A 72089-nucleotide genomic window follows, 5' to 3' on the forward strand; every position below is an offset into this window, starting at 1 on the left:
TTCGATTTCGAATTCAGTCACATAAAAAAAATAGGGGTTTGATTAAAGTTTCATTGATGAAGGTCAATTTTATTAAAAAAAAAATTGCAAGTTTCTTTGTACAAAATTAAATTACAGTTTCTTCGAAAAAAAAAAGATACAATTTCTTCAAAAGAAAAAGGATATATATCTAGGCGCAGTAGCAACAAAAGGCACCAGCCCAGGCCCGGTTGTCTCTCTCAACCCGACAAGCCATCTCTCCAAAACCAATGAGCCCAGCCTCCAAATCCAAGGAATCCAGGCCCCAGCCACCAAATCCAAATCAGAACCCGAATCAGACCCCGAACTTCGCTGATTTGATTAGTTTTTTTATGACAGTATTATTCATTGAGGGCTGAGAAATTTCGGAATTTCAGATATGGAGATGGAAAATCCAGCGAATTTCAGTTACATGGGGAGGAACTTCAGTGATTTGAGCAACAGCGATAACTCCTCTGCTTTCAGCGAGTGTAATAGTGATAGATCCGAAGAGTTCCTGACGACATCGTCCTAGAGCCGACGGCTTCTGATTGCCTACGCTTCCGACAACTCTGACGATATGATTCAACAACTTGTCGCCGTGCTTGAGGCCGGTTCGACTGAGGTGCGGAAGCAGGCAGCGATGGAAATCAGGCTCCTCGCTAAGAACAATTCCAAAAATTGACTCAAAATTGCCTGAAACGGCGTGATTAAGCCATTGATTTCGCTCCTATTATCGTCTGATCTCCAGTTCCAGGAGTACGGCGTCACCGCGATTCTCAACCTCTCGCTGTTCGACGAGAATAAAAAGCTCATCATTTCGTCGGGAGCAATCAAGCCGCTGGTTCGGTCGATCAAGACGGGGAATGCCACAGCGAAAGAGAACGCCGCCTGAGCTTTGCTTCCGCCCTCTTTTTCTTAGCTCAAAGATTTGCTGGCTTCCCAGCAATTAAAAGCATGTGCAATGGATCAAAGCAGATAAAACCCAAATTCTTCTCCAGCAGCATCACAAATTACAGAAGTAGGATTCTGGCATCGACTCCACAGCGGCGCTACCACAGATGACAATGTAAAATTCACACGGAGACCAACAGCAGCGCAAGCGGACCTTCACCGAGTTCAAGTCACCCAACCTTGTCAGGAACGAGGCTCTTGATTTCATTATCTCTGACCCTGACCACATGGAATACGAAGAGCTCGAGGTTAAGAAGCTCAATGACAAACGTTTGGGACTTCCAGTGGCACTATCCCAGCTTGCTCTCCTCTCTACCTCCGCTGCCAAGTCCATCGCCATCCCTGCCCAACTCCGGAGCCTCTCCGTCTGCCTCCAGACCTCATGTGTACACCATTTACCACCACCCACATTACTTATGGACTCACAGACTCGCAAGCAGCAAGCAAAACAAGGATGAAGGTGATAGAGAAGATCCATGAGTCATTGGTGGATGAGAAGAATGTGGTCTTCTCCTTCGAGTTCTTCCCCCTAAAGACTGAGGATGGCGTCGAGAATCTCTTGGAGAGGATGGACCGGATGGTTACCCACGACCCTGCCTTCTGCGATAGTGGAGGAAAGTGGTGGATCAGCACCACCGAAAGCAAAGAGAAACAAAATGAATGATGGTGCATCTGGCACCATGTGCAAGAAAAGAAAAAAATATATATATATATATATATATATTGAATGAAAAAAAAAGCCGCATTTATTGATTTCTCTAAAAATTTACATAAATGTACATTTTTACATCGGTAAAAAAAAACACACACACACAAAAAAAAAGCAAACAGGAGGGAGCCTTCACGAAGGTTACTCGTGTGAAGCCTCACCACTCGGCAAAGCTCCAAGAAGAAGAGGCGCCGGAGGTTGACTGTTTGAAGCCTCACCACTCGCCGGAACTCCAGGAAGAAGAGGAGCCGGAGGTTGATCATTTGGAGCTTCATTATGCGGTACAGCCCCAGAAGACGAAGGCAACTGTTTTTGGAACAAACCCACAAACCTCTGATGATCAAGTAAAATTTGACCATTAGATTCCTGCATCTGGTCAATCTTCCTCTTCATGTTTGTAGCATAGTTATGTGCGAGCCTGTGCAACTGTTTATTCTCATGCTTGAGCCCTCTAATCTCATATTTGAGACTCATCATTTCAGCCGCCAATGATTCAACTTGACGGGTTCGAGCAAATAGGCGTTGGGCCATATTAGACACAAAACCTGCACACTGAACACTGAGAGCCAGAGAATCCTTAAAAGCCAGCTCATCAGACCGTTTGGAAAGTAATTTGTTATCTTTGGGAGTGACAAGGTTCCAAGCCACCACCGCAGCGGTCATATCATTCTTCATCATCGAATCCCCAACAGTAAGATGACCAGTAAGGGATATGAAGGATGGACGTCATATGTTGTCTGAAGAAGGCGGGACTACCTCTTCACCAAGGTTCAAGTCAAAATGACGGTCGGAGGGGCCAAACATTTTCAAAGGTGTTGAAGAAAGAAGTGGTCGGACAAATCAAGATCTTAGAAGTGCAAGAAGGGAGTTTCTACAGGTAGAAATTCAAGTATGATTTGAAACGTCCTGCGTACCTCTATAAAAATCAGCACTCAACGGGATTTCAAAGATCGAAGAGGCGAACTTAGAAATCGAAGAGGCACTTGCTTTTCCAGACTTGTCCGCACTTATCACATGCAACCTCTGCACTCGACGGAGCTCAGAAATCGAAGAGGCCAATTCAAAAATCGAATAGGCAAGCTTAAAAATTGGAGAGGCATCTTGCTTTTCCAGGCGCGTCAACACCTGTCACACATAAACTCAACTTTGCGGAAATCACGGGCAATTTGTCGAAGCGCCGATCCTAGATATCGAAGAGGCGCCAGTCTTTTTCAGCCTCGTTAACACCTGTCACATGCACACTCAGCTTGGCAAAAATTATGGACAATTTGTTGAAGATTTCTAATGAAGAAGAAAGCACGTGAAGCCATACTAATCAATCACTCAATGGTTGCCGACACGAGTGAAAGAATAGTACCTCTACAGGTATTAAAGAACTTCCTATAATTGTCCACCTTCACCCTCCATCGCAAGGCAGACATACATAACCTTTCTTCATCTCCGAGAATGCCTTCCCAACGAAGCCTCTCGAGTCACTCAGTGTTCCTTATTCCTTGGGGTTCCTCTGTAAACAAATGACTCCAAAGCAAAAGTATCTCATATCACCAGGGTAGAAAGCAAAAGTATCTCATATCATGATTTCTCCCTATCCTTTCCTTTGTCCTTGTTCTTACCTACAAAGACAAGGATAAAGAAAGCAATATGCCGGAACCTCCACTCAAACTCGGGTAAGGAATCGACTACCTGGAACCTTTGCCTGGTTGCTTACCTGGCATTGCTCTCGAGTACTCGTCTTCAGCTGCTGATGTACTTCCAAAGAAGATGCCACATTTGCCTGGAAAACAGATAAGGCAAGTGAAAATAATACCTTGCAGCATATGGAAACAACGTGCAGAAGAAACAAGCAAAGAAGAATGCAGCCTGCACAGTCAACTCAGCAGAAGGAGTCTGAGTTGAAGAACTCAAGAAGCTGCCACATCTGCCTAAAGAACAAATAAGGAAATGCGGCATGCACAATCAACTCAGCAGAAGGAGTCCAAGTTGAAGAATTAGAGAGAAGAATGGGTCTGAGTTGAATCCAAGAGCTCGAGAAGCTTCAACAACATATTGATGGCACCATCGCCGAAGAGCAAAGCCTAGCTGTGCAAAGCTGTCAAATCGCCACCACTTCTTCGAAAGCAAGAGTATTTCATATCATGCTTTCTCCCTATCCTTTTCTTTGTCCTTATTCTTACCTGTGGGACAAGGAGAAAGAAAGCAATCAGCCAACACTTGGTATCAATCTTCTGATCTGGAACCGACTACCTGGAACCCTTCCCTGATTGCTTACCTAGCACTACTATCGAAGTACCCATTATCTCAACATCTTATGCTTTCAGAGAAGATACCACATCTGCCCGAAGAACAAATAAGGCAAGGGAAAATGATATATTGAAGCATGTGGAGACAAGCATAACAAAGCACGTGCCGATTCATCCGCTACTTCTTCAAAATCAAAAGTATCTCATATCATCAAGGTTGCAATCACTCTGGGTGAATGACTCATTTTGACCCTCAAATTCTTGGGTCAACTCGCTAGGCGTTGTGGGCTCCACATGCCGATTCACCACCCTTGAATCAAATCCTTAAAGAACAAGTCACCAACTCGGAAAAGAGCCCATCAATCTTAAAGATCATATCGTTGACCAAACTACTCAGGTGTGAATTAGAAAGATTGAACAAAGCAACAAGTCGTCACCTTCACCTCGTGCCTGCTTGCCATGTGTTCGAGTCAACCTTCAAAAATTAAGCCTTAACGGCCCTTGAAGAAGCTTACAGCCAAATTCAAGATCAAGCCTCGACGGCCCTTGAGGAAATCACAAGTCCGATTCAAGATCAAGCGTCCACCACCCTTGAATCAAATCCAGTTCAAGAATAAGCTGAGGAAAGTCAACAATTGGAGGAATCCAGAAAATCTTCCAACCCAGTTCAAGATCAAAGCTGTGGAAAGTCAACAAAGCGCAAAAAAACAAATACGTGCCAATTCATCCACTACCAAAGCCAAAGATCATCTACCACATGAAGATCCTTGTGGTCCAATTTCAACCTTCAAGATCAAGCCCCAACGGCCCTTGAAGAAACTTTTAGCCCAATTCAAGATCAAGCCTCAACGGCCCTTGAAGAAATCTCCAGCCTAATTCAAGATCAAGCCTCGATAGCCCTTAGATCGACATCTACAATAAGGGACTTCAAAATGCATCTCCTACACGTGACAAGCATATGTATACAACGCGCCTTGAAGTGGGGGCATTTGTAGACATCAAAATTTTGGTAAATAAATGTTGACCGATAAATCAAAATTTCAACGTTCACGTGTCACTTAAATTTTACATGTAGCGTGTGACTCAACGAAAAATCGAAAAGAGTCAGAAAAGTCATCAAATAGGACACGTGTCAACACCTGGCAGAAACAACTTATTTCATCTGGAATATTATATTCAAAATTAGGCCTTGGAAATTTCTATAAATAGAAGGCTAATTCATTCATTTGGGGGGACAAATTCATAACCAATTCACATTACACCAAAACCCTGAAGCTTTGAAACTCTAAAGCTCCCAAGCAAATCCTGAAGGATCAAGAAAGCTCTCTTCGTTCTTCGTCAACTCAACCTTCAAGATCAAGCCCCAACGGCCTTCGAAGGAACTTCCACCAATTCAAGATCAAGCCCCGACAGCCCTTGAAGAAAGTGTTCATCGTTCATCATCCGTTCATCCTCAGATCAAGCCCCAACGGTCCTTTGGATCAACAACTTCAACAAATCCACACATCCAACCGTTCTTCAAGATAAAGCCCAAAAGCCCTTGAAGATCCATTCATTACCGTCATTCATGATCAAGCCCCAAAGGCCCTTGAAGATCCGTTCATCAACAGTTCTTCAAGATCAAGCCCAAAAGCTTTAAAGATCCGTTCATCCAACCGTCCTTCAAGATCAAGCCCAAAAGCCCTTGAAGATCCGTTCATCACTGTTCTTCAAGATCAAGCCCAAAAGCCCTTGAAGATCTGTTCATCACCCTTCAAGATCAAGCCCAAAAGCCCTTGAAGATCCATTCATCACCGTCATTCAAGATCAAGTCTCAACGGCCCTTGAAGAAACTTTCAACCGTTCATCCAAGATCAAGCCTCGACGGCCCTGGATCAATCGCACATCCACAAATACACACCTTACGGAGATCGAATCAGAGGATCAAATTTGAGAGAGATTGTAACCCAAAATCATCACATACAAATATTATTTTGTGCACGTTGTTCTTGTCTCGTTTGTTTCAGAAATTTTTTCGTGTTTACAGATGTATCTGAAACTAAAGAGTATCTCAATTCAAAATTTAAGATGAAGGACTTGAATGAAGTAGACACTATCTTGGAAATTAAAGTAAAGAAATATAGTAGGCGTTACGCTTTGTGTCAATCACATTATATAGAAAAAATTGCTTCTTAAGTTTAAGTATCTACAAATAAAAGAAGCAAATACCCCTTATGACCCTAGTGAAACTTTGCTTAATAATTCTGGTAGGTCTATTGCACAACTTGAGTATGCTAGTATAATCAAAAGTTTAATGTATGCCATACATTGTACCAAGCCAAATATCGCATTTGCAGTAAGCAAACTTTCTAGATACACTAGTCATCCAGGTACTGCTCATTGGAAAGCAATAAATAGAATTTTTGGTTATCTTAAAAGAACTATTAACCTAACTCTGAGTTTCCAACATTACTTGAAGGATATTCATATGCAAGTCGGATAACAAGTGCTAATGATAATAAGTCTACATCAAGGTGGATTTTTACAATTACCGAAGGATCAATTTCTTGGGCTTCGAAGAAGCAAACATGTATAGCACATTCAACTATGGAATCTGAATTTATAGCATTAGCAGCAGTTGGTAAAGAAGCAGAATGGATTAGAAATTTGTTATTGGAAATAAAGTTGTGGCCACAACCAATGCCATCCATTTCTTTATACAGTGATAGTGAGGCTATTTTGTCTAAAGCATACAATAAGGTATACAATGGAAAGTCTAGACATATTAGCTTGAGACACGAATATGTCAAGCAATTAATAACTGATGGAGTTATTAATATTATTTTTGTTAAATCAAGTAATAACTTGGCCGATCCGTTAACGAAAGCACTTTCAAGAGCTTTGGTAGTTAGTACATCTAATGGAATGGGGCTAAAATCCTTTACTGAAAATTAGCCACCAATAATGGTAACCCGACTTTGTCTAGAACATCACTAGTTTAAAAGTTTAATGGGTAATAAAAAGTTATTGATAAGTGGTTGTGAAAGCACTGAAAATTAGTGCAAAACTGCTACGTTTAGGAAGATGAGTTTTATCTCTTAATGAGGTTATTTGTAGTTGTGTCTATAGTAGCAGGGACATATATGGGAAGGAACCTCACCTATATGAACATAAGAAGCGGTGCCGCTTCTACCAAGAGCTGGGTTTTCTCTTGTAAATGTTCATGAAACCAGGATGAAGCATAAAGCCATAATAGTGCTTAATTAGTTCAGAAATTTCTTTAAGGAAATAAGACATAGTCATGTGTGTAGCGATTCCGGTTTTAACATAAGAATAGTTGGTTTAAACTTAGGTCACCATCGCATTTGTTAGAACTTTGAATTACTTACACTAATTAAAGGTTTAGTTCGAAAGACACCTTTATTGTATGCATGATTATATCAGTATGTTTGTGGTTAATTATAAAGAGAGGATTGTTAGTATATTATTTATCAGATTATTGAAATTGGGAAGGATTGTTAGAGATTTCAATAATAAATATATGAATTATTATTATTATTATTATTATTATTATTATTATTGTATGTATGTATGTATGTATGTATGTATGTATGTATGTATGACTTGGTGCTGCAATGTGCAGCACGTGTGTGTATAATAGGTAAAGGATGATGCGGTGGGCAGCAAGCGTACGAGCAGCAAGGTTGGGTTTTATTCAATCTTTGTATATTTTGTTGAATGGTTGCAACTTTTGGTTAAAAGACGTGATGCTTACTCAAATTGTATGAGTAGAATTAAAAGTTGTAATTAGTCAATTTTTTTTTTTTTAATTCTAAATAAAAGACATGTCTTTTGGGTCAACACTACTAAGAATGGTTGTATATCTTCAACTAAAATGAAATGACTATTGTCAACACTACTAACAGGTGCTTTAATGCCTATAAATACCTATTGTGCCATAATGTTTCACAAACAATTTTTAGAAATTTGTTTCTACATTCCTTGCTCTCTTTTCTCTCCATCACATTCATACAATTTCTTTCTAGTTATTTCTAAGAGAATACAATTTGGTTTTGCTAATCGAATATTTCATATTTTGTTGTATCCTGGAAGTGATTTGCCAAAAACCCTTTAGCAAACTCATTCGAGTGGAAGCAAATATCACTTTAAGAAAACGATTCAAACCGTACCTCAAAGTCATCATTCGGATTATTTTCTACAATTCTACATTTACTCTAACATGGCACATTTTGATTCCTATTAAATCATGAAAGCAAATGTGGGCATGGAAAAAGGCACTACACTAAAATTAGTCTTTTATAGCGCAAAGAGCATGTAGTAGTAGCCATTCGCAGCGGGCGTGCCATAAAAATTCATATTGTCAAAGTTTTCTCTTTTATGGCATGCATTTGCACACCAAAAATAATGTACCTTTTCACCACGTCACTAAATAATGCGTTGTAATATGCTTGCTATTTAAGACGTTCAATGCATGCCGTGTTTTTTGTTCCCAAAAAAAAAAATGCACGCGGTGTTTTCTATTTAAATTCTAAAAGTAATATTGATATTTATTTATCGGATTTTTTGTTCAACATGTTTTTCATTCTACATTTTTAAATGAATTGAAAGAGCTGATGCAAATCTTCCTTTCATCACTAATTTCAGTTTGTAAATTTTTCTGTAGCTGTAAGTTAAACAAAAGCTACTATCAGATGGTGATGGTGAGGGTGAGGGTGAGTTTGGAAAGTGAGTCCGGATTAGCCTATTAAGGTTCGGTTCCCTTCAATATAACAAACATGTATGACGGCTTTATGTTAGTCATTCTCTAATTCGGGATACAGGAAAGTGTTTTGGTCCTTTTGGTTCAACGATGAAAGAATTGGAAAATTGATATGAGAAGTCATTCTCATATTTGGTAAAACCAGTAATGAACTATGAAACTTGACACATAACTCATAATTATAAAAATGGGGAAGTTTTTTTTTCGATGATATGAGTCGTCATGCACTCTAAACTTATAAAAATACAAGAAAAAAATTGTATATAAATGAGTGCAAGATAACAATTCTTTGGTGTCAATAATAACACTCTTAATTATGCAATGCAAGGAACACTGAACATATTTTGATTCCAATTGCAGCACCAGCAATGCATAAACCAAAAGCAAATGACAAAAAAAGGGTACTTATTCGTCTATATTCCCGAGCTTTTACAAACACAAACGAGCTTTGTGCACTGTTGCAGTTTTCAGACGCCAGTTGTTTATGCCGTGTTTGGCCAGGTAGTATCACTATCAAGTGTATCAACACGCTTCGGTTTTTTCTTTTCCCTTTCTTTTCTTGTTTTTTTTTTTTAATGCTAATTGGCACTTAGCAGTGGACTCGTGACGGTGGCAAAGTCTAACAAACTCCTCCATTAGCCCTTGTTTCTTTGTATGTGGTAATTCTTTATTATGAGTCATTTAGTATCACGGTTTAAAAGTATTTTTCTTCATTTGTAAGTGAGGAGTCTTAAATTCTATTCTCGTCAAAGTCGAGTTTAAATCACATTATTGATAGTCCATTGTGAAGCTTAGCCACCCCCTCCACCTTAGTGTAATAATACCGTTTGTTCAAAAAAAAATATTAGGAAGGTATTTTCTAATTATATTACTTAATATTAACTGTTACAATCTATAAGTGAGAGGTCTTAAATTTTTTATATTGGGAATGACAAGTTTGCACCAATTTATTCTTCTTCCCCTTAATTTAAATATATCGTTGTATCAAAATATGTATATTCTAATGATCTGTGAGTTTATTCCATCTTCACCAACTCAAAAGGGTTGAACTTCTCCGAGATGGACAAAAAAACCTGTTGTATCCTACTTATATACTCCCTCTTTCTTTTTTGTACTAACCACATAAAAAGATGGCCTCGTTTGTTACATCCAATTGTAATAAATATTTCAATTGGATAGATTAATTTGTGCATTAGATAATACTGATTAAATTGTCAAGTAGTTTAGTTTTGTGTCGGAATAGTATCGAATAGTACTGATTATATTGTCAAGTTTTAATAATTTTGAAAGAATGATTGATGATTAAAAGTGAAAAAAAAAAAAAAAAAAAGCCCTTGTGAAATACAGAGAGAAAAATTTGTGTGGAGCTCAGCTTATCATGAGACATTGTTGTGTGAAACTACAATTTACTCAAAACTTGCCACGTAATAAGTTTAAGATATAATCTTTTACATCCTTCTATATTTAAATGTGTTATAATCATTTTTCTTACTAATTAATATAACCAACTAGATTCATTTAAAGACTCACTTTTTTTCCTCTTTTATCCCTCTCTTTTCTCTTCCCAACCGTTTATGTTTTGCTATGTAAGAGTCTTCACTTTCTTCTCTCCACTTATGTTTCTAGCGTTTCTCCCAAAAAATAAATCACCTACTTTAAAACTTTAAGGTTTAATTGGATAAATAGTTCCAGTGGTGATATAGTATTCGGAATATAACTTCGTGGTAAAAAAAAATAGAAATTAATTTCTTATGATTAAGTCCGTTAGAAATTCAATCTCAAAATTCAATATTCTGTCAACTTTCTTTTAATATGTGAGGTTTAATTGTCATTTTGGTTCATTTAACCCATTCTGGGTTCAGAACAAAATGGAAAAAGAAAGGAAAAATAAAAACCATCTAACGTCAATTGAAATCAGAATATTCAGCTGCAATCTAATTGAGATGTTTAAGTCATTTTGTTCGAAAATAGGTTGTTCGATCCAATAGTTGTGGTCTTGTTCATGAAATTTCTGTTCTGTTTTTCCAGATGGTGTTCTTTGCTCATAGTTCTGCTCTAGCACATCCATGATGGCTTTCCGCATGGAAATCAATTTTACAGAAAGGAAAAAGAAACACTCATCTCTAGGATATATTTAGTTGCGTATCATCAATAAAAAACCAACTAGTCAAATTAACGATGTGGGATTTTTTTGGGTAGTGCTACTCATGCCCATTTTTATTTCTCACACAATCTCTATCAATTTTTAGCCGTCAGATCGAATGAATTGAAGAATATCAATGACAAAAAATTAACAAGAGTGTGTGAGAGGTGAAAATGAGTGTGAATAGCATTATCTTTTTTTCCTATTTAAATAACCTGAGTTTTTTACAACTAGTCAAATTAACTAGTTTAATTTTGACCAAAGTTTAATTTTAAAATCGTAGTATCTTAGCTTTTAATTATATTTGTTAGAGATGTACTTTTTTAAAAACTATAAAGCTACTACGACTTTTTTTTTTTCTTTTATGAAATGGTTTGAATGATGTTACCAGCCATTAAGTTTGAAGATGGATAACCAAGATGTCACGAGAAATATAACAAACTTTTACCGACATGCTGCTATAAATTGAATGACATAGTTGGGAAGAAGATGGCTTTTTTTCTTTCCATATTCTTATCTGCTTGATGTTGATCGATCGGAGAAAAGCGAGATAGGTCGGAGAAAAGCGAGCCTTTTTTTGTTCTGCTGTGTGCCCGACTAATAATACCCAAGGTTTTGGAAGGGAAAAGTTAGCCGGTGTAAAGGGTGTAGTGTGGGATTTAGCTTTCAATTAACATGTGCCTAAACTAAAACAGGAATCCAGAAAAGGTGTAGGATTGGAATAGCTGGGACGCAAGTTAACCCTAAGTACAACTTTCTAGTTTGGTTAGGATTCGGTTTTATTCTAGAATTTGGTTTCCTATATTATATAGGATTTGTGTGAAACCCACGGCATCTACGAGTATAAAGAGTAGTGATATTCGCATACCTCTTTTTACCTCTCAAATACCCTTGTTAATTTTTGTCCATTGATCTTCTTGGATTCAACAGCCGGACATTGAGAGGAGTATGTGAGAGGTAAAAATGGGTTTGAGGATAGCACCACCGTAGAAGGAATATATGGCTTTGGGAGACGTTTTGAGAGAGCTTTTGAGGCATAAAATTGTATACTTGAGAGCACTTTGTGTTTGTGAGTTCTCTTGTATTCGTTGATAATCAATAAAGCTTCCATTGTTACAGTTACTCCTATATTAGATAACTCTAGATTGTGTTGTGTTTTGTTTATTGCATGATTGTTTTGGTTTAGTTTACAACATATAAAATAGGTGGAGTCAGCCTAAACAATTTGGTGCTTACAACAAAACTCACCAAACGCCTTTTTCGTATTCTATAATACTATCCAATCATTTTATACGACGTGTCAAACGAGACCTAAGTCTTCTAAAAAATGAGACCTAAAGTCACGTAATGAGTAAAAAAGATGAAAAATATATCTTCCCCGTGCATGGAAGTTTTCCTCCGGGTCATCCCATAACTAGTGAAGATATGATAAAATAGAAAGAAAAAAACAATATAAAAGGTTTCGTATGGTTGTTGTAATCGTGCCAGCAAATTATTCAGCCAACAAAACCGTACTTATGGATGACACAAGCCACTTTCATAGACATTTTTTTTAACAAACAATATTATTTACACTAAGGGGGTGGGGGAGGAGGCTAAGCCTTACAACGGGTTAGTAATAATGTGGTTCAAATTCATGTTTGGTAAGAATTGAATTTAAGACCTCTTACTTACAAATTAAGATGAATACTACTAGACCGTAATACTAAGTGTTGGAAAATAGTTATTTATTTAGTGTTTAGATTTGGGCTTAGCCCATTAGAATTAGATTTTTGTTTCTTTACTTATTAGGGACTAGGGTTAGTTTATTATAAATAGAGAACTTTGTTATTCAAAGATATTAAGTCAATCACAATATAGTCTCTTAGGGTTTTGTAGCCCTTTCGGCATTCTCGTTTGTTTAATAATATTTCTATTATTTTGTTAGTCTCGTTCGTTGCGCACTCTGATATTCAACTTGGTATCAGAGCATGTTTGATCCTTAGGGATTTAATATGCCCTTGATTCGTATCAGTTTGTTTATCCGTCTTGTTCATTGTTTAGTCCTTGGTTTAGTCTAAATTGCCCAGAGACTCACTGCTACACCAATTTGTCTATCGGGCTACCCTAGAGCAGTTCTGCACCGAATGCATATGCTGCTGAAATCGAAGAATTCACCATTGTTTACTTGGATGTTTGAACATGATCTATTGAACCTGCATCTCTCTCGAATTAAACCTGAACCACCGAACCATGATTCTGCCACACTGCTTGCCTTTGAACCTCTGTGCTCTGTCGAAGTCTGCTTGCTTCGCGCCTGTAATCGTTTCGTCGCCTCACCATCTGCTGCCGTTGAACCCACCTGGAACCATTGCTGCCCGGACTTGTAACCTGTTGTCACCACCACTGCACTGTTGTGTTTGGCTCATACATTTGTGAGTAATTATGAGTCATGTGTTGACAACAATTGAAGACATGGTGACTACCACAAGCAAAGTTATACTTTATAGACTAGGTATAGACTTTGGTGCATGCTAGGTAGGCTAGGTGTTGATTATGTCATGTGAACTTAAGACTTTTTGGTCTTGGTTGTTGGCATAGTTGCTAGTGTATGCCTATAACTAGATGCAATATTTGTGGATTTAGTAATGCTTAGAAAGTGGGAATGTAAGCATCATAGAAGCATCCAAGGGCAGAGCATTCGGCTCTTCCATGGGAAAGGTTGAACATGGGTTGAGAGAAAATCAAGAGAGCTAGAGTGAAAAGTCTCTAGTGAAAGAACTTTTGGGGTAGAGTGAGGCTCTTGGAAAATTCTATGAGTGGGTGTACAAGGGATTTGGGATTGGGTTATGTCGATTTAACTCATGTTTACTTGTACTATTATTCTCATAGTGAAAAACAATATCTCTCCAGGGACGTAGGCAGGATTTTTGCCGAACCTCGTAAATTTCTCGGTGTCTTTATTTCTTGTATTTTATTCTGTTCAACTAAGTGTGATTTGGTGAGGTTGTAATCTGAATCTCGTTTCCGCACTGATAAACGGGCCAAGGCACAACATGCACTGCAATCTGCTTGACAACCACCCCATCTGCACACTACCGCTGCAACCAGAAAACCTAGCACATCTGCCATCCAAGCCCACCTGATCAATTTCGTCCACAACTTGCACTTCCGCATCCTCACCCTTTGATCCGCACTTCACCGTCGTCACTGTTATCCCATCGCGTCAAGAATCCCAGAATTGAGATCCCATACCTACATTCGGATTTGTTTTCTCTGGAGAACACTGCCCAGATAGAAGAAAGGAATAAGGAAAAAAAAAAGAAAAAAAAAAGAAAAAGTTGGCTGTTTGTTTTGGCCCACACGGTTGATGTAAGAATGGTTATTGCTGAGCTTGGAAATCTCCTGGTTGCCTACCACGACGACGATCACTTGGACTGATGATCATTCAAGTGGTGTTGTGTACTTGGTTATTAATTGGATCTTCAACCGGAATCTACTTGCTTGCTTGTTCGCTTGGATTGTTCGTTTGTGTGCTTGATTGCCTGCTTGCATGTTCGCTTAATAGAACTTACCTTGTCGTGTCCATCTAACAAAACTTGTCTTGTCGTGTCTGCCTAACGGAACTTACCTTGTCGTGTCCGCCTAACGGAGCTTGCCTTGTTGTGTCCGCCTAACGGAGCTTGCATCCGCATCTACTTGTTGGCAAACTCATGACGTGTATCGCCATGAGTTTGACAAGGGGTGTTGGAAAATAGTTATTTATTTAGTGTTTAGATTTGGGCTTGGCCCATTAGCTTTAGATTTTAGTTTCTTTGCTTATTAGGGACTAGGGTTAGTTTATTATAAATAGAGAACTTTGTTATTCAGAGATATTAAGTCAGACACAATGTAGTCTCTTAGGGTTTTGTAGCCCTTTCAGCATTCTTGTTTGTTTAATAATATTTCTATTATTTTGTTAGTCTCATTCGTTGCGCACTCTCATATTCAACTCTAAGTGCAAACCACTTTCATATACATTGACTAACTGACATATCTTTAAAAAATAAAATAAAATAAAATGAGAAACTAGTCCTGATTGTATGGAAACATTGTAAGCAAAGTCTTAAATCACTAGCTAGCTGGACTTTTTAATAGTTTTTATGTTTTCAAAATCATTCTTATTGTTAAATAGGTAATGCTAGGGAGACTAAATTTATGGACTACATTTGCAAATTAAATGATGTGTTATTAATAAGAAATAAACAAGTTAATCAACACTTAAGTAATAATTCAATCATCAACTTTCATATCACTTAATTTATAAAATTGAGTCTACCTAACATTAGTCTGATCAAATTAATGAAATTAGTGCACGATTTACTTCCAAAAACTATGAAGCAGCCAAACAATATAGCTAAATGATATAGAATGTCCATCTCAATCTCATGTTATTTCTAAACTTACCTTTTCTTCTAGTTTATTTTCTATAGTTTGTATTTTGATAAAAATTTATCATTTCTTTTGATCGAATTCTAAAGTTAACATAGGACGGATAAAATAGCAACCCTTTTATACATAGCAACTTTCATGAAATAAGGAAATCGTTACCATGACGTTTCATGCTAATAATATAATATTATGTATAAGTTTTTGTTCAAATAATCTTTTATACATTAGCATAAACATCCACAATAACAACTTATCCATGGTATAAAAGTTATTGTATGTACTTAAACAAAACTCAGGGATGAAAAGAGTACCGCGTACAAACACTTTGAGCGCGACCCATCAAATGTTTGCATTAAATGACATGTCGTCCATTGCAACTACATGCAAAGGCTCCACACTGAAAACAGTAGCTTCCTCCTTTTCTATTCTGGTTTTGTTCACAAAGCACCCTCCGTATAAATACCTCCTCCATAGAAGTCAATCTGCATCACTCATAAAAAAATAAACCACTTCAGCTCTACTACTTAACACTATGTCTACCGAGAAGAACATATATAGATCGAAGAAAGCCGAGGATCGAGGTTTGCTGATGCTGAGGCTGGTAATCGGGAAGCTAGTGCACAAGAGTCTCTCGATCTTAGCATCTAGAGGCCCTCTCGATCACCATCGTCGTCACAATGATTTCCATGAAGAATCGGAAGTGACAACGGTGGTGCCAGGAGACATTAAAGAAGGATACTTTGCAGTTTTTGCTGTCAAGGGGAATGAAGCAGAGAGGTTTGTGGTCAAATTGGAGTCGTTGAGTAACCCTGAATTTTTGAGGTTACTGGAAGAGGCCAAGGAAGAGTATGGATTTGATCAGAAGGGTGCTCTTGTAGTTCCTTGCAGGCCTGAGGAATTGCGTAAGATTTTACAAAACTGCAGGAGGAATAAGAGGAGTAGTAGAACATGTATTAATATTAATTTTACAGTTATACAAGGATATTAGGTAGCAACTCAAATGAAACAAATTTTCATGTAATTTTCAAGGTACGTAATTATTCATGCATAATCTTTCTTTTTGTGTTCTTTTGCACGGTGTGTAGAACAAACTACACGGAAATAAGAAAATTCAATCAATCTTATATGATGATTTCTTCTGAGGCTAGTAGGGTGGGTTGACTAGGTTATAGGTAAGGAGTAAGTTTAGTAAAGAGGGTTTTTGTTTTCTTTTTTTTTTGACAAACGATCTTAACTATATTAAGAGAGTGTGGAATGGGCTGAGTCTCACAATGAATAGTTTATATTCGTCTTTTGAGAGAATCGGACCTAAAACCTCTCACTTACAAATGAAGAGGAATATCAATAAATCGTAGTACTAAGTGGCAAGTTAAATCAAGAGTTCTATTCTCTTTCATTGTGACAAAAAAAGGTACTGTCATGTGGTTAGGGTGACTTAGAAAATAAGTCAGGAATTATGGATCTTGTTAATTAAGAGTTTGATACTCCGGTTTTACCTTGTAACAAACCAAACTTGTACTACCAGGTTATTGTTATTAATTCTCCAATGCACAATGCGAGCAAGACAAACGCTCAGAGCGTAGCATTCGGATGGTCACTGGAAGTTCTAACAATGATTCGACAGCACCCGGATTGGAGTATTCTTAATGGTAAATACAAATTTGTACTTAGGAAACGCACTGGACTTATTTATGCCGTGTTTGGCCAGGTATATCAACAAGTTGGGTGCTTTTCTTCTTCCTTTTCGTTTTATATTATTAATTCGGACTCTTCTCCGTAATTATAGGATATATTATACGAATGTAATAACTTCCTATTGTAATTATTGCAGGGATCCTACCTTAACAGATATTGTGTGTATATATATATTGTAATATTTTCCACTTTCAAATAAGGAGTCAAAATTCTATTCAATTGTCTAGGTTTTCTGTCTGGTTATGTTAGGAAAAACATATTTTTAAATCAAATTTCAAACCAAATGATGCGGTTGTAGATTATTGGATTATTAATTAAGTGTCGATTAACGTGTTTGTTTCTTAGTAATGACACATCATTTAGTTTACAAATTTAGTCTAAAAATTTGATCTTCCTAGCATTATCCTTTCTCTATGGATGCTAGGGTTTCTTCACTTTCTTCTCACGTCCACCACAAACCAACAACAAAACTTTGTTTATCAAAAAAAATAAATAAAATACACAACGCTTCCAGCACTTTGTTCTCTTATTTAGGTTTTGGTCCAAGATTATCTCTTAAGTTAATTGCCTCCATCACCAGCTGCCTTTTCCCACTGCACCTCAGCCTTTTACTGTCGCCGGCCCATTTCTGAAGTCTTTTACCCACCAACTTCAGCAGGCCACTTCCGCAACCATTTCTCAGCCCAACTGGTTCTTTCATACCCATGTAAAGATGGGTATATTTTTGTCTTCCACCGCTTCTGCCGTCCCTCAAGTTTAGAATAGTTCCATTGTGTAAAGACTCTCTATGGCAATAGGTAATTGAATATTCTCAAGTGAATAGTAACTATCATTGATGCACAGTAATTGTGTTTTGCATCTTCACCTTTAAATTAAATAGTCATTGCAATAAATAATATAATATTATTATTTTTTATTTTATAAAAAAGAAAATTTATTTTAAATTTTGAATAGAATTTTTAACCGATCTCATCGTACCACGTATCATTATTTGAAAGTACAATTTTTGTACAGCATGTGCTCTTGGAAAGTCCACCCAATTACCTTTTTATTCCAATACTAATATCTTTGGTTCTTCCCATTTTTATGTTATTCATTTTGATGTGTGGATGTCTCCGGTTACTTCTTTCAGTGGTTTTTGTTATTATGTATTTTTTTTTTTTTTGATGATTTTTCTCGTTATGTTGGATTTATTGTATGTAATGAAAATATGAGGTCTTTGATCATTTTAAAATTTTTGTTGCCATGTTCTGTAACTTGTTTCATGCCACTATTATGGTCATTCAAAGTGACAATAGGATTGAATATTAATCAATCCTTTTCTACCTTTTGTCATGAAAATGGCATTGAACAACAATACTCTTGTCCCCACAAAAAAAATGGCCTTGCTAAACGACATCGTCAGATTGCCACTCTTATTCGATCTCTTCTCCACACTGTCGGCTTAACCCACACCTTGTGGGTTGAAGTAGCTCTCACTGCTATTCATCTTATTAATCTCCTTCCCACACCGATTTTAGGTTGGACCACTCCTTATCACATTATGTTTGATCATCCTCCCACTTATTCTCATCTTGTGTCTTTGGTTAACTAGGTTTTCCTCATCTAGAACCGTATGTTGCTCACAAGTTAAAGAGTCGTTCTAAACCTTGTGTCATTATTGGTTATAGTACTTAACATAAAGATTACTGTTATCTTGATCCCTCTACTGGTCATGTCTATGTGTCTCATCATGTTATTTTTAAATAGTCACCTTTTCTTTATAATGATTTGCAAGTCTCATCTTTTACGGAGTACAAGGAACTATCAATTACCAAGGCCACCACACCCAATTGTTGTGCAAGTCCATTCAGTCAACCTCGTCACCTGGCCAAGACATCACCTATTCAACCTCATGCCCCTGAGATTGTCCCTCGCGTGTACGAATCTTCGATGCAGGCCATACCTCTGCACAACCCACACGCTTCAGCTTCCACTGCAAACACCCACGTTGTTCCAAGCCCTATTTCACCCCGTGGCCATCCTATGTCACTACAAGATCATCATAACTCACATGCCACTCACTAGACCCCTCCCAACCTACCCAATATGCCTCTCGACCTGTGCCTCGTCATATCCCACTTACAAGAAAACAAGGGAGTTGTAGCATAAACGACTCAAGTCAGGTTGTTTTCCATTAGGATTATTGAAAATAATTTATGTTAAAACAAAATTTTAGTTAATTATTTAAAACAAAGTTTAGAAAAGATTGGTTTTGGAATTTAAAATAATAAAAATGTTGTGGCCTATTTGATTGACAAGGGAATAGAGGGGTGCATCAAGGAGAGAGAGTGGAGAAAGTGTAGGGATTTCTCTGTGTATATGAGATGTTGTTATTCCACCCGTCCCCCTTTCCCACACAGTGCCTTATTTATAGTAGTAAAGATGAGAGAAATTATTTGTCCTCCAAGTAAATACAATCTTATAGGGAAAGAATAACTAGTACCCAAATCTATATAGGACTTACACAATCACACTTTAATAGTTTAAGGCTATTTAGCCAAAATAGTCCCTGAGATTTGCATAACTCCTCACTTTGGTCCTTGAGATTTGAAATCAATAGAATTGGTCCTTGAGTTTGTCCACAATCAATCGTTTTAGTCCTTGGGTGAAAAATTGTGTTAAATAAGGATTAAAATGATAAAATTAACCTCAATTTAATAAACAATAGGCCAAAATGATTTGACAAAAATTGAGGATATTTTTGTCATTTTACCCCTATTTTATAGAGATTTTTCATGGAATGACCAAAATGATTAATTGTGGACAAATTCAGGGACCAATTCTATTGATTTCAAATCTTAGGGACCAAAGTGAGGAGTTATGCAAACTTAGGAACCATTTTGGCTAAAAAGCCATAGTTTAATATAATATCTATAACACTTCTCCTTGAGTGTGTAAATACTCAACTAGATTCGTCATTAGGTAGAGTTGAGGAAGTCGACTTGTCAGCATTAATCTAGGAACACCTAATCTTAGACAAAGGAACTTGCATATGGGACTAAGTCTCACAAAAACCCAATGGCTATTATAAAACTTGAGACGAGACAAAAACTCATTGTCTAAGGAAAAGTGCGTGAGAAAGTGCAAAGCCAAATTAAATGTTTGTATGATGTAGACAAAGGTTTGACCAGTCCAAGATAGGTGCCTTGTTAAAACCTCGTTAAGTAGCAAAAACCCAATGTGAAAAATGCTCCTAATCGTAGGGAAAAATTGTACATTAGGATCAAGCGAGTATGCTTTGGAATACTCTCCTTGAGTTTGACAGAATTCCAAAGAGAACTAACAATGTTACAACTCAAAAAGTATACACATACCAATTCCTTGAACAAGTTTATGAAATGTCGTCTTTGGTAGAGATTCGGTAAAGAGGTTGGTCAAGTTGTCCTAGGAACGGATTTACTTGACTTCAATCTTCTGATGCTCTTGTTGTTGATGTGAAAAGAACTTCGGCACAATGTGCTTGGTGTTGTCTCCTTTGAAGTACCCTTTCTTGAGTTATTTGATACATGCTACGTTATCTTCAGAGATCGTTGTAGGGATGTCAATGACGGAAGAAAGTTCGCAGGTGTTTCAAATATGTTCCACAACTACTCTCAGCCAAAAGCATTCTCGACTAATAGGTTGGAGAAAAGCGAGATAGGTTGGAGAAAAGCGAGAAAAGCGAGATACGTTGGAGAAAAGCGAGATGGGTCAGAGAAAAGTGAGCCTTTTTTCGTTTGGCTGCTTTATAGTTTTGGAAGTAAATCGTGCACTAATTTCATTAATTTGGCAAGGGTAATGATAGGGAAACTAAATTTGTGGATTAAATTTTGTAAACTAAATGACATGGAAGTTGATAATTGAATTATTACTTAAGTGTAGATTAACATACTTATTTCTTATTAATGATACATAATTTAATTTACAAATTTAGTCTCCTAACATCACCCATTTGAAAATAAGTATGATTTTTCAAAACAAAAACTATTAAAAAGTCCAGCTATTGCTATTGATTTGAGATTTTGCTTACAATGATTACATACAATTAGGACTAGTTTCTCTTCTCTTTTTTCTTTTCTTTTCTGGCACTTGAGTCTGACAGCCCATCTCTAAGAAAGTAGTTGATAATTTAATATTACGGTCTAGTGGTATTTCTCTTCATTTATAAGTGAGAGGTTTGAGATTAAATTCTCACCAAATACAAATTTGAACCACATTACTACTAATCCATTGTGAGGCATAACTCATCCCCCACTCTCTTAGTGTAGATAATATTGTTTGTTAAAAAAATGTCTATGAAAGTGGCTTGTGTCATCCATAAGCATGGTATTGTTGGCTGAATAATTTGCTGGCAATGATTACAGACAACCATTCGAAACCTTTTATATTGTTTTTTTTTTCTTTCTATTTTATCATATCTTCACTAGTTATGGGAGATCCGAATGAAAACTTCCATGCACCGGGAAGATATCTTTTTTATCTTTTTTTACTCAGTACGTGACTTGGATCTCGTTTTTTTTTAGAAGACTTAGGTCTCATTTGACATGCCGTATAAGATCACCAGATAGTATTATAGAATACAGAAATGGTGTTTGGTAAGTTTTGTAATAACCATCGGATTGTTTAATCTAGCTCCACCTATGTTATATGTTGTAAACTAAACCAAAACAATCAAGCAAAAAACAAACCACAACACAATTTAGAGTTCCTCCAATATAGGAGTAACTCTCTAACAATTGAAGTTTCATTGATTACCAATGAATACAAGAGAACTCACAAACACAAAGTTCTCTCAAGTATACAAACTTATGCCTAAAAAAAACTCTCTCAGAACTTCTCCCAAAGCCATTTATTTATTCTACGGGTGCTATCCACAAACTCATTTTTACCTCTCACACACTCCTCTTAATGTCTAGCCTTCAAATCGAATAAATTGAAGAAGATCAATAGACGGAATTTAACAAGGGTGTGCGGGAGGTACAAAGAGGTATGTGAATAGCAATACCCCTTATACTCATAGATGCCGTGGGTGTCACACAAATCCTATAGAATATAGGAAACCAAATTCTAGACTAAAACCAAATCCAAACCAAACTAGAAAGTTGTATTTAGTGTAAACTTGCGTCCAACCTATTCTAATCCAACACCTTTTCTGGATTCTTGTTTTAGTTTAGGCACATGTTGATTTAATGCCGAATCCAACATGATACCCTTCACACCCGCTTACTTATCATTCCAAAACCTTTGGTATTATTAGTCGGATACACGACAAAAAAAAAAGGCTCACTTTATTCTCCGACCTATCTCGCTGTTCTCCAATCGATCAACATCAAGCAAATAAGAATATGGAAAGAAAACGCAGCATGCATCGAAGAGCTTAATTTGTAAATTAAATGATATGTCATTAATAAGAAATAAGCACGTTAATCAATATTTAAGTAATAATTCAATCATCAACTTTCATGTCATTTAGTTTACAAAATTAATCTACAAATTTAATCTCAAATTAATGAAATTAGTGCACGATTTACTTCCAAAACTATAAAGCAGCCAAACAATATAGCTACTACTTGAAATGATAGAATGTCCATCTCAATCTCATTATTTCTGAACTTACCCCTTCTTGTTGTTTATTTTTTATATTTTGTATTTCGATAAAATAGTATCATTGTTTTTTTTGGTCGAATTTCTAAAGTTAACGCAATGTAAATATCTTACCGACAGATAAAATGGCAACTCTTTTATGTAGAACAATTTTCTTGAAATAAGTAAATCGTTACCATGACGTTTCATACTAATAATATAATATTATGCATAAATTTTTGTTCACATAATCTTTTATATATTAGCAAAAAAATCCACAATAACAACTTATCCGTGCTGTAAAAGTCATTTTATGCGTTTCGAAACTCATGGATGAAAAGAGTACCGTCTACCGTGTACAAACACTTTGAGGGCGACCCATCAAATGTTTGCATTAAATGACAAGTCGATCATCGCAACTACATGCAAAGGCTCCACACTGAAAACAGTAGCTTCCACCTTTTCAATTATGGTTTTGTTCACAAAGCACCCCCCCCCCCTTATAAATACCTCCTCCATAGAAGTCAATCCGCATCACTCAATAAAAAATTAAACCACTTCAGCTCTACTACTTACCATTATGCCCTGGTTTGGTATTGAAGTGATTTTATAAAAAATGAATATTAAAAAAAGTTGGAAGAGTTTTTGGTAGTTTGGTATTGAAGTGATTTTATAAAAAAATGAATATCAAAAAAAGTTGAAAGAGTTTTTGGTGTTTGGTAAACACTCCAAATCAACTTTATTTCAAAGTTTTGGATGAAAATAAGCCAAAAATCTGAAGTTGCAAAAAGCAGCTTCAAAAAATCAGCTTAATTGAAAAACACAAGTGAACAGTAATTTCTTTAATGAATTTTTAAATTTGCCAACATTGCCCTCCTTTCTCCTACCTTCCTCATACTTTCAGCACGCCTCTCGCAAAACCCTTGCAGAACCAGAAAACTTCAATCCCTGCTCAAGCCGGAACCTCCTACCACATAAAACTCCTATACCATTCGATTCCAACCCATTTTTAAACCAAGGCTTACCCTCTTGACCCAATCTCCTCCCAATCTCCTCCAAAATCCAATTTGCTACACCATATTTGAAAGAAGACATCCATCCTCCTAGCAATCTCTCTCATTCTCCAAGTCGCGTTCTCAGGCGCCGGTGTTCAGCTGAAAGAAGCCATTAATTGGGGAAAAAAATTAGGGTTTGTGGAGGAAACAAGAAAAATTGAGAGAGAAGTAAGAAAAATTGATTACTTCTCTATTCATTTTTTTTAGAAGGTTTGCTTCTGATTTATCTTAGGGTTTAGGTATATAAGAAAGGATAAAGCTCTGCTCTGCTTTTGATTTGTACGTGTGTAGAGAGAGAGAGAGAAAGAGAGAGAGAGAGAGGTATTACCTATAGACCTGGCATTCATGTCGTGTTTCCCATGTTCGTATCGTTTTCGTGTCATACCTGATATCTTAACGGGTCGTGTCATGTAACACCCATTAAAATAAACGGGTAAAATGACCCAACCCGAAATTGACCCAATAATATTAACAGGTAATATGACCCGACCAGTTACCCGTTAAGGAAAATATATTTTAAACCAATAAATAATAAAATGAAAAACATAATACTAAATAAGTATATACATACCATATTATCACATTTAAAACATAAAAACGCATTTGTCTTTCAAGTATTACATATTTACATACCCAATATAAGAGCATAATAATAAATAAATAAAAACATTAGAACATTACAAAATATCAAATGTTCAAAAGATTTGCAAAATTAAGGGAGTTATGTTTCAAGGTTTGGAACCTTGCACATTTCTTACAATCAAACTCTTCAATTTTCATCAATCACCATGGGAAATGGTATTGAAACTTTGGCTTGATATATTGTCTTCAAAAGTTATATTGATGATATATTAAGTGAGGCCTTCTACATTAGCACTCTCTTCTTATTTATCCTATGGCTATTGTTTAAGTAAAAGTCTTTAATAGTTTTTTAATTAATGTAGAAGTGTGAAAAATATAGGAAAAAAATATATAAACGCTCGTAATGACAAGCTTTTCGTGAAGGGTTTAACTTTGAAATGTGCCACTATAATCATATAAATCATAGATCAAAAGTTAACCGTCGATTGTTGTTTACATTTATGCTTCATTTTTCTCACCAAATTTTGTTTTTTCAGATTTTCTTTTTTGAAAACATGATCTATTAGAGGATACAAGAAGATGAACGGTTCGGATCGTTGATATTATGTTCAAAGTTTTACCATTAGTGAAAATATTGCTTGGTGTTTATAAGTCTCTACAAACTATATAACATCGACTCATATTTCAATTAACCGTATCGGGACGTGATATCAAATATCTAAACCGTTCATCTTCCTACATCCCCCATAAGATCATGTTTTCAAAAAAGAAATTTTTAAAAATGAAATTCAATATAAAGAATAAAGTCTAAATGACAATCGAGAGTTAAATACAAATTTAAGGTTTATGGATTATAGTGTCGGATGTCAAAGTTGACCCCTTCACGAAAGTTGTAAGTTTATCACTACGAGTGATTGTATGTGTGTGTGTGTGTATATATATATATTTTTTTTTTTACATTTCTTACACTTCTACAATAATTATTATTAATTTTATTACTTTTACACTCAAATAAAAAACACTATTCATGACGGTTTGGAGGGTTTTAAAAATCTAAACGATAATGTAAGTGTAATCATTGTCTACTCGTGGAGAAATGATGAATCACGAGTGTTTATATATTCTTTCACATTTTTCATACTTGTAGGAATGTCTTATTGCCTATACTAATACTATACTAGTTGATTTTAAGTAAAACTAAATAAATGAATAAAACTTAATTTTTTTAACTTATATATAATAATAATACAAAAATATATATTTAATATAGAATATACCAATATATACAATATAGCTATTGTATTTTATAATAATTTTTTTAGCAATTAAACTTTAAAATTATAATTTATTTTTATTACGGGTTACCCACGTGTTACTCACGTGTATACCCATTATTAATTTGTTCTTAATTTGTCACTTGATAATGACCCAATTAGTTATCATGTTGACCTGAAATCCGTTATTTTTATGTCTTTTTCATGTCTTGTTACTGTGTCGTATAAAAAACTGCCGGGTCTAATTGCCAACTTCATCAGAGTCCTCAAGTGCTGCACTGCAAATGGTGAAAAAGGAGTGATGGGACGAGAAGATGAGAGAAGCTAGAAAGAGAAAGAAGATGAATATGGGTCTGGTCACGGCTCTGTGCTCTTTTAACGATTTTCTATCTTCTCTTTTGGGTTTGGTGAGTTTTAGTGATGGAAGTGGTATGTCAGAAGAAAAGACTATATATTGATGAAATTAAGATTCCATCATAAAATTAATTGGCAATATAAGGAGTAGTTCAAGATCATATAAGCACATAACAAATCTTGTCCTTCACCAATGTGGGACAACTCTCAACACGCCGCCGCACGTGTGGCGGATTTTCAAGCCTACACATGGACAACAACTGGGTGACGTGGAGTGCGTGTGGCCGTTGGGCTTCACACGTGGAGAACCTTGCTCTGATACCATGATGAAATTGGGGTTCCACCATAAAACCAATTGGCAATATGAGGAGTAGCCCAAGATCATAGAAGCACATAGCAAACCTTGTCCCTCACCAATATGGGACAACTCTCAACGTGTGTGTGTGTATATATATATATATATATATATATATAGAGAGAGAGAGAGAGAGAGAGAGAGAGAGAGAGAGAGAGAGAGAGAGAGAGAGAGAGAGAGAGAGAGAGAGAGAGAGAGAGCATTTTTCAAACCAACAGATGATTGCCATGGCAAGTAATTAGCGGTTTTTGCTTAACCCACGCTCTAGAGAGAGAGAGAGAGAGAGAGAGAGAGATAGAGAGCATTTTCCAAACCAACAGAGGATTTCCATGGCAAGTAATTAGCGGCTTTTTCTTAACCCACGCTCTGTTAATGTTTACAAGGTTACTGCTGGATTATACCCTTTTTGGCTTCACACCTTTATTTGTTAAGAAAATTATATTAATGGTACATCTAGTATTATATCTTTTTTGGTCATTTCACACAATCATAGTTGTTTTACATAAAAAATTTACCAAACACTAACATACTGCTTTTTTTTTTCAAAAGTACTTCAACAAAAAAAATTACTAAACACTTTGCTGCTTTATTTCACAGGTACTTATTCTTACAGTACAGCAAAAGCAGTTTTTATTTTCAAAGTACAGCAATACCAAACCAGCCCTATGTCTACCAAGAAGAACAGATATTCGTCAAAGAAAGCCGAGGATTGAGGCTTGCTGATGCTGAGGCTAGTAATCGGAAAGCTAGTGCACAAGAGTCTCTCGATCTTAGGGGGTGTAGTCAAATTAGGATTTGGTAGGATTTAATACACTTTAAAATCTAAAGGTAGTCAATCATGATTTTATAAGATGATTTTAAGGATTTTGAAATCATAGTGTAGTCAAATGAAGATTTAGGATTTTAAAGAATACAACAAAATCCATGAGTAGTCAAATATGATTTTAAAAAATCAATACAAGTCTAAGGGTAGTCAAAATACTAAAGATTTGTTAGGATTTTAATTGTAGAGGGATTTTGATGGATTTCAAGGTGGATGGTATAAATACCAAATTGCATTAAGAATCTCACTCTACCCCCTATGATTTCTTTTCACATTCATAGATAGAAGAGGAACAGTCTCAAACAGAAAAAAAAAACAGTTTTCAAGATGGCATCAACTGATTTCTTTTCAAATTCATCAGAAATCTGCATCAAGAGTCAGCTATGAATGTGAAAAGAACAGTCTCAAACATAAACAATTTTTGAAGAGTTAGATAGAAGATGGCAGAATCTCACTCTTCCATTTTTTTTTCATTAGAGTAGTCATAGCTGACTCATTCTTTGCTTTAATGGAAGTTGTTTATGTTTCTGGATTTTGTTTCCATTTCCTTCACCATTCTCTCTTTATTTGATTCTTTACCTAAACAAGACAAGACCAAGAATGCATTCCTGCAATGAATACTTTTCTTCCCTGCCATGAGTACTTTTCTTCCTTGTCGCATTCAAACGATTATATTTGAGCTGATGGTTCTTACCAAACTGTAAGCAAAACTTGGGCCATGAATTAGAACAATTTTCACGATAGCCAAACTTGGCCATTTTCTTCTCTACAACAACATTTGGCAGGAGTTTGTATAGGTTAAAATCTTTGAAATCCTAAGAAATCCATAAAAATCCATGGAAATCTATAATACAAATCTATATAAATCTGCCAAAATTCATATAAAATCATTGAATCTATTAAAATCCTTTGAAATCTGTCACTTATAAAAAGTCTTTTAAAATCCTCTGAAATTCAAGTTGACTACACCCCCCTTAGCATCTAGAGGCCCTCACGATCGCCACCATTGTCACAATGATTTTGATGACGAATCGGAAGTGACGACCGTGGTGCCAGAAGACGTTAAAGAAGGATACTCTGTAGTTTTTGCTGTCAAGGGGAATGAAGCAGAGAGGTTTGTGGTTATATCGGAGTGGTTGAGTTACCCTGAATTTTTGAGGTTACTGGAAGAGGCCAAGGAAGAGTATGGATTTGGTTAGAAAGGTTCTCTTGCAGTTCCTTGCAGGCCCGAGGAATTGAGTAAGATTTTACAAATAGAAGAATTCATTTTAATCTTTGGCAAAGAGAACTTTTAGATTAAAATCACGAGTAAGATCAAAATCTAATTTTAGTCCCTTGATACATTAATAACCTCATTTATTAATTATATTTTGATTTTTTAATTATTTCTCTTTTTCTTCCTAATTTTTAATTTATTAATTTTATTTCATTATAACTTTCATTTTCATTTCATTTATCGTAATATATTTTGTTGTAAACATTTAGATAAACTAATTTTTGTTATACAATATATTCTGATCTACAGTCTTCTTCATTTAGGTACATTAAAATCATTATAATATATTTTGGTGCATATATTTAGGTACACACATTTCGATATAAACATTTAGGTACATTAATTCAATATAATACATTTTGGTACTAACATTTCGATGCATATATTTCGGTACACACATTTAGGTACATTAATTTAATATAATATATTTTGGTGCATATATTTTAGTACATACATTTCAATACTAACATTGACACACCCCGATCCTAAAATCAAGGTGTGCTAGCCGTCACGTGGGCATGACGTAACCAAAAGTGCGATGCGAAAGCAAAAGATAAAAGAAATACAAAGGAATAAAAACCAACTACTAGCAATAATATCCAACTAACATGCTAGAGTGAGTTTAAGTGTGAAACACACATATTCAGAGCATAAGTACTAAGTGTAGTCAAGTAGGACCATTACAACACCCGAAGGTGAGTCCTACATTTAAGTAGTCTGTCAGTACGCCGTGGGAATCCTCATGGGCCACCAACACTGCTAACTAGAACCTGGAGGGGCGCAAAACAAGATTGAGTGGGTCAGTACAACAAAGCTTTTCGAAAATATTTCATTTAACAACACTTCTAACCCCTCACTGTAAAACCTGTATACTTTCCCGGAAGCATAGGGAGCAGCATCACCATAACTGCCTGATCCAAAGTTCTGCTGAATCGGCGCTAGAGGTGGCATAGCAGACTACTGAGGCCCCTGCTGAATCTGGGGACACTAAGCAGCTCTATGTCCCATCTGTCCACAAGTGTAGTAACCACCGCCACTTCTCCTACACTCTCCATGATGTCTGAAATTACAACAGTGGCACAACGGAGGATCTGAACCATCAGCACCACCAAAGTCTCTCTGTCTCTGAAACCTGGGTCCACCAGTAAATCTTCCACCTCTTCTCGGGCTTGTGACACTAAATCCTCTGTTGGAAGAACTCGAGCTCGCTCCACTTCTCTTGAAATTTTGTGTCTTACGGGGTCTATGAGTGGAGATACCTTTACCCCTGTCATCTTTCTTCTGATTATCATTCTTATCTTCATCTTCCTCACTATCACTATGAAGATTTTTGGAATCCTCCATCCGAACCAAAATCTCAGAAAACTCATGGTAAGTGGTGCAAGGAATCGCACTAGCGAACGTCCACCATTTCCTCTTAGTTCCCTGCTTAAAACGGCAAAGCATCTCTACCAGATTACCAACTGTATCAGGATTATAACGGGATAAGTCTGTAAACTTCTTGTAATACTCATGCGCCGACATATTCTTTTGCTTCAATTGAGTGAACTCCTGCTTCTTACGATCAATGTACTCCGGGGGAACAAATCTTTTCTTAAAATTCTCTTTGAATACTTCCCAATCAGTTGCCGCTTCAGGTGACATAAACTGAGTTTGATTTACCCACCAAGCTGTTGGCTCTCGTCCTAAAAACCAAGTAGTGGTCTCGACCCATCTACTAGCAGGAAGATTCCTTTGACTCTGCATCACCTGAAAGGTCTTCTCAATATGGTCTAACCACTTTTCTGTCCCTTCATGACCCTCATTACCCATGAAGCGGTTTAATTTCAGATTGTACATAGTCTCCAGGGGTGTTCTTTGAGGAGGACGGATTACAGTCTGAAAGGCATGGGCCATCGCTTCCCCTAATTGAGTTATATCAAGGAAATTAGGCTCAGAAGCACGACGTGATTCCCTACGAGGCGGCATGGTTCTGACAGAAGACATCAAAAGAGCATTAGAGCATTCACAATATATACATGACTGCAAACCTACGCTCTGATACCAAACTAACACACCCCGATCCTAGAATCAAGGTGTGCTGGCCGTCACGTGGGCGTGACGTAACTAAAAGTGCGATGCGGAAGCAAAAGATAAAAGAAATACGAAGGAATAAAAACCAACTACTAGCAATAATATCCAACTAACATGCTAGAGTGAGTTTAAGTGTGAAACACACATATTCAAAGCATAAGTACTAAGTGCAATCAAGTAGGACCATTACAACACCTGAAGGTGAGTCCTACATTTAAGTAGTCTGTCAGTACGCCGTGGGAATCCTCGTGGGCCACTAACACTGCTAACTAGAACCTGGAGGGGCGCAAAACAAGATTGAGTAGGTTAGTAAAACAAAGTTTTTCGAAAATATTTCATTTAACAACACTTCTAACCCCTCACTGTAAAACCTGTATACTTTCCCAGAAAAATAGTATATATATAACCATATAAAACAGTAAAACTCAAATCACAAGTCTTTAACACTTTTCAAGGAATATGCCATGCTATGCTTCAAACATGATAAGGATGCCTCAATATAACAGGTGAAATAATGAATCAACCGAAGACCCTGCAGCTGTCATGTACAGTTAATTCTATAGCTCAATATCCAACCCAACCGGAGTCACCACTGTGACCTATACGACACTACTCTGCACATAAATCGGAACTACCTGAAGTAGTTTGTACGACAAGAATGGTGTAAGAATACGCTCTAGTGCTTTTCTCATCAACAGCTGTATAATAATCTAAAGTCACCTACAAGTCGAAACCACCTCTAATGGTCTGTACGACATGTCGGAACCACCTCTAATGGTCTGTTCGACATGCACCTACTTGGATCCAAGGTGAGCGTGTGGTGCGGGGTGAATAATATAAGCACTAACACCAAAGGTGCAGGTTATGAGCTCTCAACACAAATCACATCAAATAATAAACTATATGAACAACATAAAACTCACCTGATACTCACCTGTGCGTCCACAAATCACATCATATATTATGTATGCATGGCATTTTAAAACATACTTCCATTTAAATTCAATTTCTAGGAAAAATCAGTAGTATATAGGTATAAACAAAAAATAACTGCCCACTCACTGGTATGTCGAAAGGTCTTAACCCCCGTGACGCCCTTGAACGCGCTCGTCCTCGGGATAGGTCTCACCTATATGCGAAACAACTATAAAAACGTTATTTTAAAGCACACAACCAACAATACGTAATAACTTCTCATACGATGCTCAATTTGGGTATATGAATATACCACAGTGACCTACTCGACGTCACGGACGTCGAGGTATTTTTAGAAAAAAATTTGGATCTATCACACGCCCTCACGCGCCAGAAATGGCATGGACATACGCGCCCCCACACGCGTCATCCCCTACCTCCAGTCGCCTGACTGGTTTCGCCGGCAACGGAAAAGTCGCCGATTTCTGGGTTATTTTCAAACTTCTTATTCTCCGTCAATTCTCAACCATTTTTTTCGCAATTTATACCAAAATGAAGCCCTAAGCATGTAGAATCACGATTTACTAATTTAAGGCTAAAAAACACACGAAATCTCACCGGAGAAAATCCAAGAAAACCGGCCAACTTCGAACCTTGCGATCCTGACGTCCAAAACCTTCAAAGTAAGTACTCCAAGCTTCCTTGGGACCTCACTAAGCTCCCTGTAGGCTTAGAATTCCCTGAAAACCAACATTTCACGTGTGCATGAACAGTGACATCAAACTGGGTTACGGTTTCGACGTGATTTCGAGGGTTTCCAGTTCTAAAAATAGTACCAATCGATTCAGGAGGTTGCAAGGATGAAGGAACTCACCTTTTTTACGTCGATCTGTGAAGTTTTGAGGGGTTTGGTTCTTGTTCGTACAAGTTCGAAAGGGAGAGAGAAAGAGTGAACTGAGAGGGAGGAAAGAGAGGGCACGGGGTGAGTGTGCGTGTCCCGTGTGTGTGTGTGTGGTCCACCCAAAACAAACCACAATCCAAAATTCTTTAAGTCCCTAACCACACAAATTGTATACAACTTTTAATCCACTTAAAATTTTCCAAGAATTTAGGAGAGTATGCAATATTCAAATAACATGTCACACGTACCTTAGCAACCGTTAAGGGCAATTCCGTCATTTCACATCCACGATAAATGAAATTTTGGGGACGGGCTGTGACAAACATTTAAATACATTAGTTCAATATAATACATTTCGGTACTAACATATAGGTACATTAATTGAGTCTTTCAAGTTTGAAGAATGTTAGATAAAATTAATAAATTAAAAAACTCTTTTTTGGTCAAAAAATAAATTAAAATTTGTATGTTAATAAATTTAAATATTTAATGGAAGACATTAAATAAAAGGGAACTTTAACGAAAAGCACCCGATACTGTTCACTTTAACGAAAAACCACATTTTTACACTAAAAAGTCAATCCTGGTACTATTCATTTTACCCTTTATTTTGTCCTTATCATTAAAACTCAAAGTTTTCAAGCCCTTTTCATTAGTTTTCCATAAATAAAATGCACATTGATTATTTTGAATTAAGGACACATCAAGGAATTATAATCAATATATAATCTAACACCAGATTTATTTTAAATTTCAATTTTCTTGAAGAATTAAAGTTAAAAATCCCTTTTACAAAACAGCAAGAGGAAGAAGAGTAGTAGAACATGTAATAATATTAATTTTACAGTTATACAAGGATACTAGCTAGCAGTTCAAAAGAACAAATTTTCATGTAATTTTCAAAGTTTATGTAATTGATTATTCATGCATTTATTTATTTATTTTTGTTCCCTTGCACCGAGTGTAGAACAAACTTCTACACGGAAATAATGAGAAAATTCATTCAATCTTAAATGATGATTTCTTCTGAGGCAAGTACGTAGGGTGGGTTGACTAGGATTTTTTTTTAGAGAGTGATTGCAATGGCGGAGCCAACATTGGAGTATTGGTTGCCACTGACTCTTATAACTTCAAATATCTCTTCTTTGAATTTTTCTATGGCTCATATGGTAGCCAAGGCAAACAAAACTGAGAGACCATTTATTAATAATTTTTTAATTAAAACATACCGAAACTACAACCTTTCCTAAACATGGAGAGCTTTTTAAGTGATCAATATTGTAAAGAATTCACATCATATGAAAGATTAATGATTGAATGATAACTTGGTTGTATAAAATGAAAAATGAATAGAAATCAATGGTTTAATGATAACTTGGTTATATATAATGAAAAATGTATTTGATTCTATTGATAACGATATTGTGATACGGCGTTCTAAAATATGAACATGTAGTTACTAATTATAAATAAAACTATATTTAGTTTTAGGAAACTTATTGTTTGTGGCCCCATTAATGTAAATTTATTTATAGCTACGCCACTGACTTAGGAGATAAGTTAGGAGAAAGTTAAGTCAAGAGTTTGATTCTCTTTCATTGTGACAAAAAAAAAAAGGGTACTGCCGTGTTGTGAAGGTGACTTGGAAGATAAGTCAGGATTTTTAAGTCATGTTAAGATGACTTGGAAAATAAGTCGGGATTTACAAGTCATGTTAAGAGTTTGATACTCCGGTTGTAACTTGTAACAAACGAAACCTGTACCACCAGGTGGTTGTTATCAATTCTCCAATGCACAATGTGAGCGAGAGAGCGTTCAAACGCTTAGTGAGTAGCGTTTGGACACTCACTAGAAATTCGAACATTACAGCACTTGAATTGGATAATTCTTGATTTTAGTAACACAAATTTGTACTTAGAAACGCATTGGAGTATTTTATGCCGTGTTTGGCCAGATATACCAAGAAGTTTGGTTCCTTTCTTCTTCCTTTTCGTTTTATATTATTAACGATAACTAGAGCATGGGTGTTAAAATAGACTAATTAATCCGGAATTATCTCCGGAATTATAATATATATTATAGAACGTAATTTCCTACTGTATTTAATGTACGATTCCTACTTAAATAGAGATTAACATAACCTTATATACATGGTAGGCCCGGCAATTCTTGACACGACCCGATAACCCAACACGACACGACACAAAATTAACAGGTGTTCGGGTCGACACGATAACGAATTGGGTCGTTATCGGGTAACCCGATAAACACCTTTTAAGATAACAGGTTGGTTTGAGTATATACGTGGGTAACACGATAAGTAGAATATTAATTTTATAATTTTATAACCCTAAAAAATACTATAATAATTATATATATATATATATATTAAATTAACTATAATAATTATATGTACAAAATAAATATATTTAAATCTACTTAATTTAATATAATAATTATATGTACAAAAAAAAATATTTAAATCTACTTAATAAAATATATACATACATACATATATATATATATACACACATATACCATTGAACTTGATGGTATACGAATTATACGAAACTAATTGCAACGATCCAACCGTCAAACTTGTTTGTATATGCTTCGAGATTGCATCAGCAAAAAATCACAAAAAACAAACATTCAGAGATCAAGTAACCGAACAAAACTTTTCAATGGTTATAAAACGAAAAATCACGTTTTAACGGTTATTTTAACTCCGATTTTGATTATTTTTTATAACTACACTCCTTGATCCTATATAAATACAATGAATGAAGATCCTATATAAATACAATGAATGAATTCGATCTTCAATTTAAAATATTTACACTACTTATGTTATACTTAATGAAAGTATGAATAAACTCTTAAGTGTTAGTGAATCTATTGTTTTGATGGGATACGCATTGTACGAAACTAGTTTCAACGATCCAACCGTCAAACATGTATGTATATACTTCGAGATCGTATACGCCAAAAATTGCAAAAAACAAACATTCAAAAATCAAGAACGGGACAAAACTTTTTGATGGTTATAAAACGAAAAATCACGATTTAACGGTTATTTTAACTCCGATTTTGATGATTTTTTACAGCTACACTCCTTAACCCTATATGAATGCAATGAATGAATTTGATCTTCAATTTAAAATAATTACACTAGTGGATACTACAAAATCTTATGTTATACTTAATGAAAGTATGAATAAACTCTTAAGTGTTAGTGAGTCTATTATTTTGATGGATAAGCATTCTACGAAACTAGTTTCAACGATCCAATTGTCAAACATGTTTGTATATATTTCGAGATCGCATACACCAAAAAAAGAAAAAAACAAACATTCAGAGATCAATTAACGGGATAAAACTTTTCGATGGTTATAAAACAAAAAATCACGATTTAACGGTTATTTTAACTCCGATTTTGATGATTTTTTACAGCTACACTCTTTGACCCTATATGAATACAATGAATGAATTTGATCTTCAATTTAAAATATTTACACTAGTGGATACCATAAAATCTTTTGTTATACTTAATGAAAGTATGAATAAATTCTTAAGTGTTAGTGAGTCTATTATTTTGATGGGATACGCATTCTACAAAACTAGTTTCAATGATCCAACCGTCAAACATGTTTGTATATACTTCGAGATCATATACGCCAAAAATTGCAAAAAATAAACATTCAAAAATCAAGAATAAGACAAAACTTTTTGACGGTTATAAAATGAAAAATCACGATTTAACAGTTATTTTAACTCTGATTTTGATGATTTTTAACAGCTACACTCCTTGACCCTATAGGAATACAATGAATCAATTCGATCTGCAATTTAAAATATTTATTCTAGTGGATACCATAAAATCTTATGTTATACTTAATGAAAGTATGAATAAACTTTTAAGTGTTAGTGAATCTATTGTTTTAATGAGATACGCATTTTACAAAACTAGTTTCAACGATCCAACCATCAAACATGTTTGTATATACTTCGAGATCATATACGCCAAAAATTGCAAGAAACAAACATTCAGAGATCAAGTAACGGGACAAAACTTTTCGACGATTATAAAACAAAAAATCACGATTTAACGGTTATTTTAACTTTGATTTTGATGATTTTTTACAGCTACACTCCTTGACCCTATATGAATACAATGAATCAATTCGATCTTCAATTTAAAATATTTACACTAGTGGATTAATGAAAGTATGAATAAACTATAATAATTATATATATTAATTTAACAATTTCATACCCCTAAAAACTATAATAATTATATATATATATATATATATATTAAATTAAATTTAAAAAATTGATGACTAAGATTTAATCTCAGCCGTCCATTGTAGGCTATCATTCTCTTCTCTCTCATTAACTCAGAGACTCAAATCATTCTCTCTGTCTCTCTCGATCGACCTCACGCGGTGCCTCACCCTCACCTCAGTCACAGTGACCTCACCGGCTCACCCTCCTCGTCGTCCTCGACCTCACCCAGACTGTCACCCTCACTCAGTCACTCTGTTAGTCCTCACTCCTCACCTAAATTGCGACTTCACCGTTTCACCCACTATCCATTCCAGTACCACCCAAATCCGGCTCCTGAAATCGAGCTCTCGGTCTCAGTCCGCACTCCTCCTCACTATACAAGGTAAGAAATTCCTGCAATAAACTCAAGGGTTTCTGAATTAGGGCTTTTCGAATTAGGAATTTCTGAAATTAGGGTTTCTAAATTAGGGCTTTTGGAATTAGGATTTTCTGAAATTAAGGTTTCTGAATTAGGGATTTTGAATAGGGACTCTGAATTAGGGATTTTGAATCGACGAGATTTTGAATAGTAATTAGAGCAAATGTTGTGCTGATCTATTTGCTATAAATAATAATCACAACTGTTTGGTTACATATTGCAACTTGCAAGCTACCTACGTAACCAGATTAAGTATTTGGTCTAGGCAATTGTTGGTCTAAACTTGCGAAGAATCCCTTGGCCAATTATTGAACTTTAGAGTTAAAACGTAACAGTTTTTGTGAAGTTTTGCAAATTATATATTGTAATATCCTTGCACATTTAATATTTTGTAATGGACTAGTAGCGTATGAATGTTTTTTCATTAGACTTTTATTTTCGAGTGTAGATGTCGTACTTAAATAATAACTGTGTTTTAATGTTTTGAAATAATATTTATGTGGCAATGTGTAGTATGTGCAAATTTAAGAAAAATATATATTTTTCTTAACGGGTCAGGTCACTTTATCCGTAAAGTGACCCGACCTGTTAAGGACCTGTTAAGATAACAGGTGTGACACTACACGATATGTTAAGATAACAGGTGTTACACGAACACGACAGACACAACCCATTTACCAGGCCTAATACATGGTATCAATCGTCTAGTTTTTCTCTCTACGTCATAGCGTTTCTTCTCACGTCCACCACAAACCAACAACAAAACCAACAGCGAACTTTTGTCGTCCACCAATTTAGGTTTAGGGGTAATTAGGCTTTTGTAGTTTCTTCCTTTGGTTCTCATCCACATTGCATCCCATCCCATACAACCAAACCAACAAAAATAAACACCCAAACCCATTCTCTTCTGCGTCACATCCATTACCTTTTTCTCCTTCTTGTGCTTTAGCATTAGTTCTGGCCTACATTATGCGTAAGTTATGGCCTCCATCACCAGGCGCCTTTTACCAATGCACCTCAGCCTTTTACTGTTGTTGGCCCACTTCCACAGTCTTTTCCCCACCAACTTCAGCAGCCCACTTCCGCAGCCTTTTCTCAGCCCAATTCGCTGTTTTAGGACCTTGTAAAGATGGGCTTTACTCTTTGTCTTCCACCGCTTCTGCAGTCCTTCAAGCTTATGCTGCTATCTCTTCCATCACTTGGCATCAACATGTTGGTCATCTGTTATGCCTCGTTTTTGTTCTAGTTTGGATTCTACTATCAAGGTTGATAAGTCTTTTTGTACAGCATATGCCCTTAGTAAGTCCACCCAATTACCTTTGTATTCCAATACTAATATATGTGGTTCTTCCTTTTTTTATATTATTCATTATGATGTGTGAATGTTTGTGGTTACTTCTATCAGTAGTCTTCGTTATTATGTACTTTTCATTGATGATTTTTCCCGCTATTCCTGGATTTATCCTATGAAACAAAAATATGAGGTCCTTGATATTTTAAAGTTTTGTTGCCATGATCCGTAACATGTTTCATGCCACTATTATGGTCCTTCAAAGTGACTGTGGCACAGAAAGTTAATCAATCCTTTTCTACCTTTTGTCAGGAAAATGACATTGAACAACACTATTCTTGTCCCCACACCCTACAACAAAATGGTCTTGCTAAACGGAAACATCCCCACATTGCCACTCTTATTCGATCTCTTCTCCACACTGTCAGCTTACCTCACACCTTGTGGGTTGAAGCGGCTCTCACTACATTCATCTTATTAATCTCCTTCCCACACCCGTTTTAGATTAGACCACTCCTTGTCACGTTCTATTTGGTTATCTTCCCACTTATTCTCATCTTTGTGTCTTTGGTTGTCTATGTTTTTCTCATATAGAATCGTATGTTGCTCACAAGTTAGAGAGTCATTCTAAACCTGTGTCTTTCTTGGTTATATTACTCAACATAAAGATTATTGTTGTCTTGATCCCTCCATTGGTCGTGTCTATGTGTCCCGTCATGTTATTTTTAACGAGTCATCTTTTCTTTATAGTGATTTCCATGTTTCATGTTTTACAGGGTACAAGGAACCATCAATTACCCAAGCTACTACACCTATTTGTTGCAAAGGTCCATTCAACCTCGTCACAAAGCCAACACACCACCTATTCAGCCTCATGCCCCTGTGATCGTCTCTGGCGTGTACGAATATTTTGTGCATGCCATACCTCAAAAGGATCGTTTTTTGGGCTTGATTTTGAAGCCTAGTATTCCACCCCTCCGCACAGCCCACACATTTCATCTTCCTTTGCCAAAACCCATGTTGTTCCAAGCCCTATTTCACCTGTGGCCCATCCTCTGTTGCTGCAGGATTCTCACGCCGCTCGCTGGACCCTTCCCAGCCAACCCACTATGCTTCTGGGCCCATACTAACATCAAGACCCAGGGTCCAGGCCCCTGCCCAACAAACCTTTGCTAATCTCAGGGCCTATGCTTATTTCTGCTTCAGACCAACACCCACTGCCAAGCAATCTACTTTTGTCTTTACTGGGTCTACATATGGCCCAACCTTTCCACCATTTGCCTCTGGGCCCACGCATATCCACATTGCTCCTTCTACAACATCATTTCCTGCCATGCTTACCGTATCTCATGCATCTACTACCTCTACTCATCTGCCATGGTCACCCGCCTTTGTGATGGGATCACTAAATCTAAAAACTGCACTGATGACACCGTACGGTATCTACTTCTGCATGCTCTTTTAGTGTCTCTTGAAAACGGACGAACCTAATTGTTTTTCTCGGGCATCTAAACACCCACAATCGAGGCAAGCCATGACAGAGGAAATTAATGCTCTCTTGTGTAATCATACTTGGTCACTTGTTCCTCCTCAGTTTGGTTAGAACATCGCTGGTTGCAAGTGGGCCTTTCGAATCAAGTGTTATCCTAATGATTCTGTTGATCCGTACAAAGCTTGTTTAGTGGCGAAATGACTTTATCAGAGACCAGGTATTGACTATATCGAGACATTTAGTCTTGTAGTTGAACTTCTTACTATTTGCACTGTTCTTAGTTTAGTTGTTGGCCGTTACGTCAACTGGATGTTAAAAATGCTTTTCTTCATGGGTTTCTTCAGGAAGATGTCTACATGGCTCAACCTCCTGCCTTCGTTAATCTTACTCGTCCTTATCATGTATGTCATCTTCACAAGTCCCTATATGTTCTTACAAAGGTTCCACGCGCTTGATTTCACTAGATTTGTTTCTTTCTTTTATCCATTGGGTTCACTTCGGGTTCTGTTGACTCATCTCTTTTTTATTTTTTAACGTCTTCACCACACTATTTATTTGCTTCTTTATGTGGATGAGGTTGTGGTCGCTGGTAGCTCTTCAACTCTACTTACTCAGTTTGTCACTCTTTTTGGCTAGCAGTTTGACATCAAGGATCTCAGTTCCCCTAGTTATTTTCTCATGACTCTACTGGTATTCACGTACATCAACTTAAATATGTCAATGATCTTCTTACAAAGTTTGATATAGTTTCGTGTAAGCTGGCCTCGACTCACCTTACTGCCAAGGTGGCTCTCATTGCTACTAATGGTTCTCTGATTGCCTTTCCTACTGCTTTTCGTGAGTTAGTTGGTTCTCTGCAATATCCTACTCTTACTTGTCCTAATATATTCTTTGCTGTCAACATAGTTGCCCAATATATGAGTTCTCCTTGCACTACTCACATGGTAGCTGCTAAGGAGATTCTTCATTATGCTAAAGGTACTTCACCCTTCGGCTTTCATCTGCATCCTCAAACTGCTTCTGCTACCCTCTCTGCTTATTCAGATGTCGATTGGGCATGTTTTTCTAGATACTCGGTGCTTCACTACTGGCTATCTTATTTATCTGGCTTCTAATCTCATATCTTGGTGCTCCAAAAAGCAACCCACAGTTTCCCGCTCTAGTATTGAATCCGAGTATCGCTCCTTAGCTCATGTGTGTGCTAAGGCCACTTGGATTTGCTGTCTTGTTCGTGAGCTTGGTGCTCGCTTGTCTATTCCTATTTTAATACATTGTGATAATTTGAATGCCACTTATCTTGGTATTAACCAAGTTCATCATGCTCACACGTGACACGTCAAACTTCATTGTGACTTTGTTCATGAAAAAGTTGTCATTCGTAGTCATTGTGTTTGTTATATTATCTTTATTGATCAACCGGCTAATCTTCTCACCAAGGCTCTTCATCTGCCTTGTCATGGCCTCCTTTTCTCCAAACTTGTCCGATTAGGCTCGTACAATTTGTTGGGGTGTTAGAATAGACTTAATTAATTTGGAATCCTCTATGTAATTATAGCATGTATTATAAGAATGTAATTTCCTATTGTAATTAGTGTAAGATTCCTACTTAAATAGAAATAAACATAACCTATATATAGTGCAATATTTGCCACATATTAAACAAGGAGTCATAATTCTACAATGAGAATGGACTAATGGTCCTGACAGTGGAAAATTCCAGCCAAATGCTCCGTTTTCAAGTTTTTTGTTGCTTTATATTAATTCGATATTAGGAAGGAGAAGGAATATTCTAATCGTGTTTATATTATAACTTCTTAATTAGGGGTTTGTTCATTTCCTTTTCATAATTAGGAGGTTCTTTACATATTCAAGTGTTATTGATGGGACCCTATCTATTTGGACCTTGAGAATGTGAGGATGTGAGTTGTTTGCAGGTCGGAAAGTTTAAAAAAAAAAAAAAAAAAAAAAAACATTACATGAGTTTATAAGGAGTATTACCCTTACTGATAATGTGTTTTGAGACGGAACCTTTGACTTACGTACGATAACTTGCATTTTTGGTGAAGTCGTCCGGCCATAGTTCTATCCTTGAGTTTATTCCACCTCCACCAACTCAAGATGTTGAACTAGAAAGTTCAATCTGAGATAAATGAAAGAAAACAAACTTCTCTATCCCAGGATAAAATAATGGAGAATATTATCTAGTTGCACGCTTTGTTCTAAAAATTCCCGCCTAGCGTCGTCTAGACGGTTAGCCACCGGCCCAATTAGTCTCTAGGCATTTGAAAATTAAAAAATAGCGTCTAGACCCACTTAAGCATCCGCTTAGCCTGCCTAAACCTGCCTAAACCCGCCTAGGTGGCAAGTCCCACTTAGACAGAAAATTGATAAATTTTCATTTTGCATTTTATTTTTTCAATAGAATGTAAGAAAGACTTGTTATTTGGGTGAACACCCATTTTATGCTTGTTCTCCATATTTTCAATATGTTCTAATATTATATAATCTATATGTCATTTTATTATGCAATTTATGTATCATAATACAATTATGTGTTTTTTAAATATAAATAGGCACTTATTTAAACAATATGTAATAAATTCACTTAAATCCGCCTAGTTCGCCTAGGCCCCCGCCTAATCACCGCCTAGCATCCTAGGTGCTAGGCCCCAACCTGCTGCCCGACCAACTCCTAGCGTTTTTTAGAACCTTTCTAAGTTTTCCTCGAGATTAACCCATAACTAGTGAACCTAGTGGTCACCTAAGGTAAGAAAGGTTTTGCATGTGCAAAGTAGAGATATGATCATAAGGTTTCATGTGGTTGAATTAATAGTATGTAATCATTTTAAGCAAAGTCTAGAGCTACCACAACGATGATTGCTAATACAAGCCGCTTGATTGTCAACTATACGTGTATGATAATTCCCAACCTTTGAAGTCATTAGTAAAATTTCTTTTGAATTGTGTGGTAAAATGCTCATAGTAACATAAGGTAAAATGTGATTCATAATGGTTACGAATGGCAGGAAAAAATGACACAACAATAGTCACTGATTTCTCAAAAGTTGTTCGATCGCTCATTGTAGGTAGGACAAGCAACAATAAGCCCTTGCAGGTAGGAAAAACTACAATGCGAGATGGAAAATGTGGAGCGAAAACTAAAATACATATCTTTTGGTTTTGATTTACAATTGATTCTCAACATCACACGAATAGATGACTATTGACCTTACTTTGTAGGACTAGAGCAACATAACGTGTTAGACTACGTGACAATAAACATTTTCTTGTAAAACAATTATCAAAACGTGAAAACAAAACCAAACCACTCTGAATTGTGAATGTCAAAGCCTTAAAAACATTGAGCACACCTGGTATGTCATGATAGTTCTGAGCGAGAACCCTCAACTTATAACTAGTACACTTCTCTATATCAGCAATCTCTTCAGCTAGTCTTTTCTCCTGGAAAATTTCACCATTCATTGCAATTACAAACACTTGAGCTTAATCTGATTATGTTATTTCATCCAAAGTTTAAGCGACCCCATGATAACTAAGCATTCGTTTGATAACCATTTTTTTTTTGTTAGTGACGAAAGAGAAATACATAGGGAAAATGAATGACGAAGAAGAGTGGATGAAGAATAGCGAGAGAAATACACAAAATGTAAACTAAAATCCAAAATCTATTTTAATTTGTTTTCACTTTTAAGATTTTGTTTTCATTCCGTCTTCCTTGTTTATACCACTTTCCCCCATTGCCGTTCTTCATCCCTTATTCCCCATATACTTTTCTCATATCTTAGCAATGTTTTCAAAGGTGAAGGCGTAGGCAAGGTGTTTTGCATAGCCTTGCCTAGGCAAAAGCCTTGAGGAGTCACCTAATGGGACATAAATTTTAATATTATATATATATATATAATGTTGTGTAAAATAAATTAATCAACAATAAAATGAGAAATCAAATTGACCAGTACCAAATTGAGGTTAGAATACTAAAAAACTTGAATTTTTAATCAAATTGTGGTGGTGTGGAGAATTTTGAAACAAATTGAGGTATGAGATTGGAGTAAAATTTGAATGAGATTGCGAATTTAGGGTTTGAGGACTTGGAAAATTGTGGAATTGGGGATTCAGTCAAATATAGCAGAGAGAATCGGGCATTAGGTATTGGGTGGGGAAGAAGGAGGGGACCTGTTGTGATTATAAAATATAAAAAATAAAATTTAGGCTTGGCCAAAACATAGTCATTTTGGGTCAAGTTTTTATAAATAAATAAAACCCTTCTTCTTCTTTGCGCGGTCATCTTCTTCGTGAAGACGCCATTGCAACACAGAAACCAGAGGTTTCTAGAAAGTTTCAAATTTCAAGCAAGATTTTGGATCATTGAAAGGTCCTAAGAATGCCCAATCAAACACCTCAGGTACGCCCCAACTGCCTAGGCACGCCCTGGTGAAGTCTAGGCGAGTTTCCGCCTACTCTTAAAAAACAGAGGCAAAATTGCTGGCGTCCTGCCTCCAATGCCGCCTAGGCGCGCCCCAAGGTGCAAAACATTGTATCTCAGGCACAAAAAGTAAAAAACAAAACGATTATCAAATGGACCCTTGCGTGCATATTTTCCTTTTTGATTTTTCCAACTTAAAAATCTGAGCAAAACATGTAAAAAAAATGAAAACCAAAAACTTAGAGATATCAATGAATAAGAAAGCAGACCTGGCCATCACATGAAGCCATCTACATCAATTACAGGACTAAACTCTTTGGGGTGCAATTCTGGCTTGTTCACTCCAACTTTTGCCTCTGCAATCCCTGCTCCTACACAAAGATGTCGGCTTTTGACATTTTTGGCGTGCTATATTATATTATATTATATGCAATTGCAGAAAAGGAGAAAAAAATGCAAAAAAGCTTGCCTGACCTGAGAGAGATAGTCCGAGAGTGAAAGCAGCTGAAAGCACAAAATTTAAAGATGTGGACCGGAACTCCAAGACCCAGTTGCTAAATTGGGTGTTGGGTTGAAGAGATATGATGAAAGGACGCAGTGATAATGATGGGTGGCTTGAGTGCAGGACGTGAGATTGTTTAGGAAGGAGGAGGTCAGTGGAGATATAATGGCATTATTTCCTGCTTTTGTTATGACACCATGGCAGTTGAAAAGGGTTTTGGACAATGGGATATTTTTGTTGGCTAACATTTTGAAACTGTAAACTTAGGCTTGCTACTAAAGAGATGGCTAAGAAGCTCTAAATTTCATTAATAAACTTGAATGATAAATTAAAACTTAAATAAGAAAAGCAAGTCTACTGCTGCAAGCAACATAACGTCCACTTTGCAGATATTGTGGAACTATATACCACGACTCCAGCATGAAAAATAAACATAATTAACCTAACCATGATTCCTACAACTCAAGAATTCTCCTATAGACTAGGTAAACAAGTCTCCTAACTACATGCAACCACTTAATTTATTTGAAAAATAAATAATCTAAAATAAATCTTAACACCATCCCTTAAACTGATTTATGCAAAAAACAGTTTAGGATTAATCTTCATCTTCACTTTTGTGTGAGTCCCTCCCTTGAACAAACTCCAAGCATACTTCTAAGCTTCTTGAACACTGGTTGTTTGAGAGGTTTTGTCATGAGATCAGCAACATCATCTTCACTCTTACAAAACTTCAACTCAATCACACCATTTTTGCATAGATCACGCAAGAAATGGTATCTAACATCAATATATTTGCTTCTTCATGCATAATTGGATTTTTGGAAACTTGATTGTTGAAACATTATCAGAATAAATTTTTGTTGAATATTGTTGTTGGTTCCCCAAGAACTTCTAGCATTCTTCTTGGGCAAATAGCTTGGCAGGAACATGAGCAGCTACCACGAACTCAACTTCAGTAGTGAATAATGTCACAATTTGTTGCTTCTTTGAAGACCATGAAACTGCACTTGAAATCATTAAAAACACATTTTCAAAAGTGCTTTTATGATCATCAATATCACCTGCGTAATCACTGTCAGTAAAACCAAGAAAACTCGACTTTCTTCATCAAGAAAACTCGACTTTCTTCATTTCTTATAAAGAATCCGAAAATTAGTTATGTCTTTCAAGTAATACTCTCTTGAATGCCCTGAGATGCATCTCAGTGGGATTCTCCATATATCGAGTTATCACGCTTACAGAATGTATGATATCAGGCCTCGTGGAAGTTAGATACATCAAACTTCCAACTATTTGCTTGAAATAAGTGCTGTCAACTATTTCCCCATCAAGATCTTTACTTAGCTTTAATTATATCTCTGTTGAGTTCCAACTGGATTGCAGTTTAGTATCTGAAACCTTTCCAACACTTCCAAAATCTCGTGAATAACGGATTCGATACCAAATTAGGCTACTTATTATGTGGCTTAGCTAAATTCTCTCTTCCCTTAGTATAAAAATATCGATGTGATAAACAAAAAAAAAACCCCGAAATATTCTATTTTCCTAACTACCATAGAATTTTTTTTGTCATGAGTTATGAGTAATATGTAATAATAATAAACAAAAAAAAAAAACCTGAAATATTCTATTTTCCTAACTACCATAGAATTTTTTTTGTCATGAGTTATGAGTAATATGTAATAATAATAAACAAAAAAAAAAAACCCCGAAATATTCTATTTTCCTAACTACCATAGAATTTTTTTTGTCATGAGTTATGATGAGTAATATGTAATAAAAAATTCCAACTCCCCACTTTAATTTGAGTACAAATTGGCGGGGACATTTGGGCTTTTGGGCTCGGGAATTTTATGGGTCTGTTCTACCCGTAGAGGCCCAAATATGAAAACCCAGAAAATATATATATATATATATATATATATATATATATATAGATATCTGCTCATTCACATTGTGTTCATCGGAGGTGGAGGATAAGAAAGCGCAGAGAGCAACGGAGAGACTGAGAAATGGAGAAGTACTTCGGTAACGCATATAGAGGAGACCCGGGTGTCCCACATGCCGACCCGGAACGATTTGTGAACATATGGATCGGGTCCACCGCCTTCTCAGCCCTCACTTGGGTCAATCCCTACATGTGGCAGCTCTCCAATCAGTTCAAGTATGTCACCATTTCTGAATTTGGATGATTACCCACTTTATGATTTGGTTCCAATTTTTTGTGTCTCTAATTTATTTTTCCCCAATTTTGAAAAATGGTTCCAGTTGGCATGACAAAGCAATGCTGTTTGAGCAGTACCATTGGAAAAAGGCAATGAAGAAAGCGGAGCCCTACAAATTTAAGGTATGTTTGGTTGGTTGTGTCCTAAATGTTGAAAAAAAGCCGAAATCTTGAAGCTTTATATTGATTCTAGTGAAACCCCATTTGGTAATTTTGTTGGGTTTTGAAGTTTGAGAGCCCTATAAATTAAGGTATGTTTTGTTCTTGGTGTTATTGCAGTGGAACGAATACATGGACAAGGACCACAGGGAGTCCTACTATTTCAACTGGCCTGTTTACTTCCCTTAGCTGTTTTACATGTATGTCGAAATGGGCTTGCTCTTGTTTCGAATTACTTAGCTGAAACTCTAGTTGCACGAAGGGTTATAAGGTTTATAATGCTCCTTCATTGTAATCATCTTCTGTTTTGGATCGAATGCTTAAATACGAATTTTATTTTCTGCAAAGGATTGAATTTGAGAAATGATTTCCGCACACCGGTCCTTGCACGTGTCTATTTCTAACCTTGGGATTGAATAGATCGAAGGAATGAAGGAACATAAATAAACAGGGCATGCGAAAAGGTGGTTTGAAGGTATCATTTCCCTCGAATTTCTGCTATTGTAACGATAGTTGGAAATTCAAACTGAGGATTTGAGATGCAGATGGTGAGTTGTTTGACAAGCATCCTAACATATTTTATGATTCTAATTCAGACATGATGCTGGCCCTTATAAGATAAAAGTTGCATAAGCTAAAGCAAAACAATCTTGATTATTGGTACATTGCAAGCTTTGGTACATTTTGTGAATTGGTAGGTGAGTGGTGGTGGTGGGTGGTGGTGGGTGGAGGTGGTAGAGGGAGAGGGGATTCAACTTCTTTCTCTTCTGGACAAGTGAATTATGCAAATCTTAAAAGGTTCTTAATTAATGTTTTGATTGGGAAGATTGCCATTTAACCTCAGGCTTCCTGTTTGCTTAATGTGCTACTAGAAAGGATTTATCTATTTATTTTGTGATTTATTATTATCAAGGAAGAAAATATCGGTAATATCGGAAATATCGGTAGTCCGAAAACATGGAAATATCGATGGAAATATCGGGATAATATCGATATCGATAAAAATTACATGGAAACCACGGAATTTGTAAGAAAAACTTGGAAATTTTTATTGAAACTTTGCAGGATGTTTATTTAGTCAATTATCTATTAGTTTATCACAAAAAATTGAAAGGAAATGCATTGCATGATGGATTTAACTAATTTAAGTTGATTATATAGCGAGCTGGCAAACATTGTGAGTGTAGAAAATATGTAGTAATTAATGAAAGAAGTTTAAACACACCATAATCATTTATATATAATGAATTAGTACAATATTTTACACTTTTATACATTGCATGGTAAGATACATTAGTGACTTATTCTTATAACGGGTACATATCAATTTTTTTATAAAAATTAATGGGTACAAACTTATTCTTATTTTATTTTTTTATATATTTGAAATGTTTGAATTGAAAATTAATTAGGAGTTTAATAAGGATGTGAGTATTAAAACTCTAAATCAATTACTAATTTTTGTTATGAAAGTTATGTAACTTACATGTAATTCATTAATGCTAGGGACTTTGATCAAAATATAAAAACTGATAAGATCTTAGTCAATAAACATTAGAAACTAGGGATCAGATACTAATTTTTCTTTATTTTTTTAAAATAACAATAATTTGGTTAATCACATTTTACATCATCTAGTTTCGAGAAAAAAGAAAACTGTTTGGTCAATTTTGAAAGCCATATCAAAATTTTGAGTGATATTTTTATCCAACGTGTTAATACAAAATCATATAGACATAGTACATGATTAGGTAATTATAGGTTTTTAATTAAATTGATGATGTAGTAAATATAAGACTAACGTAGAAACGTCACTTCCACCATTTAGACTAAATTGTATGATTGGTTTTCCTTTCATGTTATTAATTTGAATAGAAGCCGAAGCTCTACGATGACGAGTTTTTGTTCATATGTGCTAGTTTGGTTTCCCTCGTTAGCCCACAAATAAATCGAATACCTATCATATCATTATTCTGGCGAACAGTCAAATTAGCAAATAACCAAAAGACGTATATCAATATGATATTTTTCTAATGGTGCAATGTGAGAAAATTAGTACTCATCGTTAAACTCATTCCCCAACCTAAAATGTATAAATCAAAATAGCCTTAAATTCTTTGGTGGGTAATTGAAAAACTAAATTGCAACTCGTATAAGTCCAAAAGATCATTACCCATAATAAAAACGCAATTTTGTTGGATAAAGCCAGTGGTTGTTGAATGGGAAAGTGAAGAGCTGCCTCAGCTTCGACAGCATCGCCCAACATTCTGTGCCATACAGCATCGCCGGCCTTATTGTCGTCCTATAAATTTTTTCCTTGAGCTTTAGTGGCCTACGACGGTCACACAACACGCCGGATGCACTCTTCCACTTCATCCATCCAACTTGTATTATATGGTTGAGATCTCCATCTACTTCTCCGCTCTTTTGCAAGATATAGATCATAGGTAGCGAAAACGGTCGCTCTTTGGTATTTCCTGATCTCCGATCCTCACCCCTAACTCATTTTGGCCTCCATTTGCACTGAACTTGCACTCCATATATTCTGTCTTTGATCGGCTTAGGTGAAGACCTTTAGATTCCAACACTTCTCTCCAAAGGTTAAGCTTCGCATTTACCCCTCCTGAGTTTCATCTATCAACACTATATCGTTTGCGAAAAGCATACACCAAGGAATATCATCTTGAATATGTCCTGTTAACTCATCCATTACCAACGCAAAAAGGTAATGACTTAAGGATTGTTGATGCACAAAATCAGTGAGGACTTTGGTACAACAGAAAGTATTAAGTTTGTGATCTTCGCTAGATTGCTCTGGTCATTAGTGTGGATAAGTATGTAAATGGATAGAGATAGGAAAGCAAACACAAGATGTACGTGGTTCACCCAGATTGGCTACGTCCACGGAGTAGAGGAGTTCTCATTAATTGTGAAGGGTTTACGCAAGTACATAGGTTCAAGCTCTCTTTTAGTGAGTACAAGTGAATGATTTAGTACAAATGACATATGTTCAAGCTCTCGTCTTCACTTGCCTTATCTGTCTCATAGGTAGATGTGGCATCTTCTCTGGAAGTACGCTTCCTCCATCCAGGGGTGGTATCTTTAACTGGTGGAGATGCACAAGGTAATGTATCAATTTCACTTGAAGCTTACTTGTAGTTTCAGGCTTGGTCAAGCGCGATACAAACCATGTAGTGGGAGTCCCCCAAGTCGCCGAGCTAGGGGATCTCCTGAAAGAGGTGACAGACAAGGTAAGCAAGTCGCCGAGCTAGGGGATCTGCTGAAAGAGGTGACAGACAAGGTAAGCAATCAGAGCTCCAAGCAATCAATCCCAGATCAGAAGTTTGATTTCAAGTTTCGGCTGATTGTTCTCATTCTCCCTATCTTGCAGGTAGCATGAAGGATAAAGAGAAGAAAAGAAGAATAGATGATATGAGATACTTTTGCTTTTGAAGAAGTAACTTTCCACATGCTTATTCTTGAACTGGGCTGAAGGATTGTCTGGTTTCCTCCAGAGTATAAGGCCGACTGAAGAATTTGAGGGTCAAAACAAGTCCATCAAATCTAGAGTACGTTCGACCCTGCTGATATGGGATACTTTTGTTGTTGACAAAGTAGTGGATGTATCGGCACGTATTCTGTTACGTTTGTCTCCACATGCTTCCTTGTATCCTTCTCACTTTCCCTATCTGTTCCTTAGGCAGATATGGTATCTTCCTTGGAAGCATAAGATGTTGAAGATGAGTACTCGAGAGCAATGCCAGGTAAGGGGTTCCAGGCAGTTAGTTCCTGACTGGAAGCTTGATTCCAAGTGCTGACTGATTGCTCTCTTTCTCCTTGTCTTGCAGGTAAGAACAAGGCCAAAGGAAAAGACAGGGAAAAAGCATGATATGGGATACTCTTGCTTTTAACCCTGATGATATGAGATATTCTTGCTCTAGTGTAGCTTGTTTGCAGAGGTATTATCGGGGGGAAAGAAAGCTGAGTATTTCGAGAGGCTTTGTTGGGAGTGCCCTCTTAGATATGAGGAAGGGTTGAGCATTTTTGCAGGTCTGCCTATCCGTTGAGGATGGAGGTCGACATATATAGAAGTTTCCCTAACAACAAGTAGTAATGGTATTCCTTTACCCTGCTTGGTCATAGCACGGTAGTGGGAGCTGCCAGCTTCACGTGTGTCAGAGCACTTTGAAAAAGTGGTCTGTGGTATCGAGAAAGCTGATGTTGCATGTGAAGATTACAAAGAAGCTTTATCCAAGGAGATCTGGCTCTCGAAGTTGAGAAAGCGGTGCCTCTTTGGTTTTCGTACAAGCAATCTTGTCGGGGATCTGGCTCTCGAGATTCGGAGGACAGTGCCTCTTCGATTTTTGAGAGAGCAATCCTGCTGGGAGTCTGGCTCTCGAGATTCAGAGAGCGGTGTCTTTTCGATTTTTGAGAAAGTAATCATGTTGGGAGTCTGGCTCTCGAGATTCGGAGGACGGTGCCTCTTCGATTTTGGAGCAAGCAATCTTGGTGGGAGTGTTTTCTTGAATGTAAGTAAAGGTTGGGCATGTTTGCTAGTCTACCTTGCTACGAAGCACAGAGGTTGACACACAGAGACTTTCCAATTATCCAGCAACGGTGTTGTTCCTTTACCCTTGTGGGTAATAATATGGTAGCTAGACCTTCAAAAGTTATGTGTCTAAACTTTGTTAGTGCTGTTTCTTTGCTATTCTTTTACCCTTCTTGGTCATAGCGATGTAGTGGGAGCTGCAAGCTTCACGTGTCTAAACTTTGTCAGAGATCTTTAGCAAAGTTATCTGTGGTACCCATGAGCTGATGGTGCGTGTGGAAAGTGGATGATTGAACAGTAAGATTCACGTGCTTTCTACTTCACCAGAAATCTTTAAAAGAATGCCCGTAATTTCAGCAAAGCTGAGTGTGCATGTGACAGGTGCTGACAAGGCTGAAAAAAGCAGGTGCCTCTTCGATTTCTGAGATCGGCCCTCGTGGTCTCTAAGCAGCCCAGCTTTTGAGAAAGCAAGCGCCTCTTCGATTTCTGAGATCGGCCTTCATGGTCTTTGAGCAGCCCAGCTTTTGAGAAAGCAAACGACTCTTCGATTTCTGAGATCGGCCCTCGTGGTCTCTAAGCAGCCCAGCTTTTGAGAAAGCAAACGCCTCTTTGATTTCTGGGCAGACACCTCTTCGATTTCTGAAGCTCCGTCGAGTGCAGATTTTTATAGAGGCTGGCATTAAGTTCCAAAGCACACTTGAATCATCACCAGTAGAAGCTCTCTTCTTGCACTTCTAAGATCTTGATTTGTCCGACCTCTTCTCTCTCCAACACCTTTGAAAATGTCTGGCCCATCCGACCTTCGTTTTGACTTGAACCTTGTTGAAGAGGCAACCACGCCTTCTCCAAACAACATATGACGCCCATCCTTCTTATCCCCTACTGGTCCTCTTACCGTTGGGGATTCCATGATGAAGAATGATATGACTGCTGCGGTGGTGGCCATGAACCTTCTCACTCCCAAAGATAACAGACTACTTTCCAAACGGTCTGATGAGTTGGCTATTAAGGATTCTCTGGCTCTAAGTGTTCAGTATGCAGGTTCAGTGTCTAATATGGCCCAGCGCCTATTTGCTCGAACCCGCCAAGTTGAATCATTGGCGGCTGAAGTGATGAGTCTCAAACATGAGATTAGAGGGCTCAAGCATGAGAATAAACAGTTGCACCGGCTCGCACATGACTATGCTACAAACATGAAGAGGAAGCTTGACCAGATAAAGGAATCTGATGGTCAGGTTTTACTTGATCATCAGCGGTTTGTGGGTTTGTTCCAAAGGCATTTATTGCCTTCGTCTTCTGGGGCTGTACCGCGTAATGAAGCTCCAAATGATCAACCTTCGATGCCTCCTTCTACGGTTTTGTCCAGTACTGAGGCTCCGAATGATCCCTCTCCGGTGCCTTCTCTTTCTGGGGCTCTACCGACTGTTGAGACTTCTTCTAAGCAACCTTTGTGAAGGCTCCCTCTTGTTTGTTTATTTTGACTCATGTATATGTACCTATTTGTAACTTATCGGAGATATCAATAAATAAGCTTTGCTTCATTTCAATGTATTGTGTTAAATACACCAAAGTCTTCTTCACTGAGTGGGGTCGGCTATATGAATCTTAGAACACCATTATGCTCGGTCCTGTGTCATGTCCTCCGTTAGATCCAAATACTCTAAGTCTTTTCTTAGAGTCTCTTCTAAAGTTTTCCTAGGTCTTCCTCTACCCCTTTCGGCCCTGAACTTCTGTCCCTTAGTCGCATCTTCTAACCAGAGCGTCAGTAGGCCTTCTTTGCACATGTCCAAACCACTGTAACCGATTTTCTCTCAATTTTCCTACAATTTCGGCTACTCCTACTTTACCTCGGATATCCTCATTCATAATCTTATCCTTTCTTGTGTGCCCACACATCCAATGAAGCATCCTTATCTCCGCTACACCCATTTTGTGTACGTGTTGATGCTTCACCGCCCAATATTCTGTGCCATACAGTATCGCCGGCCTTATTGTCGTCCTATAAAATTTTCCCTTGAGCTTCAGTGGCATACATCGGTCACACAACACGCCAGATGCACTCTTCCACTTCATCCATCCAGCTTGTATTCTATGGTTGAGATCTCCATCTAATTCTCCGTTCTTTTGCAAGATAGATCCTAAGTAGCGAAAACGATCGCTCTTTGGTATTTCCTGATCTCCGATCCTCACCCCTAACTCATTTTGGCCTCCATTTGCACTGAACTTGCACTCCATATATTCTGTCTTTGATCGGCTTAGGCGAAGACCTTTAGATTCCAACACTTCTCTCCAAAGGTTAAGTTTCGCATTTACCCCTTCCTGAGTTTTATCTATCAACACTATATCGTCTGCGAAAAGCATACACCAAGGAATACCATCTTGAATATGTCCTGTTAACTCATCCATTACCAACGCCAAAAGGTAAGGATTTAAGGATGAGCCTTGATGTAATCCTACAGTTATGGGGAAGCTTTCGGTTTGTCCTTCATGAGTTCTTACGGCAGTCTTTGCTCCTTCATACATTTCCTTTATAGCTTGGATATATGCTACTCGTACTCCTTTCTTCTCTAAAATCCTCCAAAGAATGTCTCTTGGGACCCTATCATACGCTTTTTCCAAATCTATAAAGACCATGTGTAAATCCTTTTTCCCATCTCTATATCTTTCCATCAATCTTCGTAAGAGATAAATTGCCTCCATGGTTGAGCGCCCTGGCATGAACCCGAATTGGTTGTCCGAAACCCGTGTCTCTTGCCTCAATCTATGCTCAATGACTCTCTCCCAGAGCTTCATTGTATGACTCATTAGCTTAATACCCCTATAGTTCATGCAATTTTGTACGTCGCCCTTATTCTTGTAGATAGGCACCAAAGTGCTCTTTCGCCACTCAGTTGGCATCTTCTTCGTTTTCAAAATCCTATTAAAAAGGTCAGTGAGCCATGCTATACCTGTCTCTCCCAAGACTTTCCACACTTCGATCGGTATATCGGAATGTATGAAAATCATGAACCAATTTAAATACCAAATCATCTTGATTTCGTCGAGATATGAACAAGACCCCATTCAAGGACCAATAGTGAAATAACTTTGCATTTACTTTATGGCTGCATCTAACTTCATTGTTAAACTACCTACGTACATGACGACGGGATCAAGTCATACGTAGTTCACACTTTCATTCAACTTTGACATTTTAATGCACTCTCAGTTCAACATTTTTCGACGTGCATAAATGATCAATAAATGTGACCTCACACACCAAATGGTGACGTGCATAAATGATCAATAAATGTGACCTCACACACCAAATGGTGACCATATTCAAACACCGATTTCCACTTAGTTTAGGCTTAATCATTAGTCAACACTTTAGTGCTTGTTTAGATGTGCTTTTAAAATGACTGAAAGCGTTTTTGGTGAAAATATTTTTAGATCCAAACCTTAGTAAAAATGAAAGTAAATTTTGGAAAAACACTTAAAAGTACTTCCTGGAAGAAGCACATAACTGGTCATTCCATGAAAAATCTCCATTAAATAAGGTTAAAATGACAAAAAAAAAAAATACCCTCAAATTTTTTTTTTTAAAATCATTTGGCCTAGGGGTGGGCAAATGAGTAGAGGAACCGTGGGTCGGGGCGGGTAAGGCCCGGTTCCAAAAATTGTAGAGAGAAAACGGGCCGGGTCGGGCCTCTGTCAATTACGGGGCGGGCCGGTTCCATTAATTAAAACAAATGGGTACCCAGACCGACCTTTTTCTAATTATAATGAACGGCGGAGATTGAATGATAACTTATCATCCAATCTCAAATGTTAGTTTCAACCCTAGCCAATTCCTCCCGAGTTCTAGAATCACTCTCACTATCAGACTCTCAATCCCTCGACTCCCTCGGCTTCCTTTCTCTCGACTCCCTTCCCTCAACTCCAATCGTCCTCCTCCTCCTCACAGTGCGCACCAGCCGTCGATTCTCCTCGACAACATCACCGCCGTCGCAACGAACACAACGGCACCACCCATCATCCTCTTCGATGACATCCCAGAGAACCCAGGCCATCACCCCCGCTGTCGATTCTCTCCTCTTCGACAACACCCCCGCAGTCGCGACCACCATCACCGTCGTCGAGGACACTGGTACCAGCCATCATCCCTCTAAAATTTAGGTAATTTTGAATTAGGGTTTATTATTAATGTGAATTTCTAGTGTAGAGATTTTAGGGTTTTTAAATTAGAATTCGTAGATTAATGAATTTCTGGTTATCTATGAATTTTTGGTGTAGTTACTATCTGAGAATTGTAAATGTTGAAAAAGTTTCAGTACTGATATGGAAGTTAGTTACTATCTGTGATTCAATTAATCTGTACACCAACTATCTGTGAATTGTAAATGTTGAAAATCAGTGACTTCAAATTTCGAATTTTGGTTTGTTCTTGTATATGGATACTGTATTTGCTACAAAAAAGTTTCAGTACTGAAAAAAGGCACTCTGGTTATATTCTGATGCCATTTGGGGTAGCAGTGGATGATAAAATCATGCCACGCTGATGTGGTTAAAATTTGAGAGTTTCCTTTGCATTTCTCAACTATTTCAGAAGCCAATCTAATTTGCAGACAAGTTGTAGTTGTTTTTTTTATGAAAAGGTGATTATGATGAAACTGAGGCATATAAACTGAGCTCTAATATAAAATGTTGGAATGATGAAGTATGTTTTTTTATAAGGTTAATTTGATTCTATATGTATTTGTTGTAATAGGTCAGATAAAGTGCCTTCTGTTTTGGTTCAAAAGTTGGGTTCCTTTTTGGAGTCTTGTACGACCACTTCAAAGATAAAAAATGGTGCTAAACAAGTTAAATAATAAGTGTATATCATGATATTAAAGATAAAAATTTATGGTGTCTTTTTTATTTGCAATTATCGTAGGTGTTGTTGTTGCTATTTCATCATTTACAATTATAGACTATAAGTTGGTTATTATTCAATTTAAATCAGGCTACTAGCTATTGTTTTCATCATCAAACTCTGCTGTAACTTTGATGCCTAATTGTTGTTCTTAATGCTTGTACTTCTAGGCTGGACATTGTTCTGCATAAGGTTAGGAATCTGTGCAGGGAGTGAATGTGTGCAAACTGTAAAATTTGCACACCGCACTGGCAGGAATCTGTGTTGGGATTGAAATTTGAATCTGTGCAAATTCAGGTTTTTTTTTTACCAAAAAATAAAAAATAAAAAACAAAGGACCCGTGGACCCGGCCTGTTTGAAACGGGCCGGGTTAGGTCCGGTTTTTATATTAGAAAATAGTATCCCCAGCCTGGCCCAACCCGTCTCTTTAAAAACCAGGTTCGGTCCGGTCCCTTCAAAATTCGGCCCGGCCCTGCCTGTGCCCACCCCTAATTTGGCCCATTGTTTATTAAATTTAGGTTATTTTTATTATTTTGGTCCTTATTTAACATAAATTTTCACTGAATGACCAAAATGATTGATAGTAGATAAACTCAAGGACCATTTCTATTGATTTCAAATCTCATAGACCAAAGTGATGAGTTATGCAAATCTTAGGGACCATGCCTTGCAAAAATGAATCGATGTTAACTCTCAATTTCATGAAATAATTACCAAAAATAATAAAAATGAAAAAAATTGTTAAGATTTATTTTAGATTATTTATTTTTCAAAGGTTTTACAATACTTAGGTACACACTAGTTAGTACCCAAAATAATGACAAAATAAAGTGACCTGATGATGAGAACAAAACACCTATTGAAACTTAGGTTTAATAAACATGTAACCAAATACAAGTTAACCACCTATCCAAACATCCCCTTTCCTCCGTAACGTCTTCCACACCCCCCAAACCCCCAAGACTCCGTCCTTCTTCTTGCTTCTGCCGTAGTTTGGGTGATGGAAACCGTCATCTTCCCCAACACCTTCTGGAAAACTCGTCTCCTCTGTCGACGCCACCCGCATCTCCTCTTGTAATCTCTCTTTAGTCCCCCCCCCAAACCCTCTTCTTTTTAGTGGCCCCATGGCATCACCATTTTTTACTTGCTCCATCGTCAGACTTCTCCGTCGTGGAAGCCATGATAGCACCAACCACCAACCACCAACCTTCGCCAGTATTTTACCAAACAGTTTTAACTTCCATCATAATTTGAAATTTCTTATGGGTGAAATTTCCTTGGCAAGGTTGACCGAATACCAACCTGCTTTCCTAGAAGCCATGTTGTTTTCAAATATGGATGTCGGCACCTAACTCAAATATGGATGTCGGCGAGTCAATACGTCTGTTTATATTCTTGGTGAGAAAGAACATGGATGTTTGGTTTTGGGGTAAATTGTCGTTTGACTCCTGAACTATTAGTCCAGTTAAAAAAAATATTATTTTTTTGGTAAATTAACCTTTTGAACTATTTGAAATAAGCGAATTCAAAGACAAATTAGTCTTTTTATCATAAATTCTTACATGTTACTTATAACCGCCAATAAAATTATACCATGTTGACATATAATAATGTGTAATGACAATGTGAAATGATCCACTATGCAAACATTTGGTTTCTTTATGTTTCTCATTAAGTTTTTGAATTATTCCGTGTCCACGTGTCATTATATTCTTGGTGGTTATAACTGACAAGTAAGACTTGATGATAAAAAGATTAATTTGCCCTTGAATTTATGAAATAGTGGACGGAATCTAACGACAAGGGGTTAAATGACTGATTTTAAATAGTTCAGGGGGTTAATTTATCAAAACAATAGTTTAGAAGGTGAATTTCAATTAGGGTAATAATTTAGGAGGGTCAAACCCCATTTTATCCTTGGTTTTTGATATATAGAAGAATTGGTATGGTTGGTTAGCATGATGTAGGTGTTTGGGGGATAATTTTATTTTACAAGTGTCATAAATCTAGTGGGCCACATAGAATAATCAGCAAATTGAGTGCTGAACAATGCGTACTCAAATATTACGGGTTCCACTAATAATAAAATAATTGTTGTAAGGGTGACTGGATGTACTCCAGTCACACTGACTGTAGAGGAAGAGGAAAGGAGATAATAGAGAGAGTTATTTTTGTACTCCTATTATTCTAAATTATAATGAAAGCACCACTGCTGCCCCCAGGACGTACTCCAGTTACACTAACTGTAGAGGAACCTCTTAAATTTTGTGTCTTGTTTCATTTATTCCACTACACACATCGTCGATTTTACAACACGTTATCAGCACGAGAAGCTCTCATCTCAGTGGAAAGCACAACGCCATAAATCTGGTAAAGCATTACCCACCTTTCATCTTTGTCAACTAAAATCTCACAGAATAAAAGGTATGTTCATTTTTTGTCTCTCCCACTGCACCTGAAGCGCCCTATCGAATTCCGATGAGAATTGAAATTTACGGCCTGTAGTCGTCACGAGATAAGAAAACTCGTACCTGACAATTGGTTTCCAGAGATCCAGAAGAATCTCATCAGATTTGAAAACCCAGATCGCGTCGTTTTCGACGGATCTCGAAAACTCCCATGAATACTCGGTTGTCTGAGATGGTGATGGCAAGAATGAATCCACACATGCCTCCCTCTCTTGTGCCTCCATCAACCCCATTGTCATCTATGTCTCTGTATGAAGGTTCTTGCTTTGCGATGCCATGTTCTTTGGGCCATCCAAGAACAACGCCAATCTCTGGTAGCCTTTTTATATTGAATTGGTTTTGTGTGACCTCCACAACAACCCAGCTAGTTGTGGATTTTGAGACTGGTAGAGACAGACAAAGAAAGAAAAAAAAGGGAAGTTTATGGAATATGCATGGCACCATCTGAAAAAGACAATAGTGCATCTACACTATTTGAATGAAAAATAATATTTAAAAACGGGGAAATGGGGCCAAAGCTCTTGGAAAGGTGCGTTGCACCATGTGAAAAAAAAAAGAAAAAAAAAGAACAAAGGCTTCTTGGAATGTTGCAGCATGTGAATAAATAAGAAATAATAATAATAATAATAATAATAATAAAGTAAAGACTTTTGGATGGTGTTGCACCATTTGAAAAGAAAGAAGAAAAATATATATATTTATTTATGTGAATGGTGTTGGCTTAAAACACTTTCACAAGTTCTATTTACTTTAAAGCAATTTATTTACCATGGACAGTTTTACCGCCTATTACTTTAAGTTTTGATTTATGTGAATGATGCTAAATTAAAGCCCTCATGACAAGCTTTATTTTACTTAAATGCAATTTATTCACTATGTCTGAAATTACCGCCTATTGTTTTAATTTATTTATTGTACTTATCTTTTGTTACATGAGTATATATAGGACCCGAAATTCCTTGATCAGATCAGAACCTGCAGTTTCTTGATCCTCATCATATAAAATGATTGGACCCGAAGTTCCATCATACAAAAAGATCGGGCATGAAGTCCCTTGATCCTGAAGATCAGGACATGAAGTTCCTAGATGAGTACCGTAAGTTTGAAGTGCCGCAATGCCTCAACTTAATTGTAATAAAGGCCATAAGAGTCTTAGTCCACAGACTATTAAATAAGGATCAGAAGTTCCTTATGTCTATACTCAAAATGGTTTAGTAGAAGCATTTATTAAGCGGATGAAATTGATTACCCGCGCTCAGCTCATGAAAACAAAACTGCCAATTTTTACATGAGTATATGCTACTTTACATGATGCATTATTAATTTGGTTGAGACATGTTACCAACCATCAATATTTCTCAGTACAACTCGTGTTTGAGAACCAGCCAAACATGATATATTTACGAGTTTTTGGTTGTGTTATCTATGTGCCTATTGCACTGCCACAACGTACTGAAATGAGGCATCATCGCATATTGGACATTGATGTTGAACACCATCTATCATTCAATATTTGGAACCCTTGACTAGGATATGTTTACCGCGTAGTTTCCGAACTGTCAGTTTGATAAGACAATTTTCCCGCCGTTAGGTGGAGAAAATAACATCATTCCAAAAGAACGATGAGAAAATATCATTCCAGAAGAATGATGAGAAAAAACCGTTCCAGAAGAACAAAGAGAATTTGTCTTATTTTGATTCACGAAGCAATCAACATGAAAATCAAGACAGAATAATTGAATGATGTAACGATGTATGAATCAAATGCCAGATACATTTAATGATGCAAGAAAGTGATGAAATCACATATATTTGCTGCAAATGTGCCTACACGAATTGATGTCCTTATTGGACAAAAATAATGTGGCAACAAATAATTTCTTTGTTGCATGCTTGAAGCGTGGCAGACCTTTAGACCAAAGAAAAAAGAATCAGTCTTCCGAAAGAGGAAGAATATGGCACTCCTAAACTATTGCATTCCTGAAACATAACTGTTGCATGCCAGAAGCATGACAGTCGCTGCATGGATATACGACAAACCGCGGACATGAGAATGTTGATGTCTCATGCATGAAGCATGATAGAAGTATATGTTCCAAATGACTTAACTCTCGGAAATGGAGATGAAAATCCAAGTTCTAGAACTCTCCAGAGGAGGTTATGATCCACATTATCTAAATTACAACTATCCTGGAAGAGATAGTGTAATGCCCTTGAAGAGGCAATAGATATTAAAAGAAATGAAAAGTTTTTATGCATGCGCATGCACATGAGAATATGGGATCACAGATTGATGATAACCAATGGTAATTTTGATTTTGGTTTTTTTAAGTAGCTACTAAATTCATTTTTTAAGTAGCTACTAAATTCATTAATGAGCTGTGTTGATATTGAGTCCCGTTATTTTTCCGTCAACAAAAATTATTGGCCAAAAATGGGGAAGGGCAGTTCCATTACAATTTTGTAAGAACGTGGAAAAATGGACATATGTACTTGAATGCAATACAAATAGCCAAAATATGTTGAACCAATGAGGTTACATATGGGCATTTGTAATACAGTGAAATACACTCACATGATATGACACAAGGTTGTAAACAAGTTCATATGAATGAAGAATTATATATGAAGGGTTGTGAGTCACCCACATCATATCTCTATAAGTAAATCCCTCAATTATACATGGGAGCAAGTTGCTCTGTATAAATTCCAAAGGAAAATGTGTCATGAAGTGTAGAAAATCCCTGAAGGATTCAAATTGCTTGAAGTAAGCCTTGGAAGGGTAAAGCATAAAAATTATGTACTCAATACCAATGGATGGTATAATTGCCTTAATGAGTACTATTATTATGATATTGTTGCAACATACTAAAATCTCTTGCAAGAGTTGATGATATTAAATTAGAACTCCTGAAGATGTGATGATATTAAATTGTGACTCATGAAGAGTCAAGAAAGATTATAAAGTGTTGAGAGAAATATTGTCTCGAACTGCAGATTGAACAATATGCCAACACAAATCTTATCCATGATGTTTATGATATTAAAAGAATCATATGGATTGAAGATTATGAGTTAAATACTCAAATAATGTCGACACTAAGAATGATCATTTATTTTTGTGAGGGTAAAGATAAATTGATATTTGGTCCAGAAGTACCATATCTTAGTGAAGTATATAATTTATTGTATTTAGCACAATACATTGAATGAAATAAAGCTTATCTATTAATATCTCCGAGAAATTACAAATATGTGCATACACATGAGTTAAAACAAACAAATAGGATGAAGCCTTCACAAAGGTTGCTCATGTGAAGTCCCAGTGCTCGGCAGTACCTCAGAAAGAGGAGGCACTGGAGATTGATCATATGGCACTCCAGTACTTGGCAAAACACCAGAAGGGGAAGACATCTGTTGCTTTCAGAATCTAGCAACGAACCTCTGGTGATCACTTTGAATCAGACTTTCAGATTCCTGTAGCTGGACAAGCTTTCTTTTCATACTCGTTGAGTAATTATTTGCAAGCACGTGCAATACTCTATTCTCGTGCTTGAGCCCTTTGATCTCTTGTTTAAGACTTGCCACCTCAGCCATTAATGATTCAACTTGGCGAGTTTGAGCAAGTAGGCATTGACCCATATTGGATACAGAGCCCACACATTGAACATTGAAAGTGAAGAAGTCTTGAATGGCCGACTCATCAGATCGTTTTGAAAGGATTTTGTTATCCTTTAGAGTGAGAAGATTCCTAGCTACCACAGTAGCGGTTAAGTTATTCTTCATCACAAAGTCCCCAACTATAAGAGGACCATTAGAAGATAAGAAGGATGGGCGCCATATATTATCCTGACGATGCTCGTTTGTATCACTCCTAAGACTCAAATCTAAGCAAATGTTAGATGGGCAAACCATTTTAAAAAATGATGACGGAAAAATAAGGTCAAATAAAATTTCAGAAGTGTAAGAAGGGGAAAATTTCTACAGACATCAACTTTCTGAGCATACTCTTGAACATAATTGATGTATCTATAAAAGAAGAGGCAACAGAGCCACTTGTTCAGAGATTGAAGAGGCACCGCTCTCCGAATTTCAAAAGCCAGATTTTCCTGAATAAAGTTCTTTGGCATTTTTCAGACGCAATCTCAGATATCCCGTGCAACTTTGTCAAAAGATCTCTGATAAAGTTGAAAACGCGTAAATCTTACTGTTCTAATTATACCATAGTTGCTGATAAGAGTAAAGGCACATCACCACTACTTGCTATTGAAAAATCTCTATATATGTCGACCTCCGTTCTCCATAACAAGGCAGACTTGCAAGAATATCTAACTCTTCCTCATCTTCGAGAATGCATCTTCAACAAAGCATCTTGAAATATTCAGTTTTCTTCCTTTCCAAGAATACATTTTCAAAGCAAGTCAGACTAGAGCAAGAGTATCTCATATCATCATGGTCGAAAGTAAGAGTATCTCATATCATGCTTTATCTTTGTCCTTTCCTTTGTCCTTATTCTTACCTGTAAAGACAAGGATAAAGAAAGCAATATGTCGAAACCTCCAATCAAACTCCAGTAAGGAACCGATAGCCTATAACATTTCCTGGTTGCTTACCTAGCATTGCTATCGAGTAGCCATCTTCAACTGTTGTTGGAGTTGGGTCTCCAGTCACCAAGAAGTGATAAGCCATCCATATGTAAGGGTTGCATTCCACTTCTACATCAGAGGACAAATACTACAAGAGAAGATGCCACACATGCATGGGGGAAAACCAAGGAAAATACCACTTATGCAAGGAGAGCAGATAAGGCAAGTGAAAATGATACATTGAAGCATGTGGAGACAAGCGCAATAAACAAGTGTTGATTCATCCCCGACAAAGTCGAAGATCACTTGCCACGTGAAGCTCCTGAAGGATGATTTTGTGAAAACATGTTCATTTGAATAACATCTATAGCATGCATTTAACAATTAAAAGGCGGAATCATGCTTGCATGCATTCAAAAACAAAACATTACCCATGAAATTCAAAGCCTAGTAGATTGGTGAACCAAGACTCAACTCAAATCAAAGTGAGTTGAAATTTATACCTTTGTAGATTCCTCTTTGCATAAGCAAAAGCTAATCACCCAAAGAGAGGGCCTTCATTCCTTGCATCTAAAATCTATGGATTTGGATGGAAGAATATGGTTCTCCAAGTTCTCAAAAATTGAGAACCTCTAAGTCTCCACACCAAGGTTAGATTTAAGTAGAAATGAGTGACCTTGGAGTGGTAGGATTGCTAGATACACCCTCCAAGGGGGCCGGCCTCCTAGAGAGAAAAGGAGAGACATGTTCTCTCCAATTTTCTCCAAAAGAACCCTTAATGAATTTTAGGCTATAAAGTTCTTTATATAGTCACTTCTTTAAATGACCTAAAGAACCAAAAACCCTAATTCAACACACATGGCCGGCCACATAAGGGATTTGGGCTTTTGGGCCTTTGTGAATCTTTATTCATTAAATTGTCATACAACTTAAGTCAATGGGCTTGACGTTTGAAACCCATTGGGCCTTAAGGTCCAAAACTATCCCGAGGTCTTTAACGAACTTATTTGTTTGATTAATTAAAATATTAATTAATCATTGCCATAAATAATTAAACCATTTAATTATTCTTACTCATCTCCATTGTTTCTTCAATCTCCACCTTACACGGTGTACGATCCATTAGGTTCCTTTTAGCGAGGCAGTGGGCGATTAAAACTCTTTAAAATCGATTGTGAATTGAAACTTACTTTCAATTCTCCCTTTAGTGTTTATACACGTTTAGGGCTTCCACAAACCAAGAGTGACACCTAGCAGCATATCATGGTTACCCAAGCTAATCAGAAGAGGTAGAGAACCTATTCAGTTTAGGATTACAAATGCAATACGGTATTTCTCTAATACAATACTCTTGACCACATTGTTTGGTTTGATAGTTTATTCATGTCTACTATCCAATGTGATTCGTGTGCTTATATGATTACTTTGAATGTGATTTGGAACGACTTTCCTAAATCTCATTCATACTCTAGCCAGAGATTCTAAATCATGTCATAGAGTATTCTCCCCCAAACGGTTTGAAGGTTAGAGATCCCTTGTTGCGCATTCACTTGCCTCCATAGCTAAGTGGCTTAACCCCAACTATGCCGTGGACACCCTCCTGATGGAGTGACTTTGACATAATCAAAGATCAAGGACTTAACCACAAGACAGCTATGATGCCTCAGGTCAAATGACTACTTTGCATTATCCCAACCATGAGTTCTCATGTGACATGAATATGAGAACTCTTCGTTGATCGTGTTCAGTGAACTCATTCTCTATTGAGCACCTACGTACTTGTCTTGATGTCACACACACCAATGACTCGAGACTAGTCACTCTTCCTGAGAGAAGATACAGCACTTACTGATCTTAACGGACTGTCAATGCCCAATTGGCAATCCTATGATCAGGAACGTTTAGGATGTGTCTACGAAAGAATGGTCTCATGAATCTAACTTCTTTAGATTGCATTCTCCCAATCACATATTCCTTGGACTTATCGTTTAAGCATATAACATTTATATGAGACGGCTCAAACAATAATATTTGCCCTTGATATTAAACTAGATTAGTTTAACATGTGAAATGTCCGTAAAGTATCATCATATGATTGGTTTTAGGGCACATTTCCAACAGCTCCTCATGGTCTAATTGCATTCAAGATCAAGCATTGATGTCCTTTGAAGAAATCATAAGTCCGATTCAAGATTAAGTGTCCACCACCCTTGAATCAAATTCAGATCCAGATAAAAGGAGTAAATTCAGACCTTTAGAGGAAGTCTAGTAGAAGACCCTCCAGCCCAATTCAAGAACAAATCTGTGGAAAGTCAACAAGCACAACAAATATGATACTACTCATCAAGGGGAGCATCCAAAAACAGATTAAGATTTTAACGAGTCAATCGAAGACTTGTGGCCATCCAAGGAGAAGTGTTGTAAGGGTGACTAGATGGCTGGCCAGTAATCCACTTCAATATGTCTTTATTGGATGGAATGTTAGGTGACTCCACTAATATGTCTTTCACTATGTTGCTTGTGATTTGCTTCTATAAAAGCAAGTCTTATGGAACACAACACACCTAAGGATGAAAGTAAGAAGTGCACGGAAGAGGAAGAGAGAAAAGAGAGGAAGAGGAGATGAGATAATAGAGAGAGTTATTTTTGTACTCCTATTATTCTAAATTATAATGAAAGCACCATTGTTGCCTCGAGGACGTACTCTAGTCACACTGACTATAGAAGAACCTCTTAAATTTTGTGTCTTGTTTCGTTTATTTCACCGCACACACCGTCGATTTTACAACAATAATAAAATAAAAGTGAAAATTAAAAAAAAAAATTAGAAACGGTTGAGGACAAATGATAGTGGCCGATAGCTTGGCCCCAAGTATCATTTAGATTATTTTATCAACTATCATTTATGTTATGAACTATCACTAAAGTGGTTGGTTGAGATATTGCTTAGTATGATTTGTTTGAATTTTAAAATTTTATCGGAATTAAAAATTTTTTTATTTAAAACATTCTTAAAATTAAATTAAGATAACTTAGCTCAAAGTTTAAAAAACAAAATCCTTACAGAAAAAAAAACTAGGGTTAAAACCATTCCACCGTTCACATACCTAAATTCTATCCTTTATTGGCCTAAATATTTGGGTTTGAGTGCAAGGATTGGAGTTGGTTTAAATGGAGAAGGTCACCCAAGATTTGAAACTTGCACCAAATAGTGCCTCCACCACCACCACCACCACCAAATTATTTACTTGTTATTATTTAAGGCTCCACCAGAAACCCCACCATCTCCGCCACATGAGAGCCCAAAAAATACATCGAAAGGTGACGAAGCCATAATGTGTAGTGATGTGACAAATGTGAATAAATTTAAACCTAAAAGTGACTAAATACAAGAGTGCGCATGTGAGCAGGATATGAACCAATTTCGTGTTGTCAAAGCATAAGTAAAGTACAGTAAAATTAAAATAAGAAATATACCATCGGAAGTAGTCTCCTAAATCAACTTTTGCCAAAAATCCTTGTCGACACAAGAGCTCTGCCACTAAAACCTAAAATGGCGAAAAACAAAGGTGAATGGGCATGAAAATAAAGTTTTGTAAAACCTTTTCAAAAACATATAACTCCTCGCCGTAAAACAAGTATAGTTTCCAAATATATATACTACGTATAGTACGAAAACACTTACCATGAACATTAATATTTCAAAAATACGGTAAATCACAATATTTCACATAGAAAATGTATAACATCGGATGATCACAATATCTCGCATGACGAACACATAATATCAGGTGCTCATCGACATATGCTAACACACGAGCTCATGCAGAGATATTCTGACATGAACTTGACTGAGTGTAATCATAATTTACGCTATAGTACTACAAACACATGAAGATTGGTGCTATGTGCATCACATACGAGTCCTAATTCCCTGCAGCAATCTAGGACAGGACTGGCACTTACAATGGATCCATAGTGAGCATATCAATATGATATGAACATACACGTGAAGACTGGTCCTTGCCCGGGCAAGCACAAACAACAATGTAGCATGCATGATGATTCTAGTCAATACAATACTATTCATGGCCGCAAATATAATTAAGACGGCCCATAATAGTATGCCTACCTGTGCATCGAGTAGGATTTAGGATAATTTCATAAATTCTGTCAATCCACTAATTCTTATAAACGTTAGTCTAATCTAGATGTAACGTAGAAAATTCGTTATTATATATATATATATATATGGAAACCAAATAAATATATATTTAAAAGTAAAGACCCACTCACAAATATATCGCAGGGTCGTAACTGCCCAATCTATTATGCTCGTGGTACTCCTCTAGGTGGTCATCTCTTATAAATTACTATACTAATCATTAGACTAATAATAATAAATGCAATAAACATATTTTCCCCCGTTTGCACAAAAAACGGGATGTTTGTCGGAAATTTGGGAGGAAATTCAAATGCCCCATTTGGAGCTTTACACAACCAAATTTAACCCCTAATATAGCAAAACAAAGCTTAGGACGAGAAGAATAAGATTATATCTATTTTAAGGCCAAAAGTTGGCCGGAGCTCATCGGAAAATGACCTGAAATAGACCATCCGAGTTGGAGTTCTTCGTTTTCTGGGTTTCGGATTCAAGTATGCAAGCTCAAACCTGTGGCCTAGGGGTTATGAGAAGTCATCCTACACCTTTAAACTAGACCAAATCAACAAGGTTTGGCCGGTGTTAGCTTGGAAAAATCCTACAACTCGTCGGAAAACATGGTGGGTTAGGAAATCGTCTATATCTCCCTAGAACTTGAAGAAAACCGTGAGGGAGAAAGTCGAAGCTTACCGAGATGGAAAATAGGGAGAGTTAAATGGTGCATAGTGGTTTGGTTTGTCGGGTTCCGTCAAGACACATAACGAAAAGTTTGCATTTTTCCCAAGCTAGCACGAGGTTTTGAACAAATTGCGTAGTGTTCCTGGTGATTTGAGAATTTATGCAGGTGGTGTGATGGTGGTTTTGGCATGCACCGAGAGGGAGAGAGTTAGGAGAGAGCTATGGACAAGGTTCTAAAAGTCGCTAGGCGCTAGTCGGGCGGCGGGCTGAGGCCTAGCGCCTATGCGGCTAGGCGGGGCCTAGGCGGACTAGGCGGATTTAAGTAAATCTATCATATTTCATGTAAATAAGTGTCTGCTTCTACTTGAAATATATATAATTTCATCATAAACTACAAAATAGAATGCATATATATCATGAAGTATTGGAACATAATGAAAACATGTGAAATAAGGATATAATGTTTGTTCATTCAAGTATGCCACAAGTCTCGTACAATTTATTGGAAAAAAAACAAAATGCAAAATGAAAGTTATGTATTTTCTGTCTAAGTGAGTTGCAACCTAGGCGGGTCTAAGCGGGTGCCTAGGTGGTCTTGGCAGTGGGCTGGGGCCTAGCGCCTAGGCGGCGCTAGGCGGAGATTTTTAGAACAGTGGCTATGGATATGAGAGAGTTTGAGAGGTGAGGGAGGTGAGGGAGATGAGTGAAATGAAAGTGAAAGACAGAGGTGCCGTGGAGAGAGAAAAAAGGGAGAGTTACATGGTGCCTAGTGGATTTGATAGGTAACAAAAGTGAGAAATTTTTAGTTGTGACGGAAACATTGATGGTACATCACGTGTTTCTATGTAAGTGGTGGAAAATTTTAATTTTTAAGTTATTAACATTTTAACACATATATCCCACAATTTATATGAAAACACGTGATGTACCATCTCGTGTGAAGGTCACATTGAAAAATCTCTCGACGAAGTTTATGTGAGAGAGAGTGTTAGAGTAGTGATGAATATAATAATGATTGAGTGAGTAAGTAGAGAGAGAGAGGGCGGGGCCCACTGAAAATGGGGAGAAAAGGGGGAGTGGATCGTGAGGGAAGACATGAGAAAGAATTACGGTGAGGTGTGCTAAAATGATGGCACAAGTGTGGGTTTTAAAGAATTTGAATTTCATCCGGATTTAAATTGTGAGGATCTTAAGGATCCTCACATCTTAGTCATTCATCATAAATTATTTGATTTTTTTATTTAAAATTAAACACAATTAGTATTTGATAAAAACTGATCACACGATATACGATAAATAAGTAAGATGTGAGGATCTCTAAAATCCTCACAAAGAGAATTCGAAAAGGATCCTCATCCAGTTTTAAAACCCATTAAAATATTTATTTAAAGCAACTTGCATATCAAAGCCATCCCTTTTAGCCTCTTTGAAGGCTGATTTATGCTTTACCATGCCACACCAAGGCAATGGTGCACACTGCACAAGGTTAGTATTTAAAATATGAATTTATCTTAGGTAAATTTACATTGTTTGGAACATAACTTCTTCGTCATAATTCCGAATTAAGTTTTGTCTGCGGCCACGTGTTTATAAAAATGAGTACTATTAAAAAATAGTAAAATAAGAGTGGAAAAATGAAGGAAAACTTAAGGTCCACGTGGAAGGCCTACGTGGCTTTAAAGGGGCATTCTAATAAAGTACAATAAATATCTGGACGGGATATCAGAGTTAATAAGTCCAATTTCCCTTTAGAGATTGAACATAAGATTATCTCATAAAAGATGTGGGTTGCTTCTATGAGAATGAAATGGCTAAATTCTCTAAAGCTCTTATGAATCCAGAATTTGTTTAAGACCAAAATGAACACAACGAATCGTCATATATTATTATTAGTGATGTGTATTGCTTATTGTCTCAGTTTACTACTACAATGAACAGTTCAATATCTTCCATATCCACTGCGTCATGAAATAAATCCGATAAGTATTCACTAGGGTAAGTTCAAGTCCCAAAGACACCTCTCCCAATGCATCTCTTGTCCGCCTATACTCACAAATTCTTCATAATTTTTCATTCATGTGGAGGATTGTTGGAAATTATATTATTATATAATAGTATAATTTCTAATATTGAATGAAAAGTTGCTGTTGTTAATAGATGTCAATTAGTGAAAACGATTTGGTTGTTTTGAATAGGTGCTAGATGTCATATGGTTTAAGGTCAATAGACACATAAGTTCTGAGAAGGTGCATTGAGTTTTATATAAACTCAAGCACTCCGGTAGTAGAAAAACAACTAAAAATTATGACATCTGTTACACCAGATGAGGAAGGCTCTGGTCAACCAGCCTCATCTCTAACAGTTGGTTATAGGAATTAGAGATCAATCACCCCATGGATATAAAGATAATACTTGCACTCTCTCTTGGAGATGAGCTTATTCATCCATTTGCAAATAATGTATCTTCAACATAGAAATTTCATAATCGGAACCGTTCAATCTCTTAATCTTTATTTGAAGATCATCGCTACAATTTTTCAAAGAGAGAGGGCCTTGCAAATGGTTATTGGAGAGGGGAGGATAACCACCAACGTGGTTGGGTGCGGATGTTGGGGAAGTGGTGAGGCCTTGCAAATTTTCTTCTTCTTCCTCTGCTTGATCATCATTTTTTGACAAATCTGGGTAGAGCCTTCACAATTTGTGATGATGATGACTGTTGATTAATTTTTTTTTTTTTTTTCAATTTTCTTTGCTTAGTTTTAAATTGATTAATTAAATAGATAACTAGAGTTAAGACAAAAAGACATATGTCAAGCTATAAGATAGGTGGTGAGCATACCCTAGAGTTTAGGGTGGTGCAAAAATGTTCCCTTTATAATTTGTCAAATGAACTAAAATTTTAAGCAATTTGTCATATGAATTTTCTGAATATGGTGGTGCTATTCACATATCCATTTTTACCTCTTATACACCTCTCTCAATATCCGGCCGTCGGATCGAATGAATTGAAGAAAATCAATGAACAAAATGTAACAAGAGTGTATGGGAGGTAAAAAGAGGTATGTGAATAGCACTACCTTCAAAATAATGTTATTTGGAACTTTTGACCTCATTTTTCTACAAGTTTATTTATTTATTATTTTGTACAAAAATATATGTATGCTAGGAAGATTAAATTGGTTCTGAACTTTTGACCTCATTTTCACAAGTTCTCAACTTATCTTTTGTACAAACCCAAAAATTTTGGCTGGAAAAAAAAATGCTACGTTTGTTTGATAAAATTATGGTGAACTATTAAAAAGGTACATTAGCCCACTAATATAGAGTTTACCTAATTACAAGCTTTGAGAATTCAACAAGGTCAATCATATCCATTAAAAATGGGTTGAAATGTCCAAAACAACCTTAGAATGTCCAAAGTAATCGTGAAGGGGATCAAGTGGGAAGTTGAAATATCCGAAATGACCTTGAAAATAAGTCTTGTGCCTTGCACTTGACTTATTTTAGTTGGAAAACTTAACGGAGTTTGGGTGAGATGTTAAATTAATGATTTTCAAAATTCAGTATGACAAATCGCTTAAAATTTTAGTTCATATGACAAATTAAAAAAAGGAAAACTAATGAAAATGACTTGAAAACTTTGAGTTTTAATGATAAGGACAAAATAAAGGGTAAAGTGAATAGTACCATGATTGACTTTTTAGTGTAAAAATGTGGTTTTTCGTTAAAGTGAACAGTACCGGGTGCTTTTCGTTAAAGTTCCCATTAAAAAAAGTGTATAAATTTATATAACATGAAAAAAAAAA

At 36.7% G+C, this 72089-nt stretch overlaps 2 protein-coding genes across 2 annotated transcripts; one reads left to right on the forward strand and one right to left on the reverse strand.

The window, feature by feature from the left end:
* Positions 1 to 29217: 29217 nt before the first annotated feature.
* Positions 29218 to 30198, reverse strand: LOC139195021 (uncharacterized). The gene has a single exon (XM_070820199.1). The coding sequence runs from the start codon at positions 30196 to 30198 to the stop codon at positions 29218 to 29220; it is 981 nt and encodes a 326-aa protein (XP_070676300.1).
* Positions 30199 to 46481: 16283 nt separating this feature from the next.
* On the forward strand, positions 46482 to 47289 carry LOC103450035 (uncharacterized). Its single transcript, XM_008389348.4, has 3 exons — positions 46482 to 46723; positions 46828 to 46906; positions 47063 to 47289. Exons 1-3 carry the CDS (start codon positions 46572 to 46574, stop codon positions 47129 to 47131), a joined length of 300 nt encoding a protein of 99 aa, XP_008387570.2. The 5' UTR covers positions 46482 to 46571; the 3' UTR covers positions 47132 to 47289.
* Positions 47290 to 72089: the final 24800 nt, after the last annotated feature.

This window comes from Malus domestica, chromosome 04 (assembly GCF_042453785.1).
Source record: "Malus domestica chromosome 04, GDT2T_hap1".
NCBI classification, from domain to species: Eukaryota; Viridiplantae; Streptophyta; class Magnoliopsida; order Rosales; family Rosaceae; genus Malus; species Malus domestica.

Coding starts and splice junctions, on each gene's coding strand:
- LOC139195021 (XM_070820199.1), bottom strand. CDS start 30,198: ATGCCGCCTCGTAGGGAATCACGTCGTGCTTCTGAGCCTAATTTCCTT.
- LOC103450035 (XM_008389348.4), top strand. CDS start 46,572: ATGGAGAAGTACTTCGGTAACGCATATAGAGGAGACCCGGGTGTCCCA. Junction 46,724..46,827: donor CAGCTCTCCAATCAGTTCAA/GTATGTCACCAT, acceptor AAATGGTTCCAG/TTGGCATGACAAAGCAATGC. Junction 46,907..47,062: donor CGGAGCCCTACAAATTTAAG/GTATGTTTGGTT, acceptor GTGTTATTGCAG/TGGAACGAATACATGGACAA.